Here is a 54,025-nt window from a genome sequence, read left to right as displayed (position 1 = left end):
CGGGTTAAGGGTTGTTCCAAAGCATCGTAGGCTTTCTTCAGGTATTGAACGGCGTCGTAGGGGACGTCGGTGGTGGCCTCTGCGTTTTCTGGAAGGTTCTGGACATTGGGCAGTGGAAGCTTGACGAAGTTGATGAGTGTGGGTGACAGTTTGGGGAGACGGTCTATGTTTCGTGGGGTGGATACGAAGCTCACACGGTGGCCCTTCTCAGCAATGAGCTTGGCTAGCTCAAGGTTTGGAATCATGTGTCCAAAGGCTAGCCATGGAAACATCACTATGTGTAGAACACTTTCCTTATCTTGAACCATTTTCTCAGCGACAGCGAGAGATTCTTCTTTCTTTTTCACAATGCCAGAGATATGTTGTAGATATATATTGAGATCAAATGAACTAGAAATTACATTTTAACAGAAAAAGTAAAAAGACAATTTATTGCATTTCTGTAAGGAAAGTACGAAGGTATCTAATCATTCAAAATAGGAAAATGATGGTTCAACAACCAGTACCGCAGTTGCTCCACGTTCAAGTCTTACGTGTCAAAGTTAATATTATTTTACTAACTTGTGAGGTTCTCATTTAATACTTTAAAAATTTTCTTTAAGGATGATAGGGAAAAAATTAGGGTTTAAGATATTAGGGCGCCTTAGGCATTGTCATTCATTCACGTGTTGTAAGTGTCGTGCGCATTGTCTTTTATTGCGACAAGTTTTGGGTACATCTTTCATTTTCCTTCACGATCTTGTTGCAAGTGACGTTCTTCGTCCCCTTCCACCTTCAGAACGAGGAAAGGTAATATATTTTCTATTTATTTATTTATTAAGTGAAATATTTATGTTGTGTGCTGTTATCCATGTTATTTGACAGGTACTTCTATGTTTAAATCTAGCATGACTATAGTTGTCTAAGTTTTTACTATTTGTTTTTTTTATGCAGCATTAATTGTTTTTTTTAATATATTGTTAAAAGTATATATTTGTGTTTACTTAGTTTGTGTAACTATGCATGTTTTTTTAGTTTTTTTTTCTTCAAAAAAGAAATCTTCTTAAGGTATTGTTTTTGGGGTGGGATGGAGGGAGAAAGTAAGTTAAATAAGGTGTCTAGAGGCCAAGAATGTAGGACAATGTTAAGTAAGTACAAAATTCACTGAATTTAGAGAGTTGTAGTATGTGATGACCCACATTGCACTTCCTGCACAAATCAAGAAAACTTTTTCTCAAAATATCAAGTGAGTGTTCGTCTTGGTTGGGGAGGGGCATGAGGTGGGTAGAAAGTGGGTTAAATCAGTTCTTTAGAATCCATGAGTGTAGAACAGTGTAAAGTGAGAATGACAGTATGTGGTGACCTAATAGAATATGTGGTGATTCACATTACACTTCCTACACAACCATCATTTTCCTAAAAATATATCGGTAAATGATCAAATTTTTATTTTATTTTCATAATTGTGTAAATCATATATAGAAATACGATTCAATGCATTATTGTCAATCTAAAATACGATTTTGAAAAACTTATATTCATCTCGTGAGTTTCCAACAAAATGATTTCGCTGAAATCGTATTAAAACTGTAAATGTGTTGTTGAGTATCGTTAGTTTTAAAATGTTATTGTATTAAAGTGTTTATATCATGAGTTAAAAGGAAGGACAAAAATAGAAGGGTGTTATTTTGACTTGTCTCGCATTATCAAATGTAGTAAGAATGACTTGAAAATCATATAAATCCATGATAGTGAGATATCATTTCGACGATCCTTACACTATCAAACAATAAGATGACATAAAAAAAACTGTAAAATTATAGGAAGATTATGTAAAAATATGTTATGAGGTGTTATTCTTATGACTCTCACACTATATATCATATCATGAAAAATGTGAACATCATATAGAAGTGTGATAAGTAATGTTATTCCAGCAATCCTTACACTATAAGACCATGAAATGACACAAAGGGTGTGGTTTTGTTTCGATGATTATATGCTCATAATACCATTTATCAAAATATTTATTTTTATAACTTTTCTATTGATTTTGTTTTAAGTAGGTAGTTATTTCTAATTTTACTTGTGTAATTTTTTAAAAGTATATAAAATAATTTTTCTTGATAGTAAAGAAATAATTAAAACATTTTTATTTTATAATTTTTCAATATTTCAATATTAAAAATAATTTCCCAATACTATTATTTTAATATTTTTTCATATTATATTTAATTTTAAATTTATTTTTTATTATATATTTATTTTTAACCTCATCACAAAATTTATAGAACTCAAAGAATTGTTAAACTATATTTTTTATAAAGATTACAATTGATGAATTCAAGTGCTAATTCTTAAATTCGTTGCAACATTACACAACCTAATTCTTCGTTTTCTTGGAATTTTAATTACTCTTGGTTAAAATAGTTATAGTTTGTAATTCAAGTTTTTTACAATATAAAAAAGAATTTTTTTTTAAGAAAATAGTTTGGGTTAGAATCAGAATTTGCTGTAATTTAAGCCTAAATTGAATAAATTCACCTAACCTTCACCAACACTTTCAACACCTAATCAACTCGACAGTATAGTTGGTAGGTACAAATATAGTTGGTCTACAAATGTAATTTATATTTAGTTTTATTAATAGCAAAAGAATATGTAAAACAAAAAAGTTATATATAACGATAATCCATATTTTTTATATAACAACATTATAACTTTCAATTCTATTATTTTAATATATTTTTATATCATTTAATTTCAAAACAAATATTAACAGTAAAAAAACATGATTAAATTCCTCTGCCAGTAGAATAATTTATTTAAAAAGTCTTTATTTATTTTATATTTTATTTAAATATTGATAATGAATAATTTATTGTTGTGCACATGTTTTATTCAATTTCATGTAAGTCAAGAATCTTGTCACCAATATAGTCAAATTCGTAAGAGAATCGGAAAAGAAATAATAGATCGTAACACTCGTAAATGTTACTAATAGTATTATAATATATATTTATAAATAAATTAAAACAAAAACTACGAATCTGATTTGAATTAAAATTAATGGGAACTTATAATATTTTTAAATGGTCAAGTAAGACCCAAATAAATTTTGGATTTTAAAATTTTAACTAATAGTGTTACTCACTTCCTCTTACTACAAAATAAAAAATAAATGACTTATTTGAATGACTTATTTGAATTAGGGTTGTGTTAACATATTTAATTTTTTATTATAAATTATTGGACTTTATTTCTTTGGCCCAACTTTCCTTGTCTATTTTAGATAGGTTTTAATCTTTCTCTTATATATACACAATGTATTTTACTCTTTAATATACAAGTGAATAAAAGTAAAAGTTTATTTTATATTTAGTTTTCTCTACAAGGAGGGTTTATCAAAACCTTTTTTTCATTACGATTACGTACACTACGTTAAAGCATCACATCAGGCAAGGAATATTCATCATCTTCATTTACTGTAATATGGTATCAGAGCTCTTCGAATGAAGATCTCTTTGATGTTCTTGGTTATTTTTTTTTTCTTTCTTTAAATCCTTGTAGGCGATGGCTGATGAAAATCCCACACCGGCTTCCTCTTCAAATGGAAACCCCTACACTGATGTCCCTTTTGAAACAGCCGATGAACAATTTCCTATACTTTACACCCAAGCGAGAATCCTGCAGCCTCGTTGGTGTCGCCTGTTCTTGATTCAACAAACTACCATTCGTGGAGTCGGTCCTTCATCACTGCTCTTAGTGCCAAGAAACAACATGGTTGTCTCTTGGTTAGTACACTCTGTTTCAATCCCTATTAGGCAAAGCATTGTTTGGATGGACATAGCCTTTGACATCTGGAATGATTTAAAAGTTAGATATTCACAAGTGGATTTATCTCGCATTTTTGATTTGCAATTTGAAACTATTTCTTTAAACCAAGGGATATGTCTGTCATAGAGTATTTTACAAAATTGCGTATTATTTGGGACGAATTAGAGAATTTTAGACCTAATCCTGTGTGCACATGCCCAGTAAAATGTTCTTGTTTTGTCATTTCTATTATAAATCAAAGAAAATGTGAGGATCGTGCTATGCAATTTTTAAGAGGATTAAATGACCAGTATAAAAAATATTTGTTCTCATGTTTTGCTCATGGATCCCATTCCTGCCATATCCAAAAAAATTTCCATGGTTGTTCAACAAGAGTGTAATCAACTTTCTTTATGATCATTAAAAGAAAAGAAACCATAAAAAATGACTAAAGTGTAGAACGTAATTGGAGCAATTCTTGAATGAATAGTGTTAAAAATTATTTTAATTTTTCTTGAGGTTTTAATTAGTTGTGCCTATAGGCACTTGGCCTATTTAACAACTACTCAAAGAAAAGGAGTGACCATTGGTTAAGATGATAGTGAAAAAATAGAACTAAACAATGTGACATACATAGTTAACATGAAGTCACCTCTTCTTCATTCTGTGATAACTGCAAAGCATGTTCTGCTTCTTTCAAGAATAACCTTGTTAGCTGCTTCTGTCCACGCCGATATACTATAGCAGACCACTTGTTTATAGTCATCAACTTTGGTTCCTCAGAGTCAGTTGTCTTTATGCTGAAATTTTGGGAAAGACAAATTATGCAATGAAATGGTGTACATATAAACAACTTAAGTGTTTAGTTAACAAATGTTTATGTATATGTTGTCTCTGTAATAAACAAGGAAGCATAGTTAAACTATTTTCATATAAGTTGTTTTCATAAGATATCATTAAGTTGCAAAAAAAAGCATTATAAATTAGGCTTAAATGTGTTTTTGGCCAAGGATAAACTTTTGGTCCCTAATAGTTTTTTTAAACTTTTGTCATTAATAATTTTTTAGTATGGTCTTGAAAAGCCGTTGAATAGAATCAAGAAGAAAGAAATGATGGACGACTCAGTTTAGGTACCTGTACCCTTGAAAATAGACAATTATCCACTGTTGTTCCTGTCCCTAGTCTTCATAGTCTTAACAGTAGTCGTACTACTACATGCAATTTTTGTGGTAAATACGGTCATACTGAAGTTGTTTGTTTTCGAAAAGTGGGTTTTCCTTCTGGTGATGTTAAAACCTCAAAGTTTTCTTCTACTAGAAAAAATTGCACTTTTTGTAATCGTCTTGGCCACACTGTCGACACCTGTTATAAAAAGCATGGGTTTTCTCCTGGCTACAAATCCATCAATAGGACATCCCAAGCCAACAATATGTTTACTACTAACTCTTCTTTTGAGTCTTTTTCTAAAGAACAGGATGTAAAGGGGATTCAACTTACATCACAATAGTGTCAATTCCTGACCAACATTTTGGGTCAGCAAAACCTTGAGGATCCTGCCCCTCATGCTCAAATTAATCAAGTCGGAACCTTCTCGACGGACAAAATCACCAATACCGTGCAATCTTCAACGGGTAAGTTTTTCTCTTCACTATCTGCTATAAAAGAATCTTGGTTTGTTGATTCTGGTGCCACTGATCATGTTTGCCACAATTTGAGCGCTTTTACTACTTGGACTAAAATCAAACCTGTCTTAATTAGTCTTCCAAATGGTCAAACTGTTTATGCCACATATTCTGGTTTACTACACTTTTCGGCCAAGTTTTATTTGTCTGATGTGTTATATGTGCCTCATTTTCAATTAAACTTAATATCTGTTTCTAAACTCACACACCAACTTAAATGCACTTTAACTTTCACTTTAACTCACTGCATTATACAGGACAATCTCACCAAAGAGAGGATTGGTACAGTTGAAGCCACTGGTGGCTTGTACCCTGTCACTACCTTGCCTGCTTCTAGTCGCTCTAAACCACATAACTTTGCTCCTCTTATTAATTGTAATATCACGGACAAAACACTGTGGCACTATAGACTGGGGCACTCATCATGTATGTGACACTTGCAGTCGTGCAAAACAAAGAAAACTTCCTTTCACTTTAAGTACTACTGCTACCTCTGCTATTTTTGATCTTGTACACTTTGATATTTGGGGACCCTGTTCCATAACTTCTATTCAAGGTTTTCGTTATTTCTTAACTATTGTTGATGATTACTCGCGTTATACTTGGGTTATTTTGTTGCATAATAAATCTGAAGTACGTTCGCACATCATTAACTTCACTATTTTTGTTCAAAATCATTTCCAAACTAATATCAAAACATTCGTACTGACAATGGTGTTGAGTTTGCTATGTCCAGTTTTTATGCTTCAAAGGGAATTATACATCAAACATCTTGTGTTGAAACACCACAACAAAATGGCATTGTGGAACGTAAACATCAACACATACTAAATGTAACCAGGGCCTTACTTTTTCAAGCAAATCTTCCTCCTATTTCTTGGGAATTTGCTGTAAATCATGTTGTTTCCTTAATAAATTCTATTCCTACTCCATTACTTAATAACATCACTCCTCATGAACAATTGTTTGGAAAACCGTATGACATTTCTTTTTTAAAAGTGTTTGGTTGCCTATGTTATGCTAGTACCATTACTTCACATAGGAAGAAATTAGATGATAGATTTATCAAAGGTATTTTTCTTGGTTTCCCGCAAAATACAAAAGGTTATATTGTCTTAAATTTAAAGTTTCACCGCATAGAGATATCAAGACATGTAATGTTTCATGAAACCCATTTTCCATATAAATTGGATGGTGGCTTGCCAAGGGACCCCAACACTTTATCTCTTCCTATTTCTAACGCATATAATTCTGGTCTTGATTTTTTTTCTGATACTGCACCTCCTGCCGAGCCGTGTGCCTCTACTCCTGCATCTCTTGCCGAGCTGTGTGCCTCTACTCTGCACCCAATACTGCCCCTCCACCAGCCTTATTATCCTTTGATCTTCCAGCAAATAATGTCTCTGCTCATGCATCCAACACTGCACCTCCACCAGCATCATCACCTCCTGCACCTCCAGGAAGCACCTCACCCCAATCTACAAGAAGATCAACTCGTCCTCACCGACAACCTGCCTATCTTGCTGATTTCCAGACAGCAACCAACACTGTAAGTAGTAGATATCCTATTCATAAATACTTGTCTTACAATTCCTTATCTTCTAATTTTAGAAATATTATTTCCTCTATCAATTCTCATCCTGAACCTCGCACCTATACCGAAGCCTCCAAACATGCTTTTTGGCAATCTGCCATGCAAGTTGAGCTTCAAGCTCTTGCTGCTAACAATACTTGGTAACTTACCCCTCTCCCTCCAGGAAAGAAAACTATTGGTTGTAAATGGGTATATAAAATCAAATATCATTCTGATGGCACTGTTGAGCGCCACAAAGCTAGAGTTGTTGCCAAAGGGTTCACCCAAGTTGAAGGACTTGATTTCTTAGACACTTTTGCACCTGTTGCTAAACTCACTACCGTTCGCCTTCTCCTTGTTGTTGCCACTACCAAAAATTGGGTTTTAAAACAACTTGATGTCAATAATGCCTTTCTTCACGGTGATCTCCATGAAGAGGTATACATGACCCCCCCCCCCCCCCCACCTGGCCTCTCTCTTCCTTCTCCCCAGCATGTCTGCAAGCTTCAACGGTCTTTGTATGGTCTTCGTCAAGCTGGTCGTCAATGGTACGCAAAACTTTCTACTTTTCTTTTATCAAATAAGTACTCTATCTCTGTTGCTGACCACTCTCTTTTTCTTAAATATAATAATGATAAACTCACTGTTATTCTTGTTTATGTTGATGACTTGGTCTTAACTGGTGATGACACGGAGGAAATCAATACAATTACTGCATCCCTTCACCATCACTTCAAGATAAAAAATTTAGGTAATCTCACTTACTTTTTGGGACTGGAAATTGCTCGCAACAGTACTGGTCTTCATTTAAGTCAACGCAAGTATACTCTTGATCTCCTTCAAGAAACTGACATGCTTGACTCTGCACCTGTGGCCACTCCTATGACTCACACCTCCCGTCTCTCTCCCGACCAAGGCTCACCTCTCGATGCTGATGCCACTTCCCAGTACAGAAGACTCATTGGACGTCTAATTTACTTAACCAACACGCGACCAGACATTGCCTTCGCTGTCCACAATTTAAGCCAATTCATATCTGCACCCACAACTCATCATCAACAAGCTGTCTCCCGTCTTTTGCGTTACCTCAAAGGCACCCCTGGTGAAGGACTATATTTTTCTCACACTAGTTCACTTCACCTTTGTGGTTTTAGTGACTCTGACTGGGCAACATGACCTACCACACGCAAATCTGTCACTGGATATTCCATCTACTTAGGAGACTCCCTAATATCATGGAAATCAAAAAAACAGCCAACTATCTCCCGCAGCTCCTCTGAAGCCGAGTATAGAGCACTTGCCACCACCACATGTGAGCTACAATGGTTTTCTTACCTCCTTCAGGATTTACATCTTCCTCTCTCCCAGCCTGCAACCCTGTATTGTGACAACAAATCTGTCCTTCAAATAGCTTCCAATCAAGTTTTTCATGAACGAACCAAGCACATCGAAATTGATTGCCACCTAGTTCGTGAAAAACTTAACTCTGGTCTCCTCAAACTGCTGCCCATTACCTCTGCAATGCAAGTTGCTGACATATTCACCAAACCCCTTGCTTCCGCACAGTTCTCTACTCTCAAATCCAAGCTGGGTCTGACAAATATCTACTCCCCAGCTTGAGGAGGGGTGTTAACATATTTAATTTTCTATTGTAAATTATTGTGCTTTGTTTTTTTGGCCCAACTTTCCTTTTCTATTTTAGTTAGGTCTTAATCTTTCTCTTATATATACACCATGTATTTTACTCTTTAATACACAAGTGAATAAAAGTTTATTTTATATTTAGTTTTCTCTACAAGTAGGGTTTATCAAAACCTTTTTTTCATTACGATTACGTACAATTACGTACACTACATTAAAGCATCACATCAGGCAAGGAATATTCATCATCTTCATTTACTGTAATAGGTTGCATTGCTGGATATTAAAACGATTGTAAGGTTTATTTTGAACAACAATCGCTTCATCATCTCTTTACTTCCATGCGGCGGTGACGACAAATGTTGGCGGCAGCGATGATGATGGCTGGCGCCGACGGTGGTGGTCGCGATGGCTAACACTAGTGCCGGTGGTGGTGTGGGCGCTAGCGGAGAACATGAACCTTAAAATGGCCGCGTTAGGTCAAATAAATTTGGGGCAAAAACGTGTTGCGCTAGGTTACGGGGGATCAAGGACGCCTTCGGATGCAACGATGCATCGACCTGCGCAGCGTCACGGTACGATCCGCTCCAACACCGATCCGTCGGCCGAGTCACCTCGGTTTGGGTCCCAAACTCGCACGAGACAGTGATTTTGCGATTTTACTCGCGATTTCTACTACATTGCTTGTCACACCATATTGTATGGGATATTTATCAATGTTTAGTTGTTAAATAAATGTATTCTACATTTTTTTCACATTTATTTATGCATATACAATTGAATAGTATTTTCTACTTATCAATCCTATTTATATATCTAGTGTTAGAACAATTATGGATGAACAATCGGTACTACAATCACCAATGTGGTAAAGTTAATATTATTTTATTGGAGTTGTGGGGCCTGTGTTGAATATATTAAACATTGGTTGGCACTGTCTATTCAAACCTAACCTATACATTCTGTCTAGCATGTTCATTTATTCCTTGGTCTTGACATGTCATGATCAATTCTGTTACCGTAAAAAAACAGACAATCACTCACACTTGAATTTCTCTAAAGAAACACTCTTCATTGTAATTCTCTCTATTGTATTTCTTTCTATGGTGCATCTTACAAATGAGAGAGCATCCTTTTTATAGGCTTTAGGAAGCTCTTCTAGAAAGATCTACATTATGACCTTAAAATCCCACTAACAACATAATTAAAATTCCACTTCCAACTTTTGACCTTTCACCTATCCAAACCCTCATTCCATAATATTCTAGTAACTTCTAATTTTAAAATCCACAAACTAACATTTAAAGTTTATTCAACAAAACTCCCCCATAAACTTAAATGTTTCTACCATCCATCATGCCAATCATCTTCTTGTATTTGTCGAAAAGTACTTTCAGTAGCAGTTTTGTGAAGATATCCGCAACTTGATCCTGACTTGCCACATGCACTAATTTCACACTTCCTTTCTTCACATGATCACGGATAAAGTGAAAACGAACGTCAATGTGTTTGCTTCTTTCATGGTTCACTAGGTTCTTTGCCAACTCAATTGCTGATTTGTTGCCTTCATAAAAGAGTCAAGGTACTCCGAGTTGATTTTCATTGACATTGAAACAGTTTCATTCGTATCATTCATATTTATGACAGTGACTTCTTCAGGCTGCAACCAAAAAGTGGCTTCTTCAGGCTGCAACCAAAAAAATAACATTGCATTGTAAGAATTGGCCATTGCCTACCATTAACAAATAGCACAAACAAGAAAGATTGCTAAAAACTAATTGCGGGAACAAACAATAAAACCATCTCACATTGGGCACGTCAGTATTTTGCCTGCGGAATATATCTACAGATCCAAGACTTCCATTGCTAGAAAATTTTATTCCCTCCTCAGTGAGGGAAATCACAACTACAAATAGCAGATTTTATAGGCATCAAATAACAGATATCAGAAAAAAAAAACAAATAACAGATAACAGAAACAAAAAACAGATAACACATTAATTACCAATTTTGCCAAAGTCATTAATATGATAGATGATCCTATAAAATTCAGAGGATGGCATGTTAATAGTGGCTAGGTATTCCACATCCTTGGTCTCATCTTTATAACGTCGCGGGCTGAGATCCTCCTCGCTCATCTTAAATCTAAAAATTGTATTTCCCCTATAACAAAGACGTCAATTCATAATTCATTCGTCAGTCAAACGTATCAGGGCTTTCGTACGAATGTTAATTTCACAGTGTCGCAGCTGTCATTGGCTCTCATGATGATGATGTCATCATCATTCGCACAGTTCAGCAAAAATCAACAAAGTTGTAAGAATCCACATCCATGTCCATCTTCCTCTGGCAACTGTAGTGGTTAAACTCATTAGGTCCGACGAAAAGTGTGACGATTAAATTATCGGAATCTACAACCTGGAAGGATATTCCAGAAGAAGAGCACATGAAGCTGGCGTTATCGACGAAATTGTTGATGATAGCCGAAACCTTCTTCAAAATCAATCCTTTCACACGGAGTTTCTGTTGGGTCTATTAGTGTCTAAGTTCAAGAGGGGAGGGGTGAATTGAGCTTATAAAATTTTCGCAAGAGCACACAATTTTTCAGTATTCCAGAGGCAAAAAGAACAGATTGTTTTTACATGAAACAGATTGATTCTTCAGAGCAGTCTTAGCACAATTTGAATTTTGTTCAATGTAAAATTGTGATCAACAGAGAATTATGACAGAACCAGATCAGCTTAATATTGTGAGGATGAAGGATACAGCTATGCTTAGAAATCAACCAAAATTTACACAACACAAGATTTCAAGAAGTATGATCCTTTCTTAGGTTTTAATGAATGGTCAGTTTGTTCACAATTCACTTAAACCATTATATGCAGCAACCTTGTTTATGATCAGAAAACTTTAACAAATTAGGAAGAACAGTTTTCGCTTAACCCAGAATTAACAGATTCAATTTCAAAAGAACAGATTTAGTTCTTGACAGAATTAAGCAAAAACCAGAAAAGAGTGCAGGGATGAGAATGCAAGATACACACGTTTTTATACTGGTTCACTCATACAGAGCTACATCCAGTCTCACCTTACCCCAAGGTGGAATTCACTAAAAACAGTGCCAATCACTTACAAACACAGCAGTTCTTGAACACTACAAGAACAACACACACAATGCTGAAAAACCCTATTTCAGCACACCTTGCACTCCAAGAAACCCTATCAAGGAGTGACTAACACTTATACCTTTACAAAACAGAATAAAGGAAAGATTACACCTGAAAAGAAGATGCAAGAACTCAAAACCAGTAGTTCAATTTGCTGCAGAACTGCACCAACACCTTCACCAAGATCAAAGGTTTCCTAGAACAAGCACACTTGAAAATCTCTTTGGAAAACCTTTCAAAAACTCTTTCAGTCCTTCTTCTCACATGGAAATTGTTTGATCTCTGTCAAAAGCGTAATTCCTCAGCACTTCTTCATGTGAGAGAGACTTTTCTTTATATAGAAAACAGTTTCTAACTTCTTTTCAAAAAACAGTTGAAAAGCAGTTATGAAAACAACAGATTCAGTTTTGAACTTAACAGATTTATTTTGTGAAAACTGCCAACTCAGCTTAACAGAAATAACTGTCTGAGTGGTACCTTTGGTGCCCTAACTAACTTGTGAAAAACCTTTCAGCAGACCAAAGAATAAACCTGTTCTTTCACAGTAAAACAGATTAAAGTATAACAAACAGGCCAGCTCAGCTTAACTGAAATAACGAACTGAGCTTTCCCTTGGTGTCTTAACAGAAATTTAGAAAAGCCTTTTAACAGAGAAGAAATAAACAGATTCTTTCTCCATAAAACAGATTTATTTGTGTACTGTTTTAAAACTGTTAAAAACATTTTAAAAAGCTTTTCAAAACTATTTAACAAAAGCCTTTTTAACAGAGAAGAAATAAACAGATTCTTTCTCCATAAAACAGATTTATTTGTGTACTGTTTTAAAACTGTTAAAAACATTTCAAAAGGCTTTTCAAAAACGATTTAACCACATCATGTGCTTGATCTAGACTTGGTTAGGCATCTAGGATAGGTTACACAGCAAAAGGCAATCATACACACTTACAAGCCTAATTACAAAAGAATCTAAAAACCTATTACAATCTTCAAAGCACTCAAGCCATTTTCTTCATCAAACACACATCAAGCCTTGGTAGGGAAGAAGCTTCCTCCAACTTCAACAATCTCCCCCTGTTTGATGGAGACAAATTCCCTTGCTTTGCACAGCTTTGAAGAAAGATCATGACCAAATCTGTACAGAACTATATACAAAGAAAACAGGTGTTAAAGCAGAACAACAGATTTAGAAATGATATACCTGCAGATTTAACATCTGAATTATATCAGCAGCCACTGTGAATATCATCTGCAGAACCTGTACCAGGCTATTCTTAGGTTGTTCTCTAGGCTATTCTTCTCCCCCTTTGGATTCATCAAACAGAATGGGAGCACAAAATACCACAGAAACAATAATAGCCATACATAACAGTTCAAATAAAACCAATAAACCATAGAGGTTCATTCCATACTCCAACATTTCAACAAAATACATTGAAGCCTTTCAATCTTATGCTTAACAGTTCTCCGGCAAAACCATCATTATAGGATAATACAAATAGTACTGATAAGATAAAGGACCTCGGGCACACTTGTAGTCCCCTGAGGCAGGTGGGAAATAAAACCTTACATATCGCATCTTAGCAGCCTCCTTAGCAGCCTCAGCCTCGGTGATCTTATATTCAACGAGAACCGACATCTCATTTAACAGAATGATAGAAACTGTTTTAGACAAGGTTGTTGCCTTCATAAAAGAGTCAAGGTATTCCGAGTTAATTTTCATTGACATTGAAACAGTTTCATTCGTATCATTCATATTTATGACAGTGACTTCTTCAGGCTGGAACCAAAAAGTGGCTTCTTCAGGCTGCAACCAAAAACATAACATTGCATTGTAAGAATTGGACATTGCCCACCATTAACAAATAGCACAAACAAGAAAGATTGCTAAAAACTAATTGCAGGAACAAAGAATAAAACCATCTCACATTGGGCACGTCAGTATTTTGCCTGCGGAATATATCTACAGATCCAAGACTTCCATTGCTGAAAAATTTTATTCCCTCCTCAATGAGGGAAATCACAACTACAAATAGCAGATTTTATAGGCATCAAATAACAGATAACAGAAAAAAAAAATAACAGATAACAGAAAAAGAAAACAAATAACAGAAAAAAAAACACATTAATTACCAATTTTGCCAAAGTCATTAATATGATAGATGATCCTATAAAATTCAGAGGATGGCATCTTAATAGTGGCTAGGTATTCCACATCCTTAGTCTCATCTTTATAACGTCGCGGGCTGAGATCCTCCTCGCTCATCTTAAATCTAAAAATTGTATTTCCCCTGTAACAAAGACGTCAATTCATAATTCATTCGTCAGTATCAAATGTTGTAAGAATAAAAGGGTGTTATTTTGACTTGTCTCACATTATCAAATGTTGTAAGAATGACTTGAAAATCAAATAAAAACGTGATAGTGAGATATCATTTCGACGATCCTTACACTATCAAACAATAAGAAGACATAAAGAAACCGTGAAATTATAGGAAAATTATGTAAAAATATGTTATGAGGTGTTATTCTTATGAGTCTCACACTATATATCATACCATGAAAAATGTGAACATCATATAGAAGTGTGATATGTAGTGTTATTCCAGCAATCCTTACACTATAATTAAGACCATGAAATGACACAAAGGTCATCTAGAAGCATGATAAGGGGTGTGGTTTTGTTTTGATGATTATATGCTGATAATACCATTTATCAAAATATTTATTTTTATAACTTTTCTATTGATTTTGTTTTAAGTAGGTAGTAACATAAACTTATTTCTAATTTTACTTGTGTAATTTTTTAAAAGTATATAAAATAATTTTTCTTGATAGTAATAAAATAATTAAAACATTTTTATTTTATGATTTTTCAATATTTTAATATTGAAAATAATTTCCCAATACTATTATTTTAATATTTTTTCATATTATATTTAATTTTAAATTTATTTTTTATTATATATTTATTTTTAAACTCATCACAAAATTTATAGAACTCTAAGAATTGTTAAACTATATTTTTTATAAAGATTACAATTGATGAATTCAAGTACTAATTCTTAAATTCGTTGCAACATTACACAACCTAATTCTTCGTTTTCTTGGAATTTTAATTATGCTTGCTTAAAATAGTTATAGTTTGTAATTCAAGTTTTTTACAATATAAAAAAGACAATTTTTTTAAGAAAATAGTTTGGGTTAGAATCAGAATTTGCTGTAATTTAAGCCTAAATTGTATAAATTCACCTAACTTTCACCAACACTTTCAACACCTAATCAACTCGACAGTATAGTTGGTAGGTACAAATATAGTTGGTCTACAAATGTAATTTATATTTAGTTTTATTAATAGCAAAAGAATATGTAAAACAAAAAATTTATATATAACGATAATTCATATTTTTTATATAACAACGTTATAACTTTCAATCTTATTATTTTAATATATTTTTATATCATTTAATTTCAAAACAAATATTAATATTGGAAAACATGATCAAACTCTTCTTTAGCAATATTTTTTTTACATAGAAGTCCGACAAATTAGCAATCTCTAAGTTTTGTTGAATACTAATGAGTAAATTCTGTTGAAGAAGAAGTGCACAGTAAACATTATTAAAAGAAATTTTATTCCAGTTTCGGAGTTTAATTTTCAACCTTTTTAACTTATGTTGCAAAATAAACATAGGACAACCGACAACCTTATTAGCCCAAAAATCATGAATAAACTTCAGACATAAAGTGTCCTAAAGCCACAGAGAAAAGAAACGAAAATTTGTTAACCTTACTCAAAGAATTACTAGCAAGACTAACAAAAATAGAGGAATGATCCAAATAGTTTTTAACAAGAACCTGATAAGTACAAGAATCTCATTCATCCATACACACTCAATTACATAAAGCCCTATCCAATCTTTTATGAATTTTATATAACTCTCTCCTTCTATTACACTAAGCATAACAAGATTCAGTAAAGAGTATACAAAACAAAAAAAAACTTTTTTTTTTCACTCTCTTGTATTCAATTGAGGATGATATATTGACAACATACTTCACTATATAACCTCTAATTGATGATATAAAAAAATTATATTTTTATCATTTCATAAAAAAATTGAAATTTTAGAAAAAAAAAAAAGTTGTAGAGTGTAACCAGGTTATATATATATATTTTATTTTTTTTCTATTCCAATTCTATTTAGTTGATTGATTGCATTTAATGTCAATCAGTTGATATCATAGTTATTTATTTTGGTTTATAGCTATCTTTGGATTGATGGTGTGCTATGATTCATTCATTTGTAGGGAAAGTTGGACCGGTTGGTTGTGGGCTACCTAATTTGTTTTTATTTTAGAAAATGTTTTCTGGAGTACACTTCATGAATTTGGTAAAAGGTGTTCCAGAAAATATAATCCAAAAATCATTTTAAAATAATAAAATTGTTTTTCTCAAAAATTGATAAAAGTTTTTCCTGTTGAGAAGCAGCAGAGAATAAAGCTGGTTCGGGTGACTCAAACCCTCAATTAAATATTTTTGTATTTTTGTTGGTAAAAATATGTATTTCTCTAATCCTCTTCATTTCATAGGTAAAGATTTAAAGGGAAAGTTACTTGATGGTGGTGTTTTTATTTTTTGTCATTTTTATTTATTTATGTAATAATATATATAATAATATATATATAATAACATCTTTTATTTTTATTATTTTTTATCATAATTATTATATTATGATATTCATATTTTATTCTATGTGCTTTTTCTTCATATTTTTTTCTTTATAAAAAATCTACATTTTAATCAATCAATATAAAAAGTTTCAAAATATATAAATAAATATAATAATAAATTTATATATATTAAAATAATATTATTTTATATTTCGATAATATTAAATAACACGTATTTTTCTAAAAATAATTGTTTATCAGTATCAAAATAACTTATTTAATTGTGCGAAAAATAATTTAACATGTTTCAATTAATTCAAATCTACGTAAAAATACATTATATTTTATTAATTAAATATTTTTAAATACAAAAATAAATTTATAAAATTACATTTTACATTTTTAAACAAAAATAAAAAAATCTCATAATTATTTCATCACTCACAAACTATAAATTTTTTCATCACTCACAAACTATAAATTTTCTTCCTATTTCCATCCTCTTATATCTTAATCCACACGATCTCATTTTTTTCGAACTTTCTTTTCCCCTCCTCACAGATTCCTCACAGATTCACTCTCTGAAATGCTCCCACATAATCTCTTCAATCCACATACACACACTTAGAAAAGGTTTTAAGGTTGTGAATGAGATTATCGATATACCTATTCTGTCGGTCTTCATTCACAAACAAATCCTTCATCTCTTTAATTCTTTCTCTGTAGATCTTTCCCTCTTCTTCAACCACAACCAGTTTCAACGACTCAGCCACCGAGTCACTCGAGAACGATCCATCTTCTTCATCTCTGGGCACAGAATACCCCATCTTCTTCTCCTCCAACACTCGAGCATTTATCCCTTGATCTGACAAGAACGTTAACAGAACCAACGCTTTCTCGTTCTGAATACCCTCCACCACAGAGGTCCAACCGGAGTGAGTCAAGAACCCACCAACCGCCACGTGTTCCAATATCTTCAACTGCGGCGCCCAACTCCTGCACACAACCCCACGCGCCTTCGTTCGCTCCTCGAACCCTTCCGGCAACCGCAGCACATCTGGGTCAGACGGCCCGCGCTGAACCCTCAACACCCACAAAAAAGGAAGCTCCGATTTCTCCAAACCCAAAGCTATCTCCGTCACTTCTTCTTGCGTCGGTTTCGCTTCGCTCCCGAACGCCACGTACACGACTCTCCCACGCGCCTGCTTGTCCAACCACTCCTTCATCCACCGCCACGTCTCGTTGTCCTCGCTGCCGACAGGCGCCGTGCTGGGGAGCTGCCCTGCCGGGAGAACTGGCTTCCCGTAAATGTTCTCCAGCAGATGAAACCACTCCGGCTCGAACTCGGTGCAGCCTCGAACGACAGCGATATCGCAGTTCTGAATACTGGCACCGAAGCGGTACGTGTCGGAAACGCCGGTGTTGTTTTGGGCGGAGAGACTGTCGACGATTCGCATGATCTCGTAGTAACGGTAGGCGACGGTGGTGGGAAAAGTGACCCAGGGAGGAACAACGATGTACTCTTCAGGTTTTTGACGGGGTGAATCGTTGGCTGTGAGATAGGAAGGGGGTCCTATGAAACCCAGTACGGATGCAGTGAAAATGCTGTAAAAGGCGGTTTTGATGCCAAGTTTGGAAGCCACAGAAGCTGCCCAAAAGGGAACGAAGTCGTAGAAAAGCCAATCGGCTTTGGAAGATTCGAGAAAACGGGTGAAGGGTTGTTCCAAAGCATCGTAGGCTTTCTTCAGGTATTGAACGGCGTCGTAGGGGACGTCGGTGGTGGCCTCTGCGTTTTCTGGAAGGTTCTGGAGTTTGGGCAGTGGAAGCTTGACGAAGTTGATGAGTGTGGGTGAAAGTTTGGGGAGACGGTCTATGTTTCGTGGGGTGGATACGAAGCTCACACGGTGGCCCTTCTCAGCGATGAGCTTGGCTAGCTCAAGGTTTGGGATCATGTGTCCAAAGGCTAGCCATGGAAACATCACTATGTGAAGAACACTTTCCTTCTCTTGGAACATTTTTTCAGCTACTTCTTCCTTTTTCACTGGGAGTTACATTTTAACCAGAAACTAAGAGGATCATTTATAGCATTTCTGCAAGGAAAACTTTATTTTCAAATAGAAAATGATAATGATAAGTTATCAACTCTTATAATTGTATAAATCTCTTGTGATAGATTTAGAAATATATAGTAAAAGTTAAATTTATAATTAAATAATATGAAAAAGTATTAAAATAATAGTATTAGAAATTGTAATATAATGTATAAAAAATTGGAATTATTTTCTTTTCGAATGATAATACTCTTTAACAAACAATTATAATAATATAGTAATAATAATTAAAACCTTAGCATAAAAATAATAATTTACAAGATAGGGTTTAGGGTTTCAAATAATGCATTCTCACATGACATTTCAGTGGCAGTAGCTAGTGATGATTGGACAGTAATGATTGAAGAATCCGACAAGACAAATAAAATTAAAAAAATAGACACTTCTCACACTATGAATAGATTTATACATTAGGATTTAAATTGGTATTATATTTATAATATTTTTATGTTTATCAAATCCTAAAACAATAACGGATTAAATTCTATTTCTGCTGATCAAATTAATTAATAAAATATTAATATTTAAGTCGTCGATGTAGTCATAAATTAGTAACTAGTCACCAATATCGTGATTAATAAAAGAAATCATTTAACAAGTGAATAATCGGTCGTTTATGTTCTTTATTTGTGTTTCTTGAATATTTAAAATAATATTTTACAATTACAATACATTAGGCAGTGGTGTATATATTTTAGGTTTATATGATTGATTGCGAATGAAAATATGAATAATGTAAACATGATTTGATTTATGTTAGCATATTTTCATAGTAGTAAGTATAAAAAAAAGCCACATCATGTTGCATAAATTTTCATAATAAATGTTTAACAATTTTTTAAAAAGATTTTTAGCAATTTCACAGTAATAAAATTGGATTCGAAATAAATCACAAAATATTGATTTTGTTTGCTTTAGATGTTATATTAACTTAAAACTAAACTAAACTAAATGAAATCATATTTTATTTTATTTTTATTTTTATTTGGGTAATTTTTTTATAAATGCTATTTGCATCATTGGTCTTCTTTTGTAACATTCTAGACCAACATTGGAACCTTTTTGTTATTCAGCATCAGACTCTAACGTGACGAATGACTCATACTTGGACATGTTAAAACGTGACCAAAGTATATTAACTTAATTTAATTACGAGAGTCATTTCAATAATTTTCATAATATAATAATCTAAATAATAATAATTTTCTTGAAGAGAAATACAAGGTGAAATTCAAAAATGGAAACCAACCATTAATAATAATAATAATTTTTAGCTGAAAAGAATCATGGGCTTTTACTTTATGAGAGGAGACAATTGTGTTTCCCTATTTTGTCTTTGTTTTATATGATCATATATATATTAGAAAACGCTGGTTTACAATTTAAAAGATGATATATATTAGAAAATTAACTTTCAATTTATATAAATTTTATAAAATCGATTTATAAAATAAAATTTATATTCTTTTAAATATTGTAAAATATTTTAATTTTAATGGATGGATCTCAAACAGTATATTAATTTTTTTACAATACACTGTTATACATAACTATTATTACTGATATTACAATGGGTCCATATTATTTTATAAGGACATGGATGTAGCAGTAAGCACAAATAAAGTCATTCATGGTGGGGTCAATATGGATGGATGATAATGAAAATAATGTAACATGATTCTGTCCAAGGAACACGAGAAACATGTTTTTCTAAATATCGTGGGAAAAGAGATGTAATCAATATTTATTTTTGGCGTATTATTTATTAATTTATTTATTTTTCTTCTTTCACTCTTAATAAGTTAATATTTTTTCAAGTTAATAGTGGATGAATGAAATTTTGTAGGGATAATAATCTATTTACAACCCACAATTTTTATATAATTATATTATAATTTTTAATATTATTATTTAATTTTAAACTGATATTTTATTATATATTTATTTCTAAATTCATCACATAATAAAAATATTATATATAACTTCAAAAATTATCAAAAAGTATCATTTTCCATTTTTTATACATATATCCTTTTCCTGACACTTCTCATTGCAAGAACAACAATCATATAAATTTACACCCGTGACTCAATCTTTGTTTGTAGTCAGACAAATTGAATTTTGAACAGGGAAAGTTATATGTTATATTTCTTTAAAATAATTTATGTTCAAAATGATTTTACAATTATCTTTTTAATTTTTTAATTTTCACTCATTTCTTACAATTTTTTGTTCTTCTCTTCACTGTTACTATTTACATGCTTAACTTTTGAAAAAAACAAATAAGTTGATGACTGGAATTTGAAAGGAGGTGTGAATAGTCATGCTTTCTCATCAATGTCCCCTTCGTCTTTCTCTGGAGCTGGCCACCTGCGTTATGATCCTGTCTGAATTTAGTTATTTATTTTGTACTGAGTTAAAGTATTTTTCTCATATTTTATTATATATATATATATGTGTGTGTAATTTATTATATATTTGTAATTTCGTATAATTTAATAATTTTTGTTCTACAACTTTGAATAACTTTATTAATATGTAATTATATATTTATAATTTACTAATTCATTTTGTACTAATTTAAAGTAATTTATTAATATGTTATTATGTGTATGACTTGGATGACTGATTGTGTCATTTGTAGGTTACGAATTTCAAAGGCCTACTTAACAGAGACTCTTAAGGGCTGCTTCTTCCTGCACCTCCATACCTTCTTGTGCCACCCCCATAAATTTTTCTTATTCCAAAATTACCCTTTTCAATATTCTGGATTACATAATCTAAAAAATCTTTTTTTAGATTCAAAATTAGCTTCCAGATTATGTAATCCGAAAGTCTTTTTTTCAGATGTGTTATTAGCTTCCAGATTACATAATCCGGAAGTCTTTTCTAAATATGAAATTGACTTCCGAATTATGTAATCCAGATAAATTCCGGATTACATAATCCATAGGCTTATTATTTCAAATCCAAGGAGGTGAACAAAAAAAGGATAAAATGGTATTTTCATATTTAATAAGGGGGTGGCACAAGAAGGTATGGAGGTATAGGAAGAAAGAGTCCTCTTAAGACATATATCTCTTACTCCAAAACAAACAAGTTATGAAGGTTGTTTGGGAAGAGAATGAAAGATTATTCCATCCACGGCCACATGCGATATGGTAATGAGCCACGTGGAATTCGTCCATTCAAGTGTAAAAGACATGATACATGTTGCTAGATTTGAACACCTGCTGATCTTTAGAAATATATAGACATCGATCACTGATGAACATCTACAGAAAGCATGCTGAGAGAAAGATATACACATCTAAATATTTCAACTTGTACAGATTATTAGGAGGATCATTGAAATACTCAGAAGAATATTTACAAACCATGACAACTTTTCACTTTGTGTGGTAGTAAAAATATTACCTTGAAGTGGGTTAGTGGGCAAAACAATAATTTTTCATGCATTGTTTCTACTTTCTTCCGACATAAGATCCCAACTTAGACAAATCTGGAATCCAGAATGACAACTCAGATGATCCAGTAGCAAACATAAGACTTCCAGGAGCCCATTTTATTACAGGAGGTCCAGTATCAGAAGTTGCACTCCTCCAACTTGCAACCTAGACAAGGCAAAAAGAATTAACATCGCAGTGGTAAGTGCTATTCGTACTTATATTCACGAACGGAAAATACTATGTTAACCGAAGTAGATTTTGAAGCTAAACAACACATGCTAAATTTTTTTTTTCAGGCATAACCGCTTTAAGTATAATTAAAAAGTTCAAATTTCACACACAATTTGACAGGCTTCAAAATAGTATATTTTGTTATTTCTATCTACTTAATAAAACAGACTCAGGAGAGGAAAATAGAAAAATACTAAAGAATTATTAACAATTATAACTGGCTCTTATCCCATCAAAAGTGATGACTGGGTGTATACTGTAGCACACGTTAAGGAAAAAGGAGTCAGTTGTTGAAAAGAGATTAGTTGTCTGGTGATATCTAATGTCAAATAAAAAGAAAGAAGAAGTCCTGCAAAAACTCTTTTTTTATGTATTCTGAAAAGCCTATGTAGGAATAGATTCTCCTAGTCTAAAACTATATTTCAATTTTCTCTTTTACACTTTTCTGCAATCTATAGATATACTACTGTGTATATCAAATACTCACTCAATTCACTTAATCAAATATTCAAGCATAGCCATTTAGAGGTAATAAGTAATTTTATGTCAAAACTACTTTCAGTCCATTATTAACAGTTTGCAATTAGGAAATAAATGACTGAATTCACAATGAAAGAGTAGGACATTCTGAAAAATGAAACAGAAATATAAAGTTGAAAGCATATCATCCTGATTGGAGAAAAAATATATTAACAGTTATTAAATTGCAATCCAAACAAAAATGTGCGAAGAAAATATCTATGAAAAAAGAAAGGATATAGCTTATCATACTTCTTTGCCACTTCGAACACTCCATGCATAGATGCTTCCATCCCCAGAACCTGTCAAAGAATTCAAGTTAAGCATAACAAACCAGCACAGGCGGTAAGCAGCAACCAACAGGATCCCATAAGTAGGAAAAAATATTGAAAATGTGAGACAGAAAAACCACACCATGATGCATGCCTTTTAAAATAATCCAATACAACTCTTTCTTCCAAAACACTATTTCAGGCAAGAAATAACAGCGTAATAAAAAGTTAAATGTGCAAAAAATGTGTATACCAAATGAATAATGATCATAAATTCTTGGAATGATCTGAAAATGCTTACCAGATATTACAAACATTCCCTCTGGGCTGAAAGAAGCTTCTAATGTGGAGTTGCATGAGACAGGTGTGACATTATATGTGGATAACTACGAAAATATAACGAGAGAAAAATCAAGCATAAAACCTTTAAAAGCACAATAAATTAAGTGAAAGAACTACAAGGTAAAAAGTGGATTGGGTTAGCAAGGAGAGACACTAACAAGTGTGCCACGAAATGAATCAAGTACATGAATATGCCCATCTGCCGTTGTTAAAAGGATGAGACTCCCATCATTACTAAATTTCACAACATTTGCATCAGAAGTATCTCCCCCAACAGAAAATATCTCAAAGGGACCCTGTAGCAAGTGAAATTCACGACATTAGATTATTAGTGTATGTCACAATTAACATACAACAAAAGCCAAGCTTTATACATATTCATATTCTCATTTTGAATCTGCAAACCTTTTCATACTTGCGAGCATCAAACATTCTTATGAATCCTCCAAAGGCAACTGCAAAGACAAGCCCTTGATCGTCATATGATATAGCAGGCCTTCCTTGTACACGTAACAGTCCCTATTTATTTTTAAAGTAAGAATCCCCTATAAAATTTATATGATGTATTGTATAATAAACAAAAGGATATAGAATAAACAAGTACCAGTATGCACATGACACTACCTGACACTTTTCAGCCCTTTGATCCCATAGTAAAACAGTTCGATCTAGAGAACCAGATATAAAGCAGTCTTTCCGAGAGCACAAGCTTAGCGACACAACCCTGGGAAAAAATTATATTCTTTTATAATTATAAAATGGAATGAACTTGAGTAATGTATATTATGATATGAGATTTAAATGTATGAATTACAAAATGACAGATACCAAACCTGTCATGGTGACCTTTGAAATATCTCAAATACTTGTTATCATGTAATGATAGAAGCCGCAAAGATTCTGGATTAATTGAAATTTTTTATAATGGGTATACAAAATTTACTGACCATACCAAGATCATTGAAGATGAAAGCAAGAAACGTACCATCCCAACCATTTTTTGAAGAGTATATGACAGTTGTAGGATGAGATGTGAAGCAAACCAGGTCAACCCCATACTTCTTGCTATTAATTGTCTTCAAACATCTGACAACAAATATGTTGATGCATACATGGAGATCAGTTACAAAATCGGAAGAATGGCAAGAAATTTCAAAGAATCAAATAACATTACTATTAAGCTCTCTATTTACTCCATAATCCATGTTAACCATTTAGCTGTAAATGATGGAACAATTTGTAGCTGTCAAATTACATATGTCATTTAAAAATGCTAATAAACCCAATCAGTTAAAAGTATTTGTCACATCAAATCAAATAATGATGCAATCTTCTTAAATCATACTAGAGATGTAAATCGATAAGACGATGCAACAATTTCAGTAAACTTGAGGATAAAAAGAATGTATCTAACCATTCATTAAATTGTGTATATAATTAGAGCAATAGATAAAATGGGGCTTACGTCCCACTGGTAACCTCATACAGTCGAATGGATTCATCATCACTAGCAGTCACTAGATAACTGGATGCCCTGTGAAAGTCCAAGGAACTAATTCTACCATTCTGAAAAACACATGAGCACAAAAATTAAAGAAAAGAATACAATGAAAAAGAAATTTGAGGTTGCCGAATCCCAAAACATTAGAAACACTGCCCTAATCTAAAATAAGAACAGAAAATGTAATGGCAGAATTGCTGACATAGTCTTTGAAGGCCATTCCTACTTCCATACTCTGAAGAATTTCTTCACTGAGTTCCAAAGAGACCTTCTCTTCTCTCTCCGTTTGTGTCCCTAAGAACACTCAAAGCGTAAGAAAATCAAGGGGAAAGGAAAACATAACATAGAAAATCAATAAGAATTTTGAAATACCTCCCATCTTTTCGCTAACTTTTGAATTTTGTGACTGTGGCCGTTCAAAAATTGGAAGAAACCTTACACAGTTTTTGAATTGCGTGTGAAGTAACAGGGAGAACAGAAAATGGAAAGAAGCGTTCCCACACCCTCGAACCTAGTGAACTCGTAGTGGAGTTGTTCTTTAGTAGGTTCGGGTCAACTCGCCGAAACTCGCTCAACCTTGTGTAAAATCGCGAGTTCAGAAACCACACAGCGGGCTCGGTTGGACACTAGGAAAAAAAAAAAAAACGCTTCTAGGGCCACGATTTATTACATTACTTTTATTATTAACATATCACCCAAAAAAATGCTATAAACTAGTTTTTTTTTTCACTAATCATATAAAGAATAGATATTTCAATGTACCTAAATTACATGTAAGAAACATGTTGAAAAAAAGTATAAGTAAAAGAAATAAGAATGTTAGGTTAAGTAGTGATATTGAATTAAAACGAATATAAAAATGTTAGAAATGAGGATATTTTATTGTTCATATGTGTAATTGTTCTTGTTATGACATTCATTCTAACAATAAGAGAATTTTTTTGTTTAGTTTGAAATAAATTGTTCCATCTTGTTATGGATAAGTATAGTTAATAGTTTTTCCGATTCTTTATATCTCATGTGGGGATTAGAAATGAAACTTGAATTTTTTTACTTGAAGTCACTTTAACTTTGAATCAGAACACCAACATTACAAGCTTCATGTCAAACTTTTCATTTAACTTTTTTGAGCTTAAAGCAGCCTGAACCTCTTTAAGAGAGAGTCTCTTAAGAACACATCAACAACAATGTTTGATCCTCATAATAAATTTGAACACCAATATTCTTTAAATCAAGAATTAATTACTTAAATTCATTTAAATGTTCATTAATTGTTTTTTCACTTCTCATCTTATATGATTATATGAATACAATGTTTGTTTCAGATACATACAATTCACTATTACAAGCTCTTAAGCTTTGTCTATAGTCTCGTTGCAATCTTCTTCTTCAATGCTTACCTCAAAACCTTGTCACTAAGGCTAAAAAAATCATGTCTTAAACCTTCTCCAACAAAGTTTTTGTTTTTGTCGTGGTTGCATCAAACTTAATTAAATTCTCCTTCTAAAGCTTCAACTGGTAAAGATAGATGATTTTGAAACATCCAACAACATATATAACATCTAGTAACCTTAAAAAGATTTTACTAATTAAACCAATCTACATACTATAGATTCATAAATTTCATTAACTATTTTTTTAGAATAAATAAAGTGTCTTCTATTATCATTGCAACAAGTGATGTAATATCCTAATAGTTTTTTTGGGTAATGTTGTAATATACTATGTAGCTTACTGTTAATTTAATACAAATTTCAATTCGTTGTCTTTCCATCCTTTAGATTTTATGGGTCACTTTCTTATTTATTTCATTCCAATCGTTCATTGAATTTAGTCCAAGAGTTGATTTCTTCAATGTATTTTAATTTCAATTGAATATTGTAAACCTACTTCTATAAAAGTCCTATTCAAAGAATTTGTTAAGTCTCAAAAAACTCATCTGGTCAATCTTATTATTGCTAGATTGGTCAATCTCAAAAAATGTGAGGCATATATGTGAATACTATATCATATTTCTGCGTGTTTTGTAGCCTTCGAAGTTTTGTTTTAGAAGGATTTGGACTCAGTCAATTATGTTTTTCTCATGGAATAGATTCATTAAAACAATATATATATATATATATATATATATATTATGTATATATATAGATGATTTAAAAATAATATTTGACTTTTAGTTTATATATATTTTTAGTTTTGGTTATTTTATTTAGTGTGATATTTTTTAATATAATGATTGTGTTTTAAATTCTATAATATTTTTAATTTTATTTTAGAGTAGTTTCTTTAAAAATATTTAAAGAAACTAAAAGCAAATTATCTACAGAATAACGATTATAAAATATATTTTAAAGAGTAAAACAAAATAAAATAAGTAAACTATTTTTAAAGATCACAATGAAATATGACAATTATTTATGGATTAAAAATATATTTAAATTTTTATTCTATTTATATTTTAATGGTTTTATAATAATATTTTATTTGATGTTATTGAAGCATTAACAATATAATTACTCTGAGAGATACTATCTGTCTAGTAAATTTTACAATTTTTAAAAAAATATATAATTAAATAATGATGTAATATTAAAGAGTGATAAACACAAAATATTATTGGATAAACTGTCATATAAGTTGTTGTATGAATACTATAAAAGTTCTAATTGGTAAAAAAAATGATTGTACACTGTTAATGAATAACAAATTATCATTCATATATCACTTTTAAGATCATTAGGGTAAAAACTACTAAAAACCATCTTATATTACTTTGTAAAGTGAAGTTAAATTTAAAGTTAATTTTAAAATATAATGTCAAAGTCCATTCACTTTAGATTATAAAATATAAGAACAAGATAGTCTCTTTGTTTTATATATAATATAAATATAAATATAATAAATATTAATCATTTCAAGAATTTATAATAATATTATATTTAATAAAAAGTTTACACCAATTTTATGATGAAATTCTTGTCTTCATTTTCTTTAAAATACTAAAATTTTAGCATTAGTTTTAATCTCTATTATAAAATTGTGAATAGATTTGTCTTATATCATTTTAGTCCTAATTATTAATTGAAAACCATTGGATATTTTTCAATCCATAATTATTAATTGAAGAGATTCCTAAAGTCTTACAAGGTGTAAGTCATAGCTCAAACAATATTTTAACTTTATGGTTTTGACAAATTCTACTTTGTGTGATGTTGTTGAAGGTAACATTATTTAGTAAATATCTAACGGGAATTGACTTCATTATTTACATATAACATTAATATAGATAGATTACAGTGCCTTGATTGTTTCCTCCAGTTGCAAGAATAAATTAATCTCGTTATTCACTCACGATTCTAGTGTACACTTATTTACAGCTTCCTATAAACCGCAATGCAATCAGAACTGCATTCATCTTTCATGTCCTCGTTCCATTTCCTGCTTCTATTTGAACAGAAGAGCTTCTTTTGGCCTTTTAAGAAGAGACAGAACTGTGGCTGCAATGTGTTTTGATGAAAGTCCTGCTTCTTCAACCTGATCCTGAGGTGATCCATGATCAATGTACCTATCAGGAAGCATCATTGCTCTCCACTGCAGCCAAACCAAAAGGGGTGATAATAGTCAGAACTGCACATGAAAGAATAATAATATGAAAATGACATCTTATAGAGAGCCACTTACCTTTAGAGGTCCATCTAGGATACCAGATAAGCTCAAGAATTGAGAAACATGTGATCCAAAACCACCAATAGACCCCTCTTCCACTGTGATTAGTATTTCATGCTCTTTAGCGAGTAGCCTGATGAGATCAGTATCCAATGGTTTGCAAAACCTGGCATCAGCAACTGTCACATTAACTCCTACTTCTTCTTTAAGCAATTCTGAAGCATGCATGCATTGTTGGACTACAGAACCATATCCCAAAATAGCAACTCTGCTGCCTTCCATCAGAATTCTGCCTTTTCCTATCTACACCACCAAAACAATTTCTCAGCATTTAAACAATTTCTACACCACCATAAGATTCAGTTTAGGATATACATGTTAGTCACTGATTCTCACCTCAAGTGGGGTTCCTTTGTTATTCAGTGGCAAAGTGGCTCCAATTCCATTTCCCCTTGGAAATCTGAAGCAGCTTGGTCTGTCATCTATAGTTGCTGCTGTTGCAACCATGTGCATCAGTTCAGCTTCATCAGAAGGAGCCATGACCACCATGTTGGGGAGGCAAGCCATGTAAGTGATGTCAAATGCTCCACAGTGGGTTGGTCCATCTGCTCCAACCAAACCAGCTCTATCCAGAGCAAAGCGGACAGGTAGCTTTTGAAGATCAACATCATGGACTACCTACATGCACAAATTAAATCACAGTCATCAGATTTTCTTATCACAGTTAATAACTTAAAAATAAACTTAAATTTGAACTATTTTGGACTATTTTTCATTGAACCATATTGGCTCACCTGATCATATCCACGTTGGAGGAATGATGAATAAATGGCACAAAAGGGCTTGAGGCCTTCAGCAGCTAAACCAGCAGCAAATGTAACAGCATGTTGTTCGGCTATGCCCACATCGAAACAGCGATCGGGAAACCTTTTCTGGAAATAATTTAAGCCGGTACCACCACCCATTGCTGCGTGAATGCCCACTATCTTGTTGTCTATTTCAGCTTCCTTTATCAGAGACTCAGCAAAGTACTGTGTGTATGAAAGTGTTGGGGATTTTGTCTTGAATTGCTGGCCTGTTTTTGGATCAAACTTAACAACTCCTGAAAGTATGACAGGGTAACTTTTGTATTAGATCTAAGAATTGATTTAAGAATTGATTTTACAATTTCCAAATTCTCATAGTGATTTATTAAGAAATATCCCTTTCTCACCGTGCATTCTATCAGCTGCTTTTTCTGCAGGGGGGTATCCCTTTCCTTTTTCTGTCACAATATGAATCAAAACCGGACCTGGAGCAGGAATTGCTTTGACTTTTTGAAAGATGGTGACTAGATCTTCAATGTTATGACCATCCACAGGACCTATGTAGTACAAGCCAAGTTCTTCAAATAATGTAGATCCAGAACCGCTGATCATGCCTCTTGCATACTCATCCACTTTGGCTGCAACCTGGTGTGTTTGTCCTCCTATTTGTTTCGTGATGCTCTTCAGAAATAAAATTGGATGAAATAAATGCCACATCTTATTGAAAATTTGACATGATCACTGAAATCATGGCGTTGGCTAAGAATATGATAAATTTAAGAGGCTTACTTTTGCAGCTTCTCTAAGTTGGCGGAATTCTGTACTCGCTTGAATTTTGCTCAAAGTACTGCTGAGGGCTCCAACAGGAGTTGCAGGGCCATCAAGTGTGGCAGTTGGTAAAGAGACTTGCTTGTTGTCATTCAGTATTACTATCATGTTAGAATCAAGGAACCCTGCATTGTTCATGGCCTCATAAGCTTGGCCTGCTGTCAATGCCCCATCTCCTATCACTGATATGATGCTGTTCTTCTTCCCCAGTAGATCACGTGCAACGGCCATGCCTATTAAATATTGAGAATTGTTGCTCAATCACTGAGATAAGTGCTTCTGCACATATATTTGATGAACATGTATTGATCTTAAAATATAAGAATCTCACCAAGACCAGCAGATATGCTTGTAGAACTGTGTCCAACCCCAAAAGCATCATGAACACTCTCATCCCTTTTAGGAAAACCTGCTAGCCCCGAAGTCTTCCTAATGGTGTGCATTCTGGATCTTCTACCTGTGAGAATCTTGTGTGGGTATGCCTGCAATTTGCTTACTTTTTAGACTCCCTTACACATAGCAAACACACCAAACATGATATAATGATGGAAATTTGTAGCAAATTTCTCTAAATGAAGAATATTTTTTTTTTTGCTTTTTAATTTCAATTAGAAAGCAAGAACAAACAAACAAGACGAAAGATTACCTGATGACCAACATCCCATATAATTTTGTCTTCAGGGGTGTTGAAAACATGGTGCAAAGCCACTGATAACTCCACCACTCCCAAGCTTGAGCTAAGATGCCCACCAGTGTTTGAAACACTGTGTACAATATCTGCCCTCAGCTCTGCTGCAAGTTGCTCAAGATCCTGACAAATACATGCGATGCTTTTCACAAACAAGCCAACAAAACTCAAAGAAAACAAAACTGCCGTGTCAGCCACAGAGAAGAACAAAAGATTCCTAGTTTGAAACCTGTGTGGAAAGATTCTTCATGTGAATTGGGTGGTTGACTGTGTCCAACAATGGTGTCTGTGGTTTCTCTCCTGAGTAATTGATCTTCCATCCGTCTTTGTCTTTCCTGATGATAGTCTTCTCCACGTCACCCGAGTCACTTGCTGAAACTCTGACGCAGAACTGAGAAGCACAATAATACATGAGCCATGTTTGCAGCATAAGTGAAAAAAGAATTGTGAAGTTGTTGTTAAGAAAAGGAAGATGAGTGATCCCTTAAGGAATAAAAAGACAGTATGATTGATTCACCAACCTTGTTTCTGCAGTGATAGTTGGCTTTGTGGGATGGGGAGAAAGAATAGTTTGGCTTAAGAAAGGTAGCAGCAGCAGAGAAGGCCATGGCTATTGAAAGAGATAGGAACTGTGAAACACAGATTATGAACCAAAGCTTCTTTCGCGGTGGTATTGCATTTAAACTCAATTCTGAACTACCTTTTATAGGGAGAACAATGCATAAACAAATAAAACCAAGTCTGAATAATTAATTTCATTTCCTTGTTAATTTGGTCTACAAATTCTTCTTTTCCACATTTGTCTAATACAACTTTCTTGTTTTCAGCATAAATAAAACAAGGGAAATGTTTTTCAACATACACATTCAACTTTCAATATCAGTTTTCTTTAAAACATTAATTGATTGGCTGAAATAATTTAACAAAACCTCTTTGGAAAATTAATAATCACTATTAACTGTAGAAGATATTTTAACCAATATGCTGTCTTTCTTTTTCTTAGATTTAGTGACAGTTCTTCACCATTTAAGAAATAAAAAAGACACAGTAGATAGGTAGAAGACATTAGAATATATTTCATGAAATATTAAATAAAATAAATAAATATACTTAGTGTCTTTGAAATATATAGCATATTACAATACTTGCCTTAAAATAAAGGAAAAGTTAATAAGAAAATGAAATTGGAAGCTTTAAAATTATTCATAAAAAAAGTCAATCCAAACATAAGGTATGCTGAAATGATCGGATCCAGTAGCAAAAGTTTTATTTTAAAAATATAATCATGTACGTCTTGTGCTGAAAATGTTGAATATTTTGTAAACATTGAATGTTGTTACTATCGTATTACATAAAATATTATATTTTATTAAGATAAAGATAGATATGAGAGTGTTGCTAAAAAAATTTATGTTTGGGACATAAAGAAAGAAGAAGAGGGACAAAGTAAAACAGTGAAATAAAAAAAAAATATTTTGTTGATACTGTGAACATAAAATAGCATACATTTGATATTATTTATAATAATATTTTTAAATTAAAAAAATATTAATTTATTAAAGTGTGAAGTATACGGCTTTAGTGTTGAAGGTATTAATATATCAGCATCCAATAAAAAAATTAACAATGTTGGAGATCTCACATTTTATTGTATTTAAGTGAGTGCAAACCTCAACCCTATGAGCTGGTTTATGGGATTGAGTTAGACTTAAAGACCACTTCTTAATATGGTATTAGAGTCATCTCGAGCATTTCCTAACGAGTGTTTGTTAGGTTTATTAGAGTCATTTTATCATCCAGAAGTTTATTTGGACAATATAAATAACCTTCCGAATGTCAAGATTCGTAAGCAAACATAAATGAGTTCTGGATATTAAAATCCGTAAGCAAAAGTGTGAAAAGGGCAGAATGAAGTTTTAAAATTTTCCGAGTCAAAATTGATTGGGTGCAGGAAGCAATTGCCAAAAAAAACTGAAACCGAAATACATCTTTACATTTCCTTTTAATTTAGTTTTTAAACATTGAAAATATTTAATTTATCTTTTAAATATTTAAATCTTTCATCATGTGTTAATTTGTATACATTTAAGAACAAATTCGTATATTGATTTAGTGTTTTGAAATGGATTAAATAAGTGAATAGGTTCGGTAGTATATTAATTAGTGCTAAAATAAATATGTATATAAATGTTATTCTGTTTAGTTTACCTATTTGTTTGATGTATGACTCTAATTCTATTTAGTATATAACAAGTGACACTGTAGGTGAAAATGAGTGATTTGAAATGAATTAAATAAATTAATGAATTCATTTAATGCATTTGTAATAAAATGGATATGCATATAAATTTTATTCTTATTAGCTTACCCATTTTGTTTTTTTGTATAACTCTCACCAATAAATGTTTTGTTTCTAGTATAACTCTTACCAATAAATATTTTGTTTCTTGTATACTCTCACCTAGGATATAAACAAATGAATTTTTGGAGAAATATGTTTTAGGTTTAGGATTTAGAAAGATGGCTCCCTAAACCTAAACAGTGTACTTTGGTGATTTTATATATGTATATCTTATTTTATAGTATTTATTTTACATACAATAATTTTATAAACCTTTCATTGGATTATTATATTGATATATATATATATATATATATATATGTGTGTGTGAATATGGAAAACGATGTTGTGTAAGAAAGTAATCAGGGTGCTACATAATACATTAATTGTTTCAATTATCATCATTAAATAATGGAGTGATATTAAAGTTAACAATATTTTTATTGTATTATAATTAATTATTTTTACAATATTTATGTTTTTTTTTTAAATATTTAGTAAAGTTCTTATTAAAATTAAAGCAATTTCCCACAACAAAAAATAGCTAGAAATTACTATACTTTATATCTAAATTCATGTGTTGTATTTGCATGTCATATAGTTGATATAAAAATATACCCAATGGGTTAATGGGTTAATTAAGGGATAAGTGTTGTGTAATTTTTTCAACAAATTGATGATATTTTTTATTAGAAACATTTCCAATTAATAATTTAAAATTTAAAATTAACAAAAAGAAATTGAATCTCATACAATGTTACCTTTCGTCTAAAATCTCATCTCTAGTCACCAATGCAAAAAAAACGACTCATGTCTTAATATTTATGTTAGTTAACATTCAGATTAACTTTTTTTTTTTAATCAGGAATAAAATTAACTTTTTTTTTAATCAGAAATAAAATTAACTTTTTAAATAAAAGCTTTCATGTTAGGACTATACAACTTAAGATATCAGTTAAGCTGACACCTCAAGTAACAACAATCATTTACCATCACATGAAAAAAGTATTATTAAACAAAAGAAAAAAGAAAGAAAATACAAAAAATACGGGATAAGACCAAAACTCATATGTTAACAAAAACGATACATAGATAGACTATACCTATTCATAAAGAATTCTAATAACAGACAAGGTGGAAGTCTATTATACCAAATAAAAGGTTCTTTATAAAAAAAATTTTAAATTAACCAACTTATCATTACACGCATTTCCTTCCAAAAAATACGGAATAAGATTAAGACATGACATGATATTGTAAACGAGCATTGATATCTTGAGACTAAATTTAAAAATTGGTGTTTTATTTATTTGACAGTATGACCCATACCAAATAATATTGATGTAGATTTAAACATTAAATTCTGATGTTTTATTTATTGGAATTAAATTATCTTAGTTTCTAGTACTAAATGTTTAAAAATATTTTAAATATATTGGGACCGAATTATTTTAGTTCTACACCTACAATTGGGTACACCTACTATTGGGTAATAATAGAAATTTTATAGATATTTCATTGATGGCTTTAAAACATATAATGGATGGTTGCTATACTTTTTATTTGTTTTAATAATTTTATTTAAATTTAATATTATATATATACACCCATTGTGTGAACCTTATTTCTTGATTTTGATATGGTACAAATGATTAAATATTATTCATTTTTATTAAATTTTGAATTGTTGGTTTGTATAATTTGAGAAATTATTTTTTATAGGTTGTTAGTGTGTAAAAATTAAGTTTAACCATATGTTTGATGAAATTTTCGTTCAAAATATTTCATGTAATTTTTCGAATGTATATTTGACTATAGTCAATTATAGTGTTAACACTCTACTATTATTTAAATATTTGATATAGAATTAAAAATTGGGAGTAAATTTCTTTGTGGGTGAAGATTTTTGTAAAAATAAACATTGATATTATCTGATTAGTTATCTAAATTTTAACTACCAATTATTTAAATTTTAGTATTGTTATATAAAACTTTAGTAATTAATTGAATTTTGATTTAAAAACTATTTATCAATAATAATTTTATTTTTTTTATTCGTCCAAACAACTTCACTTTATTCATATTTTCTTTTCAAATTCATTTCCTCAAATACACTTCTTAATCTAATCAAACATCAGGTATTAGAAAGTTTGAATGCAAATATATTTTTTATATGTTTAAGTTATTTTAAGATTGAACCAAATTGTTTGATGTTGATATAACACCAATCTTCTTTAATATATTTAGTTTTATTTTGTTCACATACTTTAAATAGTTTGGTATATTTGTACTTTATGTTGAAATAGACAATTTAATTATTATATTGTTTTTTCAAATTGTCTGGTTGTGGAATTGCATTGTAAATTTTGAGTTCGTATCAAATTAATAGTTAATCAATGTAAAATGCACTTTTTATGTCGTTTTTTTTATGTCATGTGTTATTTTGATTGGCATTAAAAGGACCTAAAGAAAACCTATTTTCTATGTTTGTTCATGTTCTGGACTGACGTAAAATAATATTTTTATGTTATATGGGTAACTGAGATAAAAATAAGTTTCTTTTTATGTGACTCATATCTATTTTGTCAAAAAATTATTTGAACTTCACATATATATTTTCCCTGAAAAGGTAACTTTTTGTTGAAAACAAATATACTTTGGACAATGTAATGGTTGCTTCTGAAAGTAGAAATCGGATGCATTGGCTCTAAAAATTTATATATGTAATGTTTTTCATAGGGCTGAGTGAAACTATTTCTAATACTATGATGAAAGATATAGTTATTTGAATTAAACAAAAGAAACTAGAAAAAAAAAATAATTAGAAAGATTTTAATTAATTTGAAGTTGATTTGATTAATGTAATAAAATAATTTGATATATTAATATATTTTTAAAATAAATTTATAAAATATAAATTAAAGTTAGAATAAATTTCAAATTACAATGAAATATTATTATACAATTTAACAAATAAAAATGATATTTTAAAATAATAATGTAGGAAAATAGTAATATCTTGTTATAATTATATCATTTAATATTTACTCAGAGTACTCATCACAACTATATTTACATACATTTACATTTATCATTTTAAAAATTTTAAAATAATTTTTTCCTCTCTATATAAAATCAAAATACATATATACATAAACATGTCACAAGAAAAGGAAAATATACAAAATATACTAATCCGCCTATCTATGCTGAGGAAACTGTCATCGTGCAACATTTTCTGTTCTCGTGTACCACACGATAATCACAGTTGATAAATAATACATAGACCCCAAAAAACGATAAGTTGGAGTTTTAAAACAAAAACTTATACACACACATTTCAATCACATATCATTCATATACCCTAATAGATGCAATTTCAATTTAAATATTAACATTTATCATAACCAAGTGTCTAAACCTCAACCCAACTAACTATGAACCCCACATGCATCCAAGTTGCCCCAAACATGCAAAATTTCTTAAAATTGACTTAGGGAAATTGAGGACCTACTCCAAAGAAGAGTTTGATCGGATAAACTTGTTATATTCTCCGTCAAAAATTCTATGATAAGCTTTGATCTTGAAAATGATGAACATATTTGACAGATTTTTAGAGAGAATGAAGAGAAGAAAATGAAAAAAATAATCTTATAGAGATGTTGGTTCTTTTCAAATGAAGTTTGAAAAATAACTTTTACTATTTATAAGTTTTACTCTTTAATAATAAAATATTCAAACATCCCAATTATACCAGTTATATTCTAAAAAATAATTATAGGTCTAAAAAATAAATGACCTTCCAAAACATTTAAACATTAAAATTTAAAGTAGTTAATTTTATTTTATTTATTATTTTAATTATTTATTGAAAAAACATAATTATTAATAATGGGTAAATAATCACTACAACTGTGATATTTTGTTTTTAGTACAATAAAAAAATTAAATATTAGTATAAGATTTATTTCTGTGAATTTTATTAATAGTTGAGATAATTTGAATATATATTTAGTCTTAGTTGCATGTATTTATTAAAGAAAAAAACTAATAATAATATGCAGTTAAACTTGAAAGAAGCATTTTACATTTTACTTTTTACTTTACTTTATAAATTTAAAACAGTTCCTCTAAAGTTAATTACATATTAATATTAATTTTTTCTTTAATAAACATAAGTGAGAATTAGTAAAAATTAAACATATATTCAATTATATTAATCATTAATAAATGAAAACAAAACTAACAAAATTATTATTATTATGTTAAGATTATATTTTTATTATATTAAAAATAAAAAATATTAATATTTATTATACTGAATTGAATATTTATTCTTTATAAAATATCAATGTATACCATCAATGATTTTGTATGTAATTTGATTTTGTGTATTTATTATTCATACTTCCTCACTATTCCCCACAGACACAGCGTTATGGACTATGAATAAAATGACCTTTCATTGAAAGTTGTTGGCTTCGTTTAAAATGTGTCTCAAATCTATAAAGGACAGATCCATGGTAGTTAGACACCCATATCCTCTCTCTTTTAAACAAAATTATTCAATTTTATCCAAATTCATTCATTTTTATAAAGATTATTTATATTCTAAGATTTTAAAAAAGAAAGAGTATATATATATATATATATAAAGTGTTTGCACGTATAATTCCTCTTTTGTTTATTTTTTCTATCAACATACAAGTTTATTTATATGCACGATTTTTTTTTAAATAAAAAATTTTGATATTAAGTTTCACAATATAATTTGACGAATTATATTAACACCTCAAATAATAACAATAATTTACTATCATATAAAAAAAATATTATTATAATTTATATATATATATATATAAATATAATAACAATAATTTACTATTACATAAAAAAAAATATTATTATTAAAATTTACATTATGCACTTGTTTTTTTTCACCCAGGAATGATTTTTTTTTTACTTTTTAATACAATATGCAGAAGTAGTATTGTCTGAAACGATTTTCATGTATCTTTTAAATATAAAGTTTGGTATTATACTATTTTTTTTTTATAATGTCCTAGTGTACAATTTGATGGCGAGATATGATTGAAGTTCCGGCTTGCGTCTCCTATCTTGCATATACATGTATTCCATGTATTCTCTATTTCATCTGAAAAATGTACAAAAAAATTGGTCCCTTTGTGAAAAAAAATAAAAAATATTTTTGCTGTTGAAAAATTAAAATTTTAATTCTATCTCAATTCATTGAATTAAGATAAAAATATGAATTCAAGTATTAGTGTTGTTAGAAGGTTTGATTAAAAATAATTAAAATTTTGTTTTGTATCTATTTTTTTTTATATATGTATATAAATGAATTAGAGTATCTTATCAAAGTTTTGGTATAAAAAAATATTGTAATAAGATTACTATTTTTTTTAATGAGTATCTTATTGAAATCTATTTTTTATATTAATAAATTTTAAATATAAGACTTTGCTTAAAATTAAATTCATTGTTACTCTTAATATTAACCTTTTAGATGATTAAAATAAAATATTCATTCTTTTAGAATATTAAATTTAATTTTTTGAATAAAATAACATAAAGGTCACACTGCAATAATGAGTAACTGAGGTATGATTTTTTTGTTGAAAAAATAAAACAATTATTTTTTTATTTATGCGATCCAGCGGGCCAACCCGTCCCGTTGTTGGTCTACATGGACTACGAATTATGCGGACGGGTTAGCGAACTAAATCAATGACTTTAGCCTGCTCTTTTTGGTAGCGAGTTGCAGACTGCCTTGCACGCTTTGTCATCCCTAAGTTTGATGTAATTATTATAAAGTGTACTATACAATTATGAGGGATATCAGTTAACATCATTGATTGAAGATCTCTCAAATATAATTTCCACAAATATTTCTTAACACAAAACGATTAATGTAATTATGGTACAAAAATTCACTTGAAATTCCAAGGTTAACTCGAAAACATTCCTTAATCTCCACCTTGAGTGTCAGAGTACAATCACAATCACGATCCTATACTAAATTCTTTAATATCCAAAATACAATACTAAAAAATTCTATTCCATTTTATACATTTATTTACAAGATTTTGAAGAAATGTTTTTATAAATGTATCTCAAAAGTGTGTACAAGACATTGTATTATCGCACTTTTCAATAAATTCAATAAACATAATTACAGTAACTTTTGTAACATACAGCTTTATTATTTTATAACAACTATTATCAATCAATTAGTTATCGAAGAATATTTTCTAAACACAATATTTATCATTTTCTTTTATTTCTTCTCTTATCATAATAGAAAAAGGGTTACGTTAGTATTTTTTTCCCTAAATTTTAGTACACTGTCTTATAATTTATATTTTATATTTTATATGATTTTATTTATTATATGAAAATAAAATAAAACTTTTTTCATGATATTATAATAAAAAATTTAATTATTTAAAATCAAACATTCTAAACATTTAAATTTTAATTGAATAAGTATGTGTAGTTATTTTTTCTAATATTCTATGTAGTCATTTATCTTAATCTAGTAGTTTTCCTGTTTCATTTTTTATTTTATTTTTTATAGACAAAATCTTCATTATAAATTTTGTATTATAACTTTGAAATATTATTAAAAAATATTTTTTATACAAGTGAAAATTTCATTGTATATTAATATGATAATATTAGAAATCATACTCGGTTTTGTAGATGCGAACTACGACATTACACTGTCAACATGTGATCTTCTATTTCCCAATGATGAAAGGTAATAATAATATTGGAACCCATGTAATGTGTTTCACGCGTTTCAAATGTTTTTTTAGTGTTAATATATAAAAATTTATAAAACTAATAATTATTTCAAAAAATTATAGCACACTTCACCAACAACTCAACATGGGTGGCCTTATCTCCTGACGTAACGCCATACATACATATAGTTAATGTATATGTATAAATGCATGTATATATATCGTATGTATATAGTTAATGGTATTTCTATTTTCCATTATTTTTATTTTTAAATCTATAGATAATAATATTTATAAAGTTTTATTAATCTTCCTTTTATAAGGATTTGGTTATAAATTATTTTATAATTAAATATTATATATTAAATTTGTGAATTTAGCGAACTAATTATAATATAAGCGATTTGATAAGTTAAGTATATAAATCCTAATATAAATATAAGAAAAGGGTGGTATTATAACACCATAAAACATACCCTTCACAAATCAATAAAATAATATTTTAATTATATATATATTTTTTTTAAAATGTTATAATTTGGTGTTAAGGGTAAATTTTTATTGTGTGTGGTGTCAAAGAAATCTTTTTAATAAAAAAAATGTGTATGTGTGTGTTATATGTGTATAAACTTCTGTTTTTAGTATGTTAAAATAACTGTGAAATGAGTTACAAGGTGTATAGTTTGCAGCCTACAAATTATGGATTGAATGCTCTCGTTGTTGCCTATGGTGAACATCTCATACTTGCATCTAAGTAGAGCCAACTTGTTTCGTTTTACCTATGTGACAAAGCCAAAATATCCAACATCTTCTTAGCACTTCGATTAACATCAACTTTAGAAATCTCTGCATCAGAAAGAGCATATATCAGAATATGGCTAGCTTTGGAATTCAACTGATATTTATATCTTTGATCTTCATACCAGGTATCATTCTCAATCACTTCTAGCAGGTCTATGTTGCTATGCTAAAGAAAAGTAATCATCTTAAGTTTCACATCTCATACTTCTTCTCACCCTTAAACATGGTTGGACAGTTGACAACTTGACCCTTTTAGAGTTAAATCGACCTTTGCCCACAAAGTTAATTCATCTCTATTTTTCTTTAATAAAATTTCGTATGTTATCAGTCATTGCTAAAACATATATTTTAGTATTATGGTCTTGACTACGCCTATTATGTTTTATGTCATTGATGACTAAATTATCTGTCAACATTATAGTTACCTTCTGCCTTGTTACTACCACATGCTGATATACATGAAAATTTTCTAACCAAGTTTGCTGAGGAGAGATTCCTAAAGTCTTACAACTTACAAGGTGTGTAAGTCATAGCTCAAACAATAATTTAACTTTATGGTTTTGACAAATCCTATTTGTGTGATGTTATTGAAGGTAACATTATTTAGTAAATATCTGGAGGGAATTGATTTTATATTGATAAGAAAGAGTAGTAGATGGTGTTCAAGTGGGGTAAGACCTGACCCTTCGTTATCAGAAAAATTGACTGCCAAATCCATCAACGTAAGAAAAAGATTGCTTATGCTTGGTGGAAAATTAGGATGTTAATTACATATAACATTAATATAGATAGATTACAATGCCTTGATTGTTTCCTCCAGTTGCAAGAATAAATTAATCTCGTTATTCACTCATGATTCTTGGTCTGACCTGAGAATCCAAAACAACAATTCAGTTTAGAGTTATTTACAGCTTCCTATAAACCGCAATGCCAACAGAACTGCATGCATCTTCCATGTCTCAGGTCAAGATCCTCATTCCATTTCCTGCTTCTATTTGAACAGAAGAGCTTCTTTTGGCCTTTTAAGAAGGGACATAACTGTTGCCGCAATGTGTTTTGATGAAAGCCCTGCTTCTTCAACCTGATCCTGAGGTGCTCCATGATCAATGTACCTATCAGGAAGCATCATTGCTCTCCACTGCAGCCAAACCAAAAGGGGTGATAGTCAGAACTGCACATGAAAGAATATTAATCTGAAAATGACATCATAGAGAGTCACTTACCTTTAGTGGTCCATCTAGGATACCAGATAAACTCAAGAATTGAGAAACATGTGATCCAAAACCACCAATAGAGCCCTCTTCCACTGTGATGAGTATTTCATGCTCTTTGGCGAGTAGCCTGATGAGATCAATATCCAAAGGTTTGCAAAACCTGGCATCAGCAACTGTCACATTAACGCCTACTTCTTCTTTAAGCAATTCTGAAGCATGCATGCATTGTTGGACTACAGAACCATATCCCAAAATAGCAACTCTGCTTCCCTCCGTCAGAATTCTGCCTTTTCCTATCTACACCACCAAAACAATTTCTCAGCATTTAAACAATTTCTACACCACCATAAGATTCAGTTTAGGATATACATGTTAGTCTCTGATTCTCACCTCAAGTGGGGTTCCTTTGTTATTCAGTGGCAAAGTGGCTCCAATTCCATTTCCCCTTGGAAATCTGAAGCAGCTTGGTCTGTCATCTATAGTTGCTGCTGTTGCAACCATGTGCATCAGTTCAGCTTCATCAGAAGGAGCCATGACCACCATGTTGGGGAGGCAAGCCATGTAAGTGATGTCAAATGCTCCACAGTGGGTTGGTCCATCTGCTCCAACCAAACCAGCTCTATCCAGAGCAAATCGGACAGGTAGCTTTTGAAGATCAACATCATGGACTACCTACATGCACAAATTAAATCACAGTCATCAGATTTTCTTATCACAGTTAATAACTTACAAATAAACTTAAATTTGAACTATTTTGGACTATTTTTCATTGAACCATATTGGCTCACCTGATCATATCCACGTTGGAGGAATGATGAATAAATGGCACAAAAGGGCTTGAGGCCTTCGGCAGCTAAACCAGCAGCAAATGTAACAGCATGTTGTTCGGCTATGCCCACATCGAAACAGCGATCGGGAAACCTTTTCTGGAAATAATTTAAGCCGGTACCACCACCCATTGCTGCGTGAATGCCCACTATCTTGTTGTCTATTTCAGCTTCCTTTATCAGAGACTCGGCAAAGTACTGTGTGTATGAAAGTGTTGGGGATTTTGTCTTGAATTGCTGGCCTGTTTTTGGATCAAACTTTACAACCCCTGAAAGTATGACAGGGTAACTTTTGTATTAGATCTAAGAATTGATTTTACAATTTCCAATTTCTCATAATGATTCATTATGAAATATCCCTTTCTCACCGTGCATTCTATCAGCTGCTTTTTCTGCTGGGGGGTATCCCTTCCCTTTTTCTGTCACAATATGAATCAAAACTGGACCTGGAGCAGGTATTGTTTTGACTTTTTGAAAGATTGTGACTAGATCTTCAATGTTATGACCATCCACAGGACCTATGTAGTACAAGCCAAGTTCTTCAAATAATGTAGATCCAGAACCGCTGATCATGCCTCTTGCATACTCATCCACTTTGGCTGCAACCTGGTGTGTTTGTCCTCCTATTTGTTTCGTGATGCTCTTCAACAATAAAATTGGAGTCAGATAAATGCCACAGCTTATTGAAAATTTGACATGATCACCGAGATCATGGCGTTGACTAAGAATATGATAAGTCTAAGAGGCTTACTTTTGCAGCTTCTCTAAGTTGGCGGAATTCTGTACTCGCTTGAATTTTGCTCAAAGTACTGCTGAGGGCTCCAACAGGAGTTGCAGGGCCATCAAGTGTGGCAGTTGGTAAAGAGACTTGCTTGTTGTCATTCAGTATTACTATCATGTTAGAATCAAGGAACCCTGCATTGTTCATGGCCTCATAAGCTTGGCCTGCTGTCAATGCCCCATCTCCTATCACTGATATGATGCTGTTCTTCTTCCCCAGTAGATCACGTGCAACGGCCATGCCTATTAAATATTGAGAATTGCTGCTCAATCACTGAGAGAAGTGCTTCTGCACATATATTTGATGAACATGAATTGATCTTAAAATATAAGAATCTCACCAAGACCAGCAGATATGCTTGTAGAACTGTGTCCAACCCCAAAAGCATCATGAACACTCTCATCCCTTTTAGGAAAACCTGCTAGCCCCGAAGTCTTCCTAATGGTGTGCATTCTGGATCTTCTACCTGTGAGAATCTTGTGTGGGTATGCCTGCAATTTTCTTAATTTTTAGACTCACTTACACATATCAAACACATCACACATGATGTAATTTGTTGCAAAATTCTCTAAATGAAGAATATATATATTTTTTCCTTTTTAATTTCAATTAGAAAGCAAGAACAAATAAAGAAGACGAAAGATTACCTGATGACCAACATCCCATATAATTTTGTCTTCAGGGGTGTTGAAAACATGATGCAAAGCCACTGATAACTCCACCACTCCCAAGCTTGAGCTAAGATGCCCACCAGTGTTTGAAACACTGTGTACAATATCTGCCCTCAGCTCTGCTGCAAGTTGCTCGAGATCCTGAAAAATACATGCAATGCTTTTCACCAACAACCCAACAAAACTCAAAGAAAACAAAACTGTAAGAAATATGTTGTGGCATGGCCTTTAGGCCTTAACAAATGATTCCTAGTTTGAAACCTGTGTGGAGAGATTCTTCATGTGAATTGGGTGGTTGACTGTGTCCAACAGTGGTGTCTGTGGCTTCTCTCCTGAGTAATTGATCTTCCACCCGTCTTTGTCTTTCTTGATGATAGTCTTCTCCACGTCACCCGAGTCACTTGCTGAAACTCTGACGCAGAACTGAGAAACACAATAATACATGAGCCATGTTTGCAGCATGAGTGAAAAAAAAGTTGTGAATTTGTTGTTAAGAAATGGAAGATGAGTGATCCCTTAAGGAATAAAAAGACAGTATGATTGATTCACCAACCTTGTTTCTGCAGTGATAGTTGGGTTTGTGGGATGGGGAGAAAGAATAGTTTGGTTTAAGAAAGGTAGCAGCAGCAGAGAAAGCCATGGCTATTGAAAGAGATGGGAACTGTGAAACACAGATTATGAACAAAAGCTACCTTCGCGGTGGTATTGCATTTAAACTGAATTCTTGAACTATCCTTTATAGAGAGAACAATGCATAAACAAACAAAACCTACCCTCAACAATTCATTTTATTTCCTTGTTTTTCTTGGTCTACAGATTCTGCTTTTCCACATTTCTTTATTACAACTTTCTTGTTTTCAGCAGAAACAAAACAGGGGAAAATATATATTCAACTTTCATTAATATCAATTATTCTTTTTAACACCTCAATTAATTTTAAATAAACCTTTTCAGAAAATTAATAATCGATTGGTTATTAATTGAGGAAAATATTTTAACAAATATTCTGTCTTTTGTTTCTCAGATTCAGTTATAGTTCTTCCCTTCATTACAATAATACAGATTAGTTTTTAAATTATCAAGATATTAATTCAAGATTGAAATAGTTATATTTGTAATAAAAAAAAGTAATGATACTTTAAATAAAAATTATTAAAAAAAGTTATTCATAATTTAAATTTGAAAATTAGATTATATAATATTAGCTTTCCTCACTTATTTCTATTATTTTTAAAATTTGAATAAAGAAAGATTAATAAATAATGAATTAATTTTTTTACAACTCATATTTTTTTGTGGTTTTTAGTTGACTGAATTTTATTTTATTTTAATAAATATTTTTACCAAGTAATTTCTTTAAAATAAAATCTTTTATTTTTAATTAAACAAAATAAAATATTATTAAATTTCAGATCACATAAATACAAATAAAATGAAAAAAATGCATTAGATATATAAATGGACTCGGCACATGATGCCAAATTTAAATAATGTACTAAAATAAAAAAATCTAAAAAAAATATACTAAAAATAGAAATGGAAAAACTTATAATATGAAAAAAAATATATATCAAACATCACGTCATTTTTAGTTATTTTTTCAAATAATTTATATAAACGGTCAATAGCCTAGTTGGCATAATTTATAGTTCCAATAAAACAAATTTATTGAAAGAAATAAAATAAAGTATTTATCTTGCTCTTAAACTATATACTAACACGTGGCATGTACAAAGTTGTTTTTTATTCACGATATGTCAACCGTTACCTGGGTAAAAGATTACTTTAACATCGAAAACCTAAACCACGTCCATTTTTGAACACCTATTATAATAATATTTTAATTAAAAATAAAATAAATATAATTAAAATATTAATTAATTGAATTTTTATCATCACTCATTTTTTTTTATTGGAATTGAAATCTGGTCTTCATGTAATAATGAAAACTATTTGCCTCTTAAAAATTGTATCAACCAAAACATCCTACTACTCAAATTATTATAATTTAATTAGTGATTTTGAGATCAAATATTAGGTATATAACTTGTATTAAATATTTAGAGAAAAAAATTTGTCCCTCATCTAATTGATTATAAAAAGACGACCTCTAATATAATTGATTATATATAAATTAAAGTTAAGTCCAACTTACTCAAATTTATGAAAAAGAAATTATATGACATTATTAGTAAAAATAACATTATTTTAAAAATATTTTTAAATGAGATAAATTAATAAAAAAAAGGAAATGATATGTAGAATCAATTGTTATAACAACTATACCATTATGTTAATTTATGTGATATTGCAATGTTCATGAAATTTCGATAAATAACTCATTTATGCTTGTTTAGAAATAATAATAAAATAAATATCTATTTGTATTTTCAAAATTAAATTGAATCAGCCCATAGGACTAAAAGACCAATAAATGGATTAAATAACTTAGTTGAAATAAACTGTAAAAATAGTTTAAAAGAATCGGTCAAAAATTTGAACAAATATTAGTTATTAAAAAGAAAAAAGTCAAAAACTAACAAAAATTTATTGAAAGATATATTAATACAAGATAAGAGGAGAAACTTTCAATGTATTTACCACAAATTTATTTTTTTAAATATGGTCCCAAATAATATGATGCAAGCATTTCTAGCAACCCATAAGTATTGATTTTAATTAACGTGACATATCTTCCAAATGATATAGAAGTATAGTTTTATTTTGGAGATTTGGATATAAAAAAACTTCAAAATATATTTATTTGAATTAAAAAAATTTATAAAACTATATTTTACTTTTAGCTTTTACTATTGTAATATGAGACTCGAACACTTCTTTTAAATGGGCTTATCCGTGACACAACACTCGTACGACACTTATCGGTGAAGTGTTCAATTCAAAAAAATATTTATTGGATTTTTGAAAATTTTAGCACGGTTTTAACACAATTTTAAAAGGTATAAATACAATAATTTTCTAAAAACTCAAATTTATTGTATAAATTTTTATTATGATTATAAAAATAAGGAACAAATTCTTTTGAACCAGTCATGAAAAATATCTTTCTCCTTCCAAAAAACATACTTTTGCATATAATTTTTTTTTATAATTTTGTATAATTTAAAATTATATAATATATAGATCCGTGTCTCCATGTCCTACATTTTAGAGATTATACGTATCTCCGCGTTTCGTGTCAGTGTCCGTATCTGTATGGCATAATAAGCTCGTGATATTAATTTTTTTGATTTTATTTTGATTAATATCACTACTTTTGACAAGATTAAGCATGATAATATTTTCCCATTTGTAAGGCATAGCGAAATTTACGGGAAAAAGGAGGACCGTCTCAGGTCAATAGTTTGCACATTTGACTGTGACCTAGCATTGCATTGCAGCACACCATTTTAAAATCATTTAATATAACATTGTTTTAAATTAAAAAAGTAAAATAAACATAATTAAAATATTAATTTATTAAGTTATTAAATAAATATTTTTATTCTTCATCAGTGTCTTGTTTGGCACATCCTATTCAATTGACCATTCACAATTGCCTATTTTTACTGGTTCAACCTTTTCCATGCCTGCTTTTATTTTCCTCTTTCAGTGGACCGAATCGGACCGGTTTAATGATTAAACCGGTTGATTTTTTCAAATTATGATCTTTATAATTTTTCACATAAAAGACAATTTAATGTATGGTTGGAGATCTCACATCGACTAGAGATTAGAGTCTTCCATAGTATATAAGTGGGTGCAAACTTCACCTCATTGAGCCGGTTTTACGAGGTTGAGTTAGACTTAAAGTTCACTTCGTAATATGGTATCAGAGTCATTTTCGATCCTATCATAGCGAATATTTATTGAATTTATCAGACTATCATCCATAATATGTTATCCACGCACGAGCTGCTATATTTTATACGTGAGAAATCAAAACAAAATATTTTTTCTAGAGAAAAAAATTAACTTTATTATATATACAATAGAGATTGAAAGTATATTTAATTCTATTATAAGTTAGTATTAGTGTAGTGAATGGATAAAGAATGATTTTTTTTTAAATAAGTTATAAACTTTATTTTTGTTTATTTTATTATAGATTTTTATCTTTTTAGTTATCTAACTTTTTTAAAAAAATTTAAAATTTGATGTTATTTGATAATATTTAAAGTGATTTTTATTATTAATATAAATTTATAAACTATTTTTAAATTAATATTTAATTAGTTATCATTTAGGTATTAATATGATCATTAAGAGTTTGTTACATTACATTTACAAAAAAAAAACATAAAAGATTATCCCATGTTTTCTTATAGTGGTTTTATTTTTTGAATTAAAGAATCTCTCACTGATGTTTAAGAACAGTTCAAAATATTTCAGAAGAACAATATTTTTGTGATGAGATAATAGTAAGTTTATATTATAAAAGTTTGGCCATAACTTTTCTTATATTTCAATAGTAAGTTTATATTTCAAAATATGTTTTCTTATAGTAATTTTTGTGAAAATTAGGCCATAACTTTTTACCACAAGTTTAAAAATTATTACTGAAAAATATAGTAAAAATTAAAATTATTTGGTTGGAGAAAATTAAAAGAAAAGATCAATTGCACAGATATCTAGTTACATTAAATATTTAGCCCTCATTTGGTAGAAAGTGAAGAAATAAGGAAAAAAAATGGAAAAGATAAAATATGAAAAAAAGAAAGAAAATGAGAGCTGTTTAGTTTAAAATAAATTAAAAACATATTTTAATTATTTATATATTATTATTATCGTTATTATTATTATAAAATAAGATTTGAAAAATAAATTTATCCAACCAATCACATGTCTATAATCAATAATTTTTAAAACTGAAAATTATAAATGTTTTTATAAGTCATGTAGATTTTCTATGCTAGTGAGTCTTAACTATTGGTTGATATGTTTGTGTAATAAATATGTAATAAATTAGTAGGGTATAACTTGAAATCTTCATCTATTTGTAATGAATTTTTATGGTAATGGAACTAGGTTCACTTGTCGAAGTAACTTTATTAATATTTATTGTGTTTCTACACAGTAAAATTCATTTAAAAACCAAATAAATTAATATTTTAATTATATTTAATTTATTTTTTAATTAAAAATATTATTATAATAGGTTGTCAAAGTAGACGTTTTATACCTTTTTGTGTTAAACTAATATTATGGTTAGATAATGCAACTTACTTTGTAAGAGTTTAAACATTAACATCTAGGTTCTGATATTATCTATATATGTGAAAATCATAAATGTTCTTATCAGAACAGAGATGATCTTTTAAGATAGATTTTTCACTGTTAATCTTATGACTCAATATAGATTAACTTGTTCAAATAGTCCTATTAATACTTTATCATGCTTATATTACTACAAGAAAATGAAAATAACAAAATAAAATTCAATTTAAAAAAAAAAATTATAATGATTAAATTAGAAATAATTTTAAAAATTTTAAAAAATAAAATTTAAATTAGTTTCTATTATTGATAAATAAATTTTAAATTGGTATATATTTTAACTATCAATTATTTAAATCTTAAATTTGATAAAAAAAAACTTATAACTAGATACTAATTTAGAAATTATTTATCAATAATAAAAATTAATTTAAAATTCAATAATTTTTTTTAATTTTTAAAATATTTTTAATTTAATTATTATAATAATTAATTATTTTTTCTATGTAATTAGTTTTTATTTAATAATTTTATTGAATAAATGTAAATTAATTTATAAGAGTTAAAACATTAGGATCTGAGTAACTAGCACCATCTAGATATGCAGAAATCATAAATATTTTTACAGGAAAAACATTACTATCTAGGTAACTGACACCATTTATATATATGAACATAATAAATGTTTGTACAGAAAACTGAGATGATCCTATAAGATAGTAATTGCATAATATGAATAATGAATATATTAAAACATTATAAAAAAATAATATTTTAATAAATTGTTACCTAAAAGTACCTAATGGCTGAGATTTTCTGTATCTAAATAAATTTCTAAATTGTGTTATTGTTTATATCAAACCTATTGATTATTGATTTAAATTTCTCTTTTGTTTCTCTAAATCTAATATATCAATAATAAATCACTGGTAAATTTTATGTTGATATTTTAAATTGATATACAGTATCAAATAATTTTGACCTTTTATAATTTAGATCCATACATAAATATGAAAATTATGAGTTTTTTAATTAATTATTAACCGGAAGAACTTGATTAAACTATTGGAATGAATTTAAATCGAGGTTAGTCAAGCAATTCAACTTCGATGTAATAACATACTTTCCCTTTCACATAATAAATTAATTAATGTTATATCTAAAAAAAATTAGAAAATATGTGCTATTTTAACATTTCTATGTAAAATGAATAATAAGATAAACTCTAAATAGTAATAATTTATTGATAATTTAACATTTCAATATAAAATGAATAATAAGATAAATTCTAAAGAGTAGTAATTTATTGATAAATATATATTTATTAGTATCTTGAACCCTTTGATATGGAAAACATTTTTATACTAGACAACATTCTTAAATACAAAATAAAATTTTCTAGATTAAATATTCAACAAAACACATCATTTTTGTCTCTCTTTAAAAACCAATAAAAATACATTTTGATGTTCTTGAATCAAATTTTCTTCTGTTTGTTGACAAAGTGCTAGCATATCACAAAGATCCAAACACCTTTAATCCATTAAAATTTGATGCAGTTTTGTAAATCATCTCATGAGGAGAAGAATAATTTAAAACAGATGTTGAAAACATGTTTATAATATGCGCAACATATCACAAAATGTTACCAATAAATTTTGGGTATATGAAATTGTATCATGAGAGCTATTGCTACATTTAATATAGATCATGTTTCTTTTCAACTATACTATTTTGATGTGAAATATTGACTCATAATGTTTGATGCACTATCTCTTTGTTAACAAATAAATTAGTCATGAAAAATTCGGTCCCGTTATCATATTTTATTATTTTTATTGTTGTCTCAATTTGTGTTTGAACAAAAACCAACAAAATTTTTCAAAGTCTGGATCGATATCTAGAAATTCATGAATAAATTTAGAATTTCATGTAATGTACATTTTTATTTATTATTAATTTATATAAGAGTACTTCATTTCTATTTTTATTTGCTAGCTTCATTGGCTTCTTTGGAAATAAAAGGAATAATTAAATGATAAAATGGATGTTGATGTAATCATGTAAACCAAGAAGAGACAAGAGTTGAAATGCTGTTTTTCGAGGTTCTGCAAAGAAGAATCTGATTGCTGTGTTGGTGAAAACTAAAGAACAGAAGTGAACAAATACCCTACATTTTGTATTGTATTGAATAGGTATAATTTTGTGTCACACCAATGGCTTTATTGTTGGAGTATTCTAAATGAAGATTAAACCCAATTATAATGTTAGATTTTTGTGAAAGTCATATGAAACTGATAGGTTTGGCTTTGTTTCATTATCAAGAATAGACAGCAATGCCACTGTCACCACATCTTCCACTCTTGTTCATTTTTAACAAATTCAAAATATATAATTTTCTATCAGATACAAAGGTTTGATTTTTTTCATAAATAAGAATCATTAAAAAAATTTATCTTAAAAATTAAAAATAATTAATCATAAATTAAATACTATTTTAGATATTAAAAAAATTATTAATATTTAAATAATTTCTATAATAAATAAATAATTTTTAAATAAATATTTAATTAATTATCAATTTTTTTACCAACTTTATAATTAATTAGTTAGTAGCTACAACTTTAATAATTAATTAGATACCAATTTTGAAATTATTTATTAATAATATAATATAATTTAAATATTAATAATTTTTTAGTTTTTAAAATAATATCTAATTTAATTAATATACTATTTTAGTTTCTAAAATAAGTCTATATTTAATGATTTTTTTTATAATAAATTTTCTGCTCATAGTTTTTCATTTATGAAAAATAATTACGACAAATTTTATAAATGGAGATATTTTATTTATATTACGAGATAAAATATTAACATTTTTAAAAATTAATTTTAATTTTTGAAAAAAATTATTATTGTATAAGCATATTTATACAAATTCACACAAAATGTTTGAATCTTCCATATACGAAGTATTCAAAATCAATGTTTAACAATGTAGCACAGACACCGACACAGACACATACACTGATACGACACGGACACGGACGAAGATACGTATAATCTCTAAAATGTATGACACGGGGACACGAATCTATATATTATATAATTATGAATTATATAAATTGACAATAAAGATTTATGTACACAAGTATGTTCCATATTATTTTCTGGAGCATAAAGATGTTTTTCATAACTGGTTCAAAATGATTTGTTTCTTATTTTTATAATTATAATAAAAATTTATACAATAAGTTTGAGTTTTTAGAAAATCAATGTATTTTTCCTTTTTAATAGTGTTAGAACCGTACTAGAATTGTCAAAAATCCAACAAATACTTTTTGAATTGGACACTTTACGGATACGTGTTCTACAAGTGTCATATGAGTGTCGGTGTCCGATACGAGTATTTGACACTGACACACCATTTAAGAGAAGTGTCTGAGCTTCATAGATACTTAATGAAAGTCTTGAATTACCAAAATAAAAAAACACAAATACCACTGGTTTAATAGATGATTGGTTTAATAGTTTTAAATTGTTTATACTGGTTTGAGCTGATGATCAATTAGGTCTTAACATAATCAATTAATCAGTCCTTATTACTCCTTCTGTAAAGAATCAATTATATTGTATCATATTCTTCAAATTGTGTTTTCATAAATAACTCATAACAAAATAATCTATTAATACTTAATATAATCAATTAGGTTATTTAAAAAAGCTCAAGATCAAGATCAAGGTTTGTGTTGGTGCTTGTTTTCTCTTTGTTAAAAATCTCTTAGGAATTCAATCAGAAACACATGATATATTTACTGTAATTGTACTATGCTTTTTATAAATTCTTTTGAGGATGCTTGAGAGAGTTTAGATTCATATATTAAATTGCATGCTTCACACGTGCTTTATGGTTATAATCTAAACATTATAAAATACTACACACAATCACTCTATGATTTAGTTCATTGATATTGGATCTAGAATAATTTGATTCGAAGGAATCTTATACAATTTTTTTTATCTTCTTATTACATTTTTAAATATTCTTTATCATTGTTTGATAAGTATCTTGTCTCGAAATTTAACTGTTGTAAGAAATATTTTTCAAAATGTGTAAATAGAAAACAAAATTTTAAAAATATCAATTCACCCCTCTTAACAGTGGAGAGTCCTTTTTCTAAAAATATATCTTACTTCAACACCCCCTATGTGTTGGAGATTCTAAGTGGGTGCAAACCTCACCTCATGAGCCAATTTTATGGGGTTGAGTTAGACTTAAAGTTCACTTTGTAATATGGTATTAGAGCCATTTTCGAGCTTATCTTAGTGAATGTTTGTTTGGCTTATCAGGTCACCTGCTATCGGACCACCCATAACATGTTATCCCACGCACGAGCTGTCACTCTCGGTATGAGGGGGTGTGTTGGAGATCCTAAGTGGGTGCAAACCTCACCTCATGAG

At 30.0% G+C, this 54,025-nt stretch overlaps 6 protein-coding genes across 6 annotated transcripts in view; all 6 read right to left on the bottom strand.

The window, feature by feature from the left end:
- The window catches only part of LOC137808708 (UDP-glycosyltransferase 91A1), a 1,609-nt gene extending 1,199 nt beyond the window's left edge, over window positions 1–410 (bottom strand). The window contains exon 1 of the mRNA XM_068609967.2: window positions 1–410. This exon is cut by the window's left edge and continues 1,199 nt beyond it. Within this exon, the coding sequence (XP_068466068.1) occupies window positions 1–308 (308 nt within the window). The 5' untranslated portion in view covers window positions 309–410.
- A 12,901-nt stretch (window positions 411–13,311) lies between these two features.
- On the bottom strand, window positions 13,312–14,121 carry LOC137805998 (DNA sliding clamp PCNA-like). Its single transcript, XM_068605872.2, has 3 exons — window positions 13,989–14,121; window positions 13,784–13,881; window positions 13,312–13,662 (listed from the first exon to the last, which is right to left on the bottom strand). The coding sequence occupies exons 1-3, from the start codon at window positions 14,119–14,121 to the stop codon at window positions 13,312–13,314; spliced, it is 582 nt and encodes a 193-aa protein (XP_068461973.1).
- Window positions 14,122–16,852: 2,731 nt separating this feature from the next.
- On the bottom strand, window positions 16,853–18,684 carry LOC137808705 (UDP-glycosyltransferase 91A1). Its single transcript, XM_068609963.2, has one exon. It carries the CDS (start codon window positions 18,542–18,544, stop codon window positions 17,135–17,137), a length of 1,410 nt encoding a protein of 469 aa, XP_068466064.1. The 5' UTR covers window positions 18,545–18,684; the 3' UTR covers window positions 16,853–17,134.
- A 3,169-nt stretch (window positions 18,685–21,853) lies between these two features.
- LOC137808706 (protein ANTHESIS PROMOTING FACTOR 1) lies at window positions 21,854–25,606 on the bottom strand. Its single transcript, XM_068609965.2, has 11 exons — window positions 25,327–25,606; window positions 25,157–25,248; window positions 24,919–25,019; window positions 24,439–24,539; window positions 24,287–24,353; window positions 24,078–24,177; window positions 23,859–23,972; window positions 23,612–23,749; window positions 23,413–23,497; window positions 23,092–23,141; window positions 21,854–22,254 (listed from the first exon to the last, which is right to left on the bottom strand). The coding sequence occupies exons 1-11, from the start codon at window positions 25,331–25,333 to the stop codon at window positions 22,105–22,107; spliced, it is 1,005 nt and encodes a 334-aa protein (XP_068466066.2). The 5' UTR covers window positions 25,334–25,606; the 3' UTR covers window positions 21,854–22,104.
- Window positions 25,607–28,197: 2,591 nt separating this feature from the next.
- LOC137808704 (1-deoxy-D-xylulose-5-phosphate synthase 2, chloroplastic) lies at window positions 28,198–31,743 on the bottom strand. Its single transcript, XM_068609962.1, has 10 exons — window positions 31,464–31,743; window positions 31,172–31,333; window positions 30,901–31,065; window positions 30,586–30,736; window positions 30,216–30,487; window positions 29,834–30,107; window positions 29,415–29,722; window positions 29,017–29,298; window positions 28,636–28,923; window positions 28,198–28,545 (listed from the first exon to the last, which is right to left on the bottom strand). Exons 1-10 carry the CDS (start codon window positions 31,548–31,550, stop codon window positions 28,399–28,401), a joined length of 2,136 nt encoding a protein of 711 aa, XP_068466063.1. The 5' UTR covers window positions 31,551–31,743; the 3' UTR covers window positions 28,198–28,398.
- A 9,854-nt stretch (window positions 31,744–41,597) lies between these two features.
- On the bottom strand, window positions 41,598–45,203 carry LOC137808703 (1-deoxy-D-xylulose-5-phosphate synthase 2, chloroplastic). Its single transcript, XM_068609961.2, has 10 exons — window positions 44,898–45,203; window positions 44,606–44,767; window positions 44,321–44,485; window positions 44,014–44,164; window positions 43,644–43,915; window positions 43,261–43,534; window positions 42,854–43,161; window positions 42,456–42,737; window positions 42,075–42,362; window positions 41,598–41,989 (listed from the first exon to the last, which is right to left on the bottom strand). The coding sequence occupies exons 1-10, from the start codon at window positions 44,982–44,984 to the stop codon at window positions 41,843–41,845; spliced, it is 2,136 nt and encodes a 711-aa protein (XP_068466062.2). The 5' UTR covers window positions 44,985–45,203; the 3' UTR covers window positions 41,598–41,842.
- Window positions 45,204–54,025: the final 8,822 nt, after the last annotated feature.

The sequence above is a fragment of the Phaseolus vulgaris genome, chromosome 3 (genome assembly GCF_051622355.1).
Source record: "Phaseolus vulgaris cultivar YP4 chromosome 3, ASM5162235v1, whole genome shotgun sequence".
NCBI lineage: Eukaryota > Viridiplantae > Streptophyta > Magnoliopsida > Fabales > Fabaceae > Phaseolus > Phaseolus vulgaris.
Note: the sequence above shows the minus strand (reverse complement) of the source record. Positions and strands in the feature narration are given on the sequence as shown.

Excerpts from the sequence above, each read along its gene's own strand:
- LOC137805998 (XM_068605872.2), bottom strand. The coding sequence starts at position 14,121 with ATGAGCGAGGAGGATCTCAGCCCGCGACGTTATAAAGATGAGACTAAG. Across the intron at positions 13,882-13,988 it reads TAATGACTTTGGCAAAATTG|TTGTGATTTCCCTCATTGAG; the intron begins GTAATTAATGTG and ends TGCTATTTGTAG. Across the intron at positions 13,663-13,783 it reads AAAATACTGACGTGCCCAAT|CCTGAAGAAGCCACTTTTTG; the intron begins GTGAGATGGTTT and ends TTTTGGTTGCAG.
- LOC137808705 (XM_068609963.2), bottom strand. The coding sequence starts at position 18,544 with ATGTTCCAAGAGAAGGAAAGTGTTCTTCACATAGTGATGTTTCCATGG.
- LOC137808706 (XM_068609965.2), bottom strand. Across the intron at positions 24,540-24,918 it reads TATGAGGTTACCAGTGGGAC|ATGTTTGAAGACAATTAATA; the intron begins GTAAGCCCCATT and ends ATTTGTTGTCAG. Across the intron at positions 22,255-23,091 it reads GTGTTCGAAGTGGCAAAGAA|GTTGCAAGTTGGAGGAGTGC; the intron begins GTATGATAAGCT and ends TGCCTTGTCTAG.
- LOC137808704 (XM_068609962.1), bottom strand. The coding sequence starts at position 31,550 with ATGGCCTTCTCTGCTGCTGCTACCTTTCTTAAGCCAAACTATTCTTTC. Across the intron at positions 31,334-31,463 it reads ACTATCACTGCAGAAACAAG|TTCTGCGTCAGAGTTTCAGC; the intron begins GTTGGTGAATCA and ends TGTGCTTCTCAG. Across the intron at positions 29,299-29,414 it reads TCCAACGTGGATATGATCAG|GTAGTCCATGATGTTGATCT; the intron begins GTGAGCCAATAT and ends TTGTGCATGTAG.
- LOC137808703 (XM_068609961.2), bottom strand. The coding sequence starts at position 44,984 with ATGGCTTTCTCTGCTGCTGCTACCTTTCTTAAACCAAACTATTCTTTC. Across the intron at positions 43,916-44,013 it reads AAGCATATCTGCTGGTCTTG|GCATGGCCGTTGCACGTGAT; the intron begins GTGAGATTCTTA and ends AATATTTAATAG. Across the intron at positions 43,535-43,643 it reads AACTTAGAGAAGCTGCAAAA|AGCATCACGAAACAAATAGG; the intron begins GTAAGCCTCTTA and ends TTATTGTTGAAG.